Below are 72,089 nucleotides of genomic sequence, written 5' to 3'. Positions count from 1 at the left end.
GCTGGGAGTATATTAAGTTCAGGAAAAAAAGTTATATTTCTTTTACTTACATGATGCTGATTCTCAGGTTTTGCCAAGTCTTTAAATGGTTACTGAATCAATTTTTTTTTTTTTTTTGTAATGGTCTTTTTTAGCGTACACTGAAGACATTTTGATTTCTTTCCCACAGAACCATTAAGAAAAATGGAATGGAAAAGATCTGCTCATTCATCTGTTAACTTTTTTTCCCCAAGATGTGACTGTTCATGTGTAGGGTTTTTTTTTTTAACTAGTGCTCTGTACAGTTTAGTACTGAGTGACTCATGTGTTGGAGCTTCCACCACTTGCCCACTGAGACTGTTCTACAATTTAGAAAAAAAACTAGGAAGTTTTTTTTTTATAGTCATCTTCCTTCTTTTCCCATACAGCTTTTACCATTAAGCTGTATAGTCATTTAACTTGAGTTAAACTGATGAAAACTATGTTAGAGTAGAAAGGGGACCTGGAGGCTGAGTGTCAGAGTACAGAAGTGCTGATTTGCAAACTTGTCTTCAAAAGTGTAATTACCCAGTTATATCAACAATGTCATTTGTGCTTTTGGGCATAATAAAATTTTTTCTAATTAAAGGTGTGTTTTATGCTTCCATCTATCATCTGGAAGTGTGACCATGCAAATAAAAAGCTGCCATGTTTGATAAATAAGCTGGATTGGTTGATCTTATGTTTATTCTTTGTAATTTAACTTTGATTGTTCATTCTTCAGTGAAAACACTGCATTGGTGTATTAATTGCTCTCTGTGATTAAAAATATTTGCTTAATAGGTAAGGGGCTTTCTAGCTGGTATCAACTAAATGAGAAATTCATGTCTATGTTCAGCATAGGCACCTCTCTTTCCCCTCAGGGCAACAGAATCTTTCTCTGAATTGAAACAAAATTGTTGTACAAAAGGGTCTTGACTGTGTCTCTTGAGGTGATATGTACTAGATATTGACAAATAAGTAAATGTTTTATAATAGCATTGTACCCATAAATGCATTTCACGCCTGAAGTTCCTAGGATAAGAAGGAAAAAAACCAGATCTTTTGTAAGTCCAGCTATTTTTAATATTAAAAATAATATTTTTCTATTACTATAACCCGGAAATAGTTATTTTAGTTTTGACATGATGCAGCTTTGATTCCTTCATGCAAGATGGCAATACACTGCATTGTAGGCTGTTTCTTAAAAACAAGGTTAAGAGCTAGCTCTTAATGCCCAGCAATCAACCATGGAGAAGTCAATCCTGTTTTCCACACAGATGCCCATGAAGTGCGTGAGGTACAAAGCAAGTGAGAGGGAGGAGGGAGGCATTTGGCAAGGAGCCATGCTGTGGGGTTAGGTGAGTCTAGGTCATGTCCACATGTGGAAATTGCAGTATGTAGTCCAGACTTACTTTTCGTACTCTGCTCAAGAATCCTGTCCAGTGTGGGCACCACCGCTCTGCTTGTGAAAGTCAGGTCCCTTGCATACAGCTACACTCAGCACCTCCTGAGGTGCCCACATGGGAAGTGGATTAGGTGCAGCACAAGATTATGCATGGAATGGCCTCTCCAACAACTTAGCACCAACCTCTTCCTTCTGTGGATGTAGTGTATGTCACAAATGGCAAATCTAGTTTCACATCCAGTGTATTCTTGGTTGCCTTTGTTTTTTCTTTCCAGAACAGGTTTTCCTATTTCTTTGTTAATAAGGTATTTTGTTCTTAATACAGTTCACAGACAAGAGACTTTCAAAGAGACAAGTCGTAGTGTAGGAACATAACTGTAGCTAAAAGCTAGTAGGAAGTAAGCAGCAAATGCTGGCTGGCTTTGAGATAGAGAATGAAATACCCTCACCTGTGGGTGGGGAGGATTGTGGTGTGGTTGTTTTGGGGATTTTTTGAGGGAGTTAGTTAGAATATTTTTGGAAGGTCTTGTGCTGTTATGGTAGCTACTTGCTAAGCCAGAATAGAGCGCTCTGCTCAGTCATGGGAACCTCACCTGATAAGAAGAGCTGGACAGCTTGTTAAGTTTTGTTTAATGAAGTCAGAGCCTAATTAAGACTCCAGATAGCACAAGCACTGTGGTTGACTGTGCGTTTACAACATCTGTTTCTGAACACCTAGTAGTGTGATCAAGTACTGTTTTTCAAACTGCATTAAATTGAGAAGCAGATAGCTTTGCTGCAAGTTGGGTTTTAGTGTGCAAAAACCATTTTCTGCCAACAAGAAGATGAACAATTAAACCAGTGACTGTGAAGGTAAATTGAGCAAAAAATGTCATGCCATTTAAATCTTCTGTATTGCCCTGGATAGAAACACAGAGCAGATTTACAACTGTGTGTGCTCTTTGCTTTAGAATGGCTTCTTTTTCATGCTGCAGAGTTCTCATGTGTAATGCAAAACAATTTGTAGTGTAGCAGAGGTAGCCTTGAAAGGTGCAGCACTGAGGTTTTTAGGAGGAAATGTCCGTGGCTGTGTGTACCACCACCTTCTGATCCACTGGTTGGGTTGAAATTGGAGCCTGAAAATTGATCTTTCATATGGTTCTTAATGTGGTTTAGTGTACTTTTTTTTTCCCCTAAGCTTGTGCTTTTAGGAGGAGAAATACTGTTCTGATTATTTTTCAACTAGGTCGTATTGAATAGCTGGCATGACTCTGCTTTGCAGATGTCATCTAGTAGTTCTGCCTCTAGTGAATGTGATTTTTATTGCGTGACATGAGCTTAGTCTAGAATGTATTGGGAAAAGAATAGGAAGGGTGTTTCTAGAGTAAAATATGCTTAAGAGCAAATAAAAAGCAGTGTTTTTAAGGAAGGGAACTAACAGCACGTGCTCATGCTGTATGTCAAAGTCAGTGGCTTGAAGCAGTTTTTCAGTCAGAATGAATGAGTAAATGTGGTGCAGGTAATTCAGGTTTTCTTACTGGGGAGAAGAAGAAAACCTTAGTGATGTAAGTATCCATCTGTTACCTTCTCCAGCTTTTTAAAAAGTTGTCAGCTGTCTTCACTGGAGGGTACTTGGAGATGTCCATAACATCAGTGAGACTGTACCTCGGGGCCGGGAAGGTGGGTGGGGGTCCCTGACCCAGAGCTTGCCCCCTGGGGAAGGCTGATCTGCCCACAGCGTGCCGGATGCCTGGTAGCTGCTCCCAGCCACCTTCCTGTGCCCTCCACCAAGAAGCTGCTCCGGATCTTGCCAATTTACCTGTTCATCTGTTTGTCAACCCCTGCTGTCACATAGCCCAAATTTTAAACAACCCAAATACTTCTATTTCACAGAAAAGTTTCAAGCTAATGGTGAAATAGATACAACTGATAAGGTGGATATTTTGAGGGTGGCCAAAAGACCACCTACTGAATCAGGATGTATCCTGAAAAGTTTGTCTCTGTCCTGAAGTGGCCAGGTATACTGTCTTAGTTCTCTCTTGCATATTAGTGTGATACATAGAAAATAATTCCTTTGCGTGACAAAAAAAAATCCCAGAAAGGTCTTTAGTTTGAGAAACATTCATATTTATTACAAATCATTCCACAGGAGTGTTTTGATGTTTTTAGCAAATGGGGGGGTGGGGGTGGGGGTGGCGGGGCGGAGGAGAGCAGGCCTGTTCTTCAAAAAAACAACCCCAAAACTCAGAGTTTACAAGGGCGGTTGTTTGTATTGTAAAACATTTTTAAATACATTCACACATGCTGTTAGTAGGCTTTTGGATAAGTTTGGATAGCTTGTGACATAGGATAATCTTTGCAATTTCTTAATGAAAGCTCTTTAAGCTGTTGGCAGACTGAATTTCCATCCAGAAAATGGTATCTTATCTGTAATATGCCTGTATTTTAAGAGAATATATGGAAGTACAATTTCTGACTACATGCTATATGAGTATTCTCTGTCTATAGTATGAGAATGCAGTTTTGAATAGCTGTAGTTAATATAACTAGAAGTTCATTGTGGAGTTCAGATAGTATCATCCTGTGGTAATTTGCTGTCAGAGTACACTTCACATTACCTGTTTACTTCCTTATATTGGGCCACTGACTAAAAATTGAGATACATAAAGTTTCTTTCATATTTACTAGACAAGCATTGCAAGTTGCTTATGGTTTTGTTAGTGGCTTTCAGCTTGGGGAGCTGAAATAAAACTATTTAGCATTTACAGGTATGAACAACTTATTTTAAAACTTTTTGGAAAAGTAACTTGTAGCCTTGACACACCTTTATTCTATTTTTTTGTGCTCACTGGATACCTATCAATGTAGGTAAGCCGTATGCTGCTGTATACATGGGCATTTCATAGGAAAGCCAAACTGTTTCAGATTTACAGTGGTTTTACATTGGCAGTAGGTCTCCAGGTGATTTAACCACCACTGAGGTATGACCTGCAGGGCATTTTCCAAAGGGGCATTTTTAGCAGTAATGGCCTTGAACTTTTTATGGGTGCACAGGGAACACAATTCAGTGTTTCCTGGCAAGACAGGCAGGTCATTTCTGAGGAAAGAATTTAGCTTCCTGTGCATTCAGATTTCAGAGCAGTAACTGTTCTGCTAAGAATACGTACTTTGTTAAAATGTTTCTGGAACATTTTGAAACTCCCTTTTTGGTACAGGACTTTGTTTCTTAACTAGGTCAATAATTCCAGTATCTCCATTGAAATTGTATTTCAGTGTTGGAGATTTGTCTTATGCACCATGTATTTTTATTTTAAGCTGACTATATGTATGCTTGGCTATTTTTCTACGTATGATACAGCATAGTGTCTTTTGGTTTTAAAATTGCACATCTGTCTACCTGTATTCTTAAACTTTATTACTTATAATTAAACTTTATTTGGTAAAGTTGTTCATGTTGTCTAGTGTATAAGAACACGTGTTGCAGGTGAATTTTTAAGAGAAGTCATTGTTACAGGATTAACTAAAAGGGTTTTATTAATGATTCAACAATGATCAAATGATAATCAATGATTGAATGAAAATTAAATGGTAATCAATTAAGCAACAGTGATTAAGCAGTGATTTAACCCCATTTTCAAGAAGGCTAAGAAGGAAGACCCTGGTAATTACAGGTCTGTCAGTCTCACTTCAGTGCCTGATAAAATTACAGAAAGGGTTATTCTGGAGGTTACTAAAAAACGCTTTAGAGACAATGCAGTCATTGGTCATAGTCAGGGTTCACAAGGGGAAAGTCCTGCTTAACTAACTTAATTTCCTTTTATGGTAAGGTCACCCATCTAGTTGACCAAGGGAAGCCAGCAAATGGAGTTTTGGATTTTAGCAAAGCTTTTGATACTGTCTCATGGTATCCTTCTGGTCAAAATGTCCAGCATACAGCTAGACAAGTCCGTAATACCTTGAGTGAAAAATTGGCTGACAAGTTGGGCTTGAAGAGTTATAGTAAATGGGTTTGTGTCAGTCACCAGTGGGGTTTCCCAGGGCTGAATTTTAGAGCCAGCACTCTTCGATGTTTTTGTAAAGGATCTGGATGCAGGAGTCAAATGTACGTTAATGATGTTTACCAGTGATAGTAAATGAAGAGGAGCTGCAGACTTCCTCAAGGGCAGAGAGGCCCTACAGAGAGGTCTGGGTAGACTAGGGAGCTGGGCAATCACCAACAGTACGAAATTTAACAGGAGCAAGTGCTGAATTCTGCACCTGGGATGAAGTAATCCTGGTTATACACACAAATTGGGGGATGAGAGGCTGGAGAGCAGCCCTGTAGAAAGCTGTCTGGGGATTTGGGTTGATGGCAAGTTGGATATGAGTCAACAGTGTGCCCTGGCAGCCAAAAAGGCCAGCTATGCCCTGGGGTGCATCAAGCACAGCATCGATAGCTGGTTGAGGGAGGTGGTTGTCCCACTCTACACAGCACTGGCCCCACCTGGAGTACTGTGTGCAGTTGTGGGCACCTCAATATAAGAAGGACACCAAACTATTAGAGTGTGTCCAGAGGAGGGTGACCAAGATGGTGAAAGGTCTCTTAGAAGCGGCTGAGGTCACTGGATTTGTTTGGAGAAGAGAAGAGTGAGGGGTGATCTCATCACAGTCTACAACTTCATAAAGGAGGCAGTTGAGGAGGAGCTGCTGATCTCTTTTCTTAGGTGACCAGCTGGAAGACACAAGGAAATGAAATGAAGCTGTGTCAGGGGAAATTCAAAGTGGACCTTAGGAAAAGGTTCTTCACTGAGAGAGTGGTCAGTCACTGAAACAGGCTCCCCAGGGAAGTGGTCATGCCAGCAAGCCTGGCAGAGTTCAAGGAGCGTCTGGATGATGCTCTTAGTCATATGGTTTAGTTCTAGGTACTCCTGCAGGGAGTTGGATTCGATAATACTTATGTGGGTCCCTTCCAACTCAGGTTACTCTGTGATTCTGTGATACTTTTAGGCCTAATGTACAATGCTTAACCTGTAATAGATATCAGATGCTGAGTAAGGGATCTCTCAGCCTTGAGGAGTAACCTTGAGAGGTGTCCCTGCTCAAGGGGGATATCACTGCCATGCAGCCTGCTGCTGTACAGGAGCGTTCATTGGGCTCAGAGGGGCTACAGGTGTTTATAGTTTAAAGTGATTGACTTGTGGTCAAACTCTGCTTTGGTGTTTGTGCAGGTGTGCAGCTGTAGCAGTTTTAGTTTTGTTTAGTCCCAGCTCAGGCTGGTACTGTTAGCTCCTGATAAGACATGGCCTACATTTCCTAGTCCCTGTGAAGACATGGCCTGGGACAGTTCTCACGGTTTGCACAGGGGGGCTGAGTTCAGTCAGACCTCCTTGTCAGTGATACGTGAACCTACTCTTCCCTTTGATTGTGGAGATAAACATTTCCTCACTTTTGCAAAAGGTACAGAAGAGCTCTCTGGTTAAATGTTTCTTCCAAAGAGTAGATACTCATATTCAACTGAATATTAAGGATCATTTTCAGTGAATCTCAGCTTGGGGCAGGGAGAAGGAAAGAGCAATAATTCCTCTTAATTAATGTGCGGTATCTGAATCAATCTGCAATCTGAAGGTGGTCGCAAAGTGGAATACTGAATTATAGGATTTCCTCAGTGAAACAACCCTGTACGGATACTGGTGTTACTGTTACTAATGAGCTATATCTATGTGTGCGTGCCTAATGGCTTAGTGTGAACAATTGTAGAGATAAAAAAGACCTCTTGAAGAGTTTTTCTCCCCTCCCTAAATGTCATTCTGTTTTGAAAAATGAATGTTCCTCTCGGGGAAAAAAAAAAAAAAAAAAAAGTAGTTCTGTGGACGTGCAAAATGTCATTTCATACTGACTGCGACTGATATGTGAAATTTTTCTTTGCCGACTGATGCTAGAAACTTTTTTCAGTTTGTAGTTCTCATTAATACAAACGAGCTGTCTGAGAGGTAAGAGCTCGTTAGCTTTCTGTGTGTTTTCATACTTGCTGTATCCAGCATGCTAGCCTTAGCCATATGAATGAAATAATTTGTGATTGCTGCAGGTACTGAAGTGTAGATTGTATATGTGGCTTCATACGAACAAGTGCATGGTATTTGGTAGACTTCTTGTGTATAGAAGTGGGTAAGAGTGGTTATCTGTGCTGTGGAAGTCTAGAATCTCTCTGTACTTCTTACTTAGCAGTTGTATTTCAGTTCATTGTTTTCTTTGCAATATTTTATGGATTATAGAATTAGGATATTCTTCTGCATTATGGTATATTTAAATTATGATACATGAACCCAACTTCTTTGTTGCTACAGTTATGTTTAGATTTTCTTTTCCCTTAAGTGACTTAAGAAATGTCTCAAGGCAGAGGAAGAGAACCATTTCTTCCTGTATGCTACTAGATAAAGATGGAGCCTAACCCTCCTGTCCAGGTGTCTCTTTGTGCTGCATGTTACACAGTCCTGTGCTAGCAGATCTCTGACTATTGATGGGAGAAGAAGAAAATGCCAGGCCATTTATTCAGGTTTTTTTCTTTCCCCCCACGTGCCCAGGTCTGAAAGCACACGTACCTATGGTGAGCATTTTACATGTATGGCTATTTCTGGCTAGAGCATTCTTTTTTGAGACTTGCTTTGCCAGCCTACTGGTGCAGCTCCCCATGCTTATCTTTAGAGCAAAATCTTAACAGGCTCAGTTAGCACTTCCCACCTCTCACCAGTTCTAAAACTTCCATGCTTCCTGTCTCTGCCATATGCTCCAGAAACATCCTGTTTTTCCTGCTTAACTTGGGTGGTATTGCTTGTATTTCTGCATCATTTTCTGTCTGAAGGTGGACTTCCTACAAAATAAACAAAATACTTTAATATACTGCTTTGAGGTGTGTATACTCAGGAAAAACTGACACCATTCCAGACCAGTTGTAGCCTAATTTAATCTTGCATATGGGTGGTTGTTGTGTAGGTGCTGTTTATATGAGCCACCACTAAAGGTGGTAGAGGTTGAAGCCAGCAGATGTGATCTGTATCATACTGCAGAGTGGTCATTCAGTAGATTTAATGGGAGTGCTGAAAGTACAATAGACTGTACTGCTACCTGGGAACGGGTACACCTGAGAAGATGGGCTGCATGAACTAATAGGTCTCTGCCTATTACTTCTATAAGTACATACTCCAAACGCCCTACGTTCCACTTCTATTCTAGAGTGACACAAGAATCTTTGAAAATGTGAAAATGTGATGTCTTAATTTTTAAGTTTTTTTAAGCAATCTCCCGTGTGCCTACATGGAGGTGCACACACACAGTTCAAGTTATCTAAAGCAGCTAATAATAGAGAAATTATAGCTAATAATAGAGAAGAATAAATGTTAAGTAAGTAGTAGGGCCTTAAATGCTAGCAGATGAAAAATATGCTGTTCTGTTGCACTCTGAACTGAAAACTATTGCTGTTTTGTTGCTTACAAGCTACAGAACTGAGAGCTAAAGCAGTAGCATTCTGCTTGATCTGATTCCCTCTTCCCGTTTGAAACTTCTCATTGCCATGTGCCAAGGAAGGCTTGAACAGAGGTGATTAATCTGACTTTTCAAACAGACAAATGTACACCCTAGCTAGTGTTCCTGAGTGACTGAGTAAACTTAACTTACCCAGTCCCACAAAACATGATGATGCTTTGTTTACTGTGATTGGTCTCATAATTGTTCTGTTCTTGAGTGGGAGGTGAGAAAGTGACAGCAATAGTCTGCTGATGTAGAACATCTTTAAATACAATGGCAAACTTCTGTTCCAAGGCTATCTATCTCACAATAGTGAGTTAAAATCTGCAATAGTGGTATGCCATGTTGATTTTTTTGGCATGAAACTCTTAGTGTACTGGTGAGAATTTGACTCTGTGAACTCCTGCCAGTTTTAATGGCCTTTTCTCCCCTTGTTCCAACTTCATCCTTTCCTATATGCTAAACCTTCCTTGGAAATTGCTTTGGTGTATTAGTTTTCTGTGAAAAAAGGAATATTATAAATAGTGTGAATAGTGCTTTTTACCTATTGTCATACTAAAAAACAGGTTCCTTGAATATCTTGTATGATCTGTCACATAGGTTGTCATGGGCATTTTTCCCCCATAGACTATTCCATTCCTTTTAATGCTACACTATTGTTAAAATGATGGACTTTCTGGATGCTGATGGTAAGCATTTCTCATCATTACTTTAGAAGTAGTAAGAAGGGGCTCTTCAGGGAGGTTTTGGTTTTTTGAGGATTTTTTTTCTGTTCTTCATGGAAATGGTACCCTGTTCAGAGCCTGCCTTAGACCACTAGTTTGGCTTGTTTATTTTTCTCTGACTGATATTACCTGTTAGAATTAACCAAGTGGCCAGCTGAGAAAAGTGTTGTTTTGTGCTACCTTCAACAGGGCTTGCCACTTAAGATGATGATGTTATTGACCAATGAGAAATTTGACTAACAGGATTTATTTATTTTTTTAATGTGAATGGGCAGGTAATATGAAATCAGATTTCCTAAACCATAGGAGTGGATTCTCAAAGGCTTCTCAATGTTCTTAACTGACTGTTTTTGTAGGCAGGGCAAAATGTATTATGCCTAGGCTATGTTTTAGGTAGGACAAAACATATTTCATTTTTCTTCCTGTTACTTAGTAAACAAATTTGGACCGTTAGTTTTCTGTTAGTCTTTCTGCATTTTTGTACTGGAGAAGTATTAGATGTTCTGTGCTGTGGTTTTCAGAGAAGTAGGTTCCTGTCTGTATGTATGAGTGGGAAATAGTATGAGCTATGTATCAGCTGTTCCAGAAAGCTGCATTGAACCTATGTATATTGAAAGCAATTATTCATTGAAGACACAGGAAGCTTTGAAATGTCAATGCCAGGGAGAAGGTTACCTGCACTGCTCAGTCAATGGCACAGTATTGCCTGTTAAATTTAGTTTGGTCCTGTAAAACTATGCTTTTATGTTTCAAACTGGACATGGGGAATTTTAATGGGACCAGTGTAGTACTGTTCCATTTGTTGGTTTTGTGTGCAAAGTAATAAGGGCCTTTCAAGGGCAGGACCAACTTAGCTGAAATAATTAAATTTAACAGAATGGCTAGAGAGTGAAAAAAGAAAAAAAGGGGCAGGACACTTGCCAATGATAAAACAAATATTTGAGCTTTGCAGTATCAAGATGTTTTAAAGATGTTTAAAGGCTCTCTGCATTAAGCTCCCAGCTGGCACTCGCAAACAACGTGGTTACTGTAACACTGTGTGTCTTTCCTTGACTGAATGGTGTGCTTTCCTGCCTTTACCTGCTTTACAGCTCCCTCTCACACCATCAGGGACCTGATATGAAAAGCCTAGTATTTCTCTTTACAGACTTGCTGTGGTTCCCTTCCTGTATCTTTTAGTGCCTTCCCCTGTATTATCTCAGATGGGTACATTTGTTGTGGGGAAACTTGTGGTGGCTTCCTACAAACTGAAAACACAAATGAAAACTGGAGGTGTTTTGTTTCCAGTGGAAGATGAGGTTGTTCCTGAAGCTAGACTCCGTTCTATTAACAACAAGAAGAATTAAAAAAATTCCAGCCCATCTTTCTCCTTTAAGTAAGCTGGAAGAGTCCCTTCACCCTGTTCCATCGTTTTCAATATTCTTTCAAACTTTTCATTTAGAAGCAAAGCGCTCTCGTAATATGTAGTTGCTCATGGGTATTAGTTTGTGTTGAGCTTGATTTGAAGTACAACCTATTCCTAAGTTGCTTAAAGAAATACTCTAATGAAAACCATTTCAGTATAAATAGGGGGGTGGCGGGGGAAGAACTGACTCCAAATGACCAGTAGTCCCAAAATAATATTCCATGATACAGTCTTACAAATAGCTTTAGTCATAATGTTCAAAATTGTATCATAAAGACATGAATAAAATAATATTTTTACAGAGCCAGGACCTATGTGCTTAGGGGTTGAAAATGCACAAGAAAGTCTAACTCAAACTTTGAAGAGGCTTCTTCAATGTCTTGAAACTAAACCCTAAAGTGCTTAGGGGTGCACAACAGATATGGGAAAGTTATGAGGAAGTGAGAAAGGGATTTCAGCCTTATTCAGCCTATGTCGATGGTGAATGTTGTCCTTTGTCTGGCAGGAGTTACTTGCAGCTCAGGTTTCTCAGGATCCAAAAGTGCAGAAGATAATCGGTGTGTTAAAATCAGTGCCAAAGTCCCTAGAGTGCCTGCTCTGCTGGGAGGGAAGGGAGGACGAGTGCTTCTGCAAGTGCACTGCCCTGGTGAGATAAAGTTTCTGATACAAAATTCATGCTTGAAGGCAGCTTTCCCTATAGGTCATGTTTGTTTCAAAACCTCTATTGCTTCTTGTACAGATTGTTTTATTTCAAAAAATGAGGCTGCCAATGGAGTAAACGCTTCCTTTGAGATTGGAGAGCATCTCCTACAGTTGCTACAACTATAAGCGTATAGAAGTGTGCACCAGTGCAACCTCTCTGTTAGTCTGGGCACACCTTAATCCCCTCCTTCCCTTATTTCTTGCTGCCACTTGGCTGTATCTGCTAAGTAGCAAGAGGAGATAGTATGGCTACAATAGAGGTTTAAATTGAAAGATATGAAAGGAGCCTTAAAAATAGACTCCAAAAAGATAACTTTTTACTTACAGCTCGCAGGGTTGAAACAAATCATAGCTGTTTCGAGCCTTTAAGGCAAAAAAAAAAAAAAAAGTGTCTTATGGAACAATACTTCCATATCAAGAATAATTGTAAATTTCTTTCTTATAAAGTGCTTTAGACTAAAAAACTAGTAGTAGTCCTGGTTGTGACTTTGTGCATGCATGTGCATGTCATGGTACATCATGTCATGTCACGACACACCATGACATAGCATACTTAGTTATGACATTGTGCATACTTAACTTTTTTTTTTTCTTTCCCTCCCCCCTTCTCCTTAAATAGTAGTCTGAGCTTTGGAGCAAATCTAGTTAAATTCAGATGTTAACACCTGCAGTCATTTTCTTCCTGTTCCTGTGGTTTTGTTTGCTTCAACTAATTGTCAAAGAGCATTGTTACCGCGCTTCCTGTTTGAAGCCATAGTGAACAGTATGTAGTCAAAGGATATAGAGGGTTCACTCTTAAAAGGAACTTTATAGATGTTTTTTAAAAACAGTAGGCTGTTCTAGGTATGTGATTAATAAGTAGCTTTATTCTTACTGACCCTCCACAGCATGCAGCATGTTCCTGTTTGGATCAGCTAAGGTAAACCGCTTTTGCCAGTAAATGTGAAGAGTTGGAGGGAAGATTGATTTATTTTTTTACCCTTCATCATCTCATGCTCTGTTTATTTCCTACAGAAAAGTTAATACTGCTTTAATAAGAAAAATTGCTGATTCTGTAAGAATGTCCTCCACCCCCACTATCCATTAATACAGTGTTTGCAGTTAACTGCTTTTATGACTGGTGTTTAACAATAAGCAGAAGTTTTGGGGTTGCATTAGGTCAGCTACTGTGGAATAAACTTTGGAATAATGAAAATTACCTTACTGGTTTTCATTTAAATTTTAAACAATGTGTCCTTTTTAATATCTTAATTTCTTCATACTACTTAAAATTTCTATAAATGCGATGCAATTGAGGTCATACAAAATGTATAAAAGCCTTAAAATGTGACAAAGTTGTTCAGCATGATAGTCCTGTGTGTTCTTGCAATGTGAATCATACACTGTAAAATAAGTTGCATTCAGAGTTCAGAAAGTTTGAACAGGAGAAAGCAAATAGGTGTCTCACCGTTTATCACTCTGATTAACTTTCCAGTTCAGACAGAATAAGCACCTTGTCTTTTTGACATTAACTGTATCGTGTTTTGCAACTCTGAGCACCATAAACTGAGTAAAGAGTGAAAAGAAAGAGTGACAGAGCTGTTGTCTTGAGTGAAGAACTGTGTTCTTCAGCCTCTGTTGTCCTCTTCATCTGCCAAGTCTACACAGTCAAATGAAGTAGCACTTGCAAACAGGACAATGTTAAAAGCTTGATGCTATGACGAAGCAGAGAACTAGCTCTGAAGTATTGCACATGGGACGTCATTAATTGCGGCTAGGTTTGGAGCGCAGTCCAGGCTTTGCAGGAACACTTTCTCACGAGATTGCTAGTGGGCTGATAGTACATAATTACCTGAAGGGTAGCTGTAGGTCAGTATGGTGCTCCCTCCTTTTCGCCCCTCCCTCCTTTTCGCCCCTCCCTCCTTTTCGCCCCTCCCTCCTTTTCGCCCCTCCCTCCTTTTCGCCCCTCCCTCCTTTTCGCCCCTCCCTCCTTTTCGCCCCTCCCTCCTTTTCGCCCCTCCCTCCTTTTCGCCATTTAGAAAAGAACAGCAGAATTTTCCTGTTTCAATCTGTTCTTTAAACAATCAACTAGCAGTGTAAGAGAAGTCCTAGTGTGTTGCTGTTGACATCACAGTGCTGATATGGCTTTTTGCCTTCAGTTTAATTGCTTTTTCTTTCCATTTTGGTGCATCAGGTTTATACTTGATCTTTTATATTAACTTGGCCATTGTAAAAATAATTTGTTTAGGAGGGTAGGAGTGCATAAAATTCCACTGCTCTAACAAATACTGATAAGCTTCTGTTTGCCTTTTGAGAGGTGCAGTTACTGTCAGTTTTCTCCAGATATGTCCTTCCCACCACAGTTGGTTTTGTTTAATTAAAAGACAGCAGATTTTAAAACTGGTTGATACTGATTGGAGAACCATTAAGTTAAAGGCAAATGTGGCCTTATACAGGCTATAGGAGGAGATAAAATACATTTTTAAGAATGGACATCTTACAGAGACTATTATTCACAATTTCTAGCTTGGCTTTGAAATTCAGCAGCTTTTGATTTAAGCGGAGGAGTCGGTTTCAAAGAGAACTCTGTCCTGGTGGGCACAAGTCCTGCCTGCTGAGAGAATCTGGGTGGAGAAAGACTTCTGCACCCTTGAGTACTCTGTAACCAGGAAGAGCCTTCCAGGCCCACAGAAGCATGCCCAAGCCTTTTGGGTTTGTTCCCAGGGCTTCAGCTGAACACTACGCTTAATGCTGCTGCGAGCTGGAGGAGCGTGCCAGCTGTCAGTGAGCGGATTGACGGAGGAATTTCCCTGCCCTTTCCATGTGTGTGTTCTGTACATGGGTGTAACAGCAGGATGGAAGTTAACTCTCTGTGAGAACAAGAATTTGATATGTTAAATCTGGACTTTGTCAAAAAGAGATTGTGACGAAGCAATAATGATTTCAGAAGCTACACATCAGAATATTGGATCAGTTGGGCAGCAAGAGAAGCCCACTGCCGTGTGTCCATTTATAATTTGGCAGGTTACAATATATTAGACTTCAAAATGCTCTAACTTTTGAGTACTTGCTTCTCAATTTCTCATAATCTGAGCAGCTAGCATTGGGGAGCATTGCTGCATTTCAGAACAACTTGAAGTCTATCTTCTCAGAAGTAAAAGCACCCAAGTTTTAAGGAGAGATAAGCTGTACTGGGCTAAAATTGTCAATTGTTACATGCTTAGAAGGAGTTAACCATGTTTTAGTTGCAATTTTGTTACATAATGAACCAAGTTTAGAAAAGAATTGTGTAGCATGAAAATTCTGAGACAGCAGAGAGCAGTATTTTCTTATCAGGCTTTTCTGTGTTAGTCCAGCTCTTACTATTTAAAGTTGATCAAACTTTCAGTAACCAGAAGAATGAGAAAATAATATGAAGTTACCTAATTATGAAGTGAGAACTTCCTTAGAGACTTTTTAAAGTTATTTTCATTCTTGGATTTCACACTGGGTTTTGGTAATTCCCATGTTCCATTGCTGCTTCTTGACACACATGGGATTTAGATGATCATCTTTGAGATAGAAAAAAATCTTCCTTTAAGTAGTGAAAATATGTCATATTAGCACTGTACTAAGACCTTTTTTTTATAAGCGTTTGACAAAAGAAAGCTTGTGTAGAAGGTTTTTTTGGTTTTCATTTAGGTTTTTTCTTACCCTCAAGGTGTTCTGTTCAATAAAATTGCTTTGCTCTATATGGTGTTAGTGATAGGAAAAGCTAGCAAAGCATTCATACTTCCCCCCTTCCTATTCTGATCTTTAGGCAAGAAATGCCACAAACAGGCATGTAACCTTAATTTAAACACTACCAGTAGCTTTTTCAAATCTAGGAGAGACATGCTTTCGCTGGGTTTTTGCTATTTAGATGGTGTTATGGCAGCATGCATTTTGTTTTTTGAAGAGACTCTGTCTCTTAAATAGTAAGAAGTGGGAAAGCTCTCCAGAGGTTTTGGGCTTAGTACAGGAAAGGTGCTCCTGTATTTCTGTATGTATGCGTTGTAGCCAACAGTCCTGGAAATTACCTGGCTAGTAGGGTGTCTTGGTTTGAAAGACAGGTGTCTGTGGAGGAAGGCAGGAGCCTCCCTTGAAAAGGAAAGTGCAACCCCCTTCCCTCCAAATTATTATAATTTTGAAATTAACGGGCCTTCAGGCAAAGATATGGGGAATAGGAATAACAGTTCTTTACTAATATGTGTATATATATATATATATAAAAAAATATATATATATAAACACAAGGCAGGGAAAAACAAACAACCCACTGGTTTACACTGACAGAGTCAGAAATACAACCTGACATCCTGTTAGGGTGGCAGTAGCAGTCCGATAAGATGCTGGCTGCAGTCCTCCTGAAGCGATGGATGTAGTGCTGTTGAAACAGCGATCAGGTAAAAGAGTCCGGTCTTCCTCCGAAGGTCCAGTGGTAGGTAGGTAGCTCTTGTCCTCTGGAACTCCAGTGGGGGAAAAGCTCCTCTGGGAATCCAGTGGAAGAAGGCTGCTAGGGTGTTCGAGATCTCAGGTTTTATTTGGCATGGACTGCTTGGCTCCTTCCCGCCCCCCCCCCCCCACGCCCCGGACGGAGCATCTCACAGTGGGATGGGGAGTCGTGAGGCAGTTCCTTGATAGGCCATTAACAGGGGATAGTCCAGGAGCGAGTTATCGATGGGTCAGGCGATAAGGCATTGTTGTGCCCATTAACAGGAGATAGTCCAGAGGGGGGAGGCAGGGAGCACCTCCCCACCTGGTCTCAACAGCTCCTGAAGATGGTAATAGAATACTTTTTTCCCTTTCGGCACATTTTACACTGTAACCTAGGACATAGGGGCTGCACAGTTCAGTAACTTGTCATGTATGTAGTATACAAGGGACTGTTCTGCCACAGAATGTGTGTATGTGCACATATATATATATGTGTAGCTTATGTATCCCATGGACCTCATACTGTGAGGAATTGCATACAAATAGTGATGCATAGTTATGCACACGTTTCTATGAATGAAGATGCAGTTGTATATAGAATTATCAAGGACTGTGCATGTAAAAACTTCTGAATACTCATCTTCTCACTTTCTCTGCAAGTAAAGTTTATGATAGATGGCAAGATAAATGGCCAGGGTGAAATCTCACAGGAATTTTTATTGCCCTCTTACTGAAAGAAACCAGGTTGGAGATTAACCAATAACCGTTATTTTAGCAAAGGAATGGTTGGAATCTGGAGCCTCAGTTGTTCCACATGAGGAATTTTAGAGGTTTAAGGAAACGGTTTCAAACTCTACCAGTAATATCCTTTTTCAAAGCCAATTGTATGTGACATAGGAGGGTAGAAAGAGTCGAAGGAAAATACTTGAGTTGACCAAGTCCAGCCGTTCTGCAGATTTTCCATATACAGAAATTTCTGTATTTGTTTCCTCAACATTTAGAAAAGCACACCTTTGCTTGACAGCTGTGCAACAGGGTTGGGGTTAAATACTGTTTGAACCTTGCACTGTGAACGGACTGGGTAACTTTTCCATTGGGAAATATTAAATGTCAGTAGGCACAATTCCCTAAGACGTTTAAAGAGGTTATGGGCAATTGTCACTTTCTAAAATGACATTTCGAAGTTAGAAACAGATCAAACAGGGGGGGCTGCAAAAAGGTTGGACACCAGTTCTTGATATCGCTTCATCTAACCAAAGCTGGAATGTAAGCCTCATATGGATTTCTGGTATATGCCTTTTTTGGCTGTAGAAATAAGCATGTGACTTGTTTGCTAGTGTCTCTTCAGTCTGTACTTCAAGATATTCCCAAGATGTTACTAGTGTGGGTGGCTGTATGGGAGCATGAGATTCTGTATTTTCTTTCTTTTTGATGTAATGTACTTCTGTTTTCAGGTTCACATAACACTAGGGACCAAAGAAGCATACATAATATTTCTGTGGTGCCGAGACCAACCTTCTGAAAGAAGACTCTAAAATAACTTTTTGCCTTCAAGTTGTTTGTCCTGGGACTGACTTGTCTTTGGAGAGGAGCTCAACAGAGACAAGATTTTCATATTGGAACCATTATAAATAAAGCTGTTTAAAGAACTTGCTACCTGGCAACAGATTTACAGAGATCGAGTCCTGCTTTTCATCTCTGCTCCCTCTTCAGACTGTAAACAATGAGTGAGTTTTGGTTGTGTTTCAACTGCTGTATTGCAGAACAGCCTCAGCCTGTAAGTATGTATATTGGCACTGCTTTGTTTCTGTATAATTAACTACATCATTCACATTTTCTGGTTTTCTTACAGCTTTTTAAATTAGTGCTCTTTGGCCAAGCTCAGTGAGAATTAAGGAATTGACTACCATCCTGGCTTAGTGGGGTCAAAAAAAGTCTGTTCTAGACTTTTCACGCAGATACTTTCCTGTCTTTAAGATCAAATCTGTCCAAAGTCTTTGGAAAGAGCCTCCATTTGTTTGAATTGGAAGAGAAGGCGAAAGGAAAGGAAGAGTGAGGAGGACCTAAACTATCATTCTAAACTAAGTCATTTTTGAGTGAAGATTTATAAAGGTCCTGACTTCTGTATGTCTTAAGGCCTGTCTTCAGGTGTGGCTGGACAATGATGAAGGAAGGAAATTATTCTGTTAAAAAGTCCAGAGTGAAATCCAGTCCTCCTCCACCTTAATTTAATTAAGGATTTCAGCCTTAATTGTTTTGTTAATTTTTAGATGAAACCTTAGGAGAGTGAAGGGATGCACTCATACCATACTTTTTTTTTTTTTTAGTAGAATTTGGAATGTCTGTGGTATGAAAAACTACATAGCAAACAGCTGGGTAAAAGAACATTTCAAAGCATACATAAGGAAGACAGAAAGTACAGAAATATTCTTGGGTTTCATATACTCTTAAGTACCTTTATAGTGTGCCTGAGTCCAGTGACTCAGTTGGGAGAAAGTCTGCCTGCATGAAGGTGGAATTAACCAGGAATACGGTTAGCACTCTGAGAAAAATCATTGTATGGTGTGGCATCCAGATCAAGCTAAAAAGAAAGGATGGTCATCTTGCAAATACGTGTGAAAGAGCCCAGTTACTGCTAAAGGATATGGTGGAATTACAGTGACCCAGAGAATCCCAGAGTGAATAGAGCAAACTCACATTAATATGCTCAGGTGATACAGCTTCAGGGAAGCCAGAGGATTAAAAAACAAACAAACAAACAAAAACAAACAAAAAAGGGGGGCGACCAAAAAAACCCACAAAAAAATCCCAAAAACTAATGTTAGGTGTTGTCATTGCACAAAGCCTGAATGCCTGGCTGATCCTGGGGTGGCAACGCAAATATTAAAAGTGTGACTGTTACCATTTCTAATGAATGAATGCAGCTTTATCTTGCTCCTAGTCAAGCAGACTTGAGGGAGATGAATTCTTGAGACATCAACATGAAAAGCTGCAGTCCTCTCCTGTTGCTTCAATACCATGCAGTCCTTTAAAATGCTAGCTGCGTCCATATATAGCTAAAGTTATCTGCTTAGTTTTTGGAACATATATTTCAATTAAAAATAAGCTATGACTTAAAATCCTTGAGATACCAAATGGCATGTTTTGTTTGTTTACAAGAAACCTGAGGCTCAGTCCTTATAAAATCTTGACTCAAGCTTTATGATACAGTTAGGTCATTGCCCAAGAAATATCTAGTATGTTAATACAGCATGTGATCTGTGGGTCATGAATCATGGAAGTGGTGGAGAATGTACTTCGAAAATGGAGAAAAGGGAAACAACTCATTTTTGTATGTTTCTGCTGATCTGGTGGTGTGCATTTGCTTAGAAAATTAAAACCGTCCTTATGTTTAAGACACAAATAGCACATTGCTGAGCGTTGACCTAGTTCCTGAAATCTGCCTTTCAAATGTTGTGGGAGCCTTCCTCGTTATGAAGTGCCAAAACTCTTCAGGATACATCTCAGAAAAAAAGATTTGTGGGCCTTCCTTGTCATGCTTGACAACAGGTACTCAGTTGTCCTTCCCCTGCAGTTACTCAGCTCATTTTGCTGTCTTATGTTGTACAGCCTTTGTTTGGCCATGCACTGTTGGAGCAAGTGAAGTATTTAAGCATATACATAAACATCTGAGTAAGCACAGGAATGTTTTTCCTCTCTGACATGTAGCAAAGCATGTGCTGTCAGTGTGAGCAAAGTGATAAGCTGGACCGGTGGTAAAGAAGCAGTTTTTCTCTGTCTCTGCAGGTGTTGTGTGATTGCATGTTTGGGAGACTTACATGCTGAAAAACATACTAGTTTTTAGCCCCAAAATACTGGTACTTACTGCTCTGTAGTACCAAAGGATAAGTAAAACACACAAACTTGCATAAAAGCTACTTATCTGTCCCCTACCATGCATTCAATCTGTCAGTTTAGTCCAGTTTCTGAGGAGAAATGCTTCACCTGCCCAGTTTCATCTCTTTCATGTGCCTTCTTTCATTTTACCTTCTGCATTTCAGCTTCTTCATGGCCTGACTAAAAGTGTTCCAGCTATCACTTTCATGTTTAGCCGTTACAAGTTCAGCGTGTTCCTCCTGGAAGGACTAATGTCTTGTAGCAACACTAACAACTGCTAGCCTCTCAGAATAAAGACCTTGAAAGCAGGAAGTTACTTAATTTGCTGCTTTTTCTGATCAATGCTTATAATGTTCTTTTTGTTTTAAAACTTATATTCTCTGAAACATGATTGGGTTTTTCCTCATTATCTTTGTCAGGTGCTGGTATCTGTTACACTTTTAATGTCGTGGATAGTGACATAAATTTTAAGCCTCTTCACTGGAGGAAAAAACCCTGGAACTTTTAGTAGTGGCATGTTGCTGTAATATTTATAGCTTCCATTAGCGAAGTTTTCCTCGTTTCTTGAAATCCAGGATGCAGGAACTGTCTCTGTTGCTTTCTTCTGGCAAAACTCTAGCATATTATATTAAGAATCTTCAGTACGGCATCTCTATTCTTTGCAGCTATAGTGCACTTAAAATGAAATAACACATACATGAACTGAGCCCTTTCAGTCAATTTTATAGAAAGCTATTATTCAGGCTGTACACAGAGGCGTTTTCTAGGTTACTGCCAATACTCTGTGTGGCTTCCAGATTTGCATACGGGGGCTTTCCAGTGCATTTTCATGGTTTTGAAACGTGCCTTTTTAGATAAGATTTGCAAGCTTACGGCGGTAAGAACATGTTCCTTATGTGTTTTCGCTGCCATCACTTCCCTAATAGCACACCTCAGAGCAGAACAGTAACGATATTGCAGGTATATATTGGTGCACTTTAAGAGGTTCCTTAATTAAAAGACAATAGTCAAGTATTACCATTGTCTTTTATTGAAATATGTCATGGCATAGCTTTTTGTCTTTTGTCAGTGATCAATGGATGCACCGTGTTGCTGTGAAATAAAACATAGGTGTCTTGGAAAGCAGCGTTCTACTCTGTCCTAATGTTACTTTGGTTGCTAAATTCCTCCCTTGGTGTTGCCAAAACTGCGGTACTCTCACAACAAGGTCATGGAAGGGGTGCGTTTGAGCGTGGGTATCTCTGAAATAGGGTGATAAATGAAGAAATACAGTATGCAAAGAAACAAAGCCAAATAGTGTTACAATTGAAGGAAGCATGTTCCGGATGGTGGCCTAGGGCTTCCTTCTTAATATCTTGAGGTCTTTACCACAGTAGAATGCAAACAAAAGCCAAGAGAAGGTGTTCTTGTATCAACTTCTAGTTTTCTCTTGTCAGATTTGGACTCATATTTTACCACAATTAAGACTTCGGACAACTAGTTGCATTCATATCTGGTTTTGCAATACCAAGGAGGTGATATTAACCTCTTAGTAACTATGTTCAGGTTTTCTTGATTGTTTAAATAGCCTGAATTCAATCTCTTCTAATGACCTAAACCTTTTTTTATTTTGAGAAGAGCAGCACTTTCTGTGATTGCACCGGGTTTCTTACACCTCCCACTGATACCCTTTATAGGTTCTGTAAGCTGACCTTGCACTTCCCAGTGACAAGATGAGTCTTTCTTCCCCTGCTTCCTATGTGCTATTATTTCATCCACTGCTACGTTTCAGTAAACTCTGCCAACTCCCCACTACCAGGTGCATTGCTTGGTAACTGAAGTTTATAGAGCCTTTTATCTTGCAGGTTTTCAGAGAACATGTCTGTTGTTTCTTTCTTAGGCTAAGCTTGTCGCCTACACCAGGAATCTATTTTCCTCCACGTTGTTTTTTTTTCATGTTCTGCCCATTTTTAACTTGCAAAGTTAATTTTTGGTCTGAGAAGCCTTTGGCTGTGATCTGGTGCACTCCCACCTGATTTGGACCGCTGCCCAGTACAGCTCAGCTATTCAGTTTCCTTTGACCTTGCAGTAAAATAGCTGCTCTGCTATAAAAGGAGAAACCATGCTCTCCTCCTTCTTGCTCTGAGCTTCCTTCTCTAGTAAATTAGTGTGTGTCTTGTTGCTTGTCTCTTTTTTTAGATTATTTCCATTTTGTATTTTATAAAATAAAAAAATGCTATGGTTTTGCTGCATACTGTACCATAAATGTTTAAAGTGGTTTAGAAAGTGAAGTTTTCTTCATGTCTTTCTTGATGTATGAAAGAGGACTGACAGATGCATATTTAGAGTGGGGAGACCCATTTTAAGATACAGGCAGGCAAAGCCCTGCACATACTGCTGTATTTATCAACAGAACTGAATCCTAAATGCTATAAAAGACTTAAATGATCTTTACTCTGGTTACTTAAAAGAAATTAACCACTGATGGATATTGTCAGCTCTGCCTTTTTTTCTAGAGAAGGAGTCATAGATATAGCTAAGGATACATCTACACTGCAACTCTTAAAAACTTGTACACACGATAAAGATAATGAAGCATTCAATATGCATAACAAATGCAGAATAAATCGCCCTTAGTAGGCGTGCACAGTAGATCAGGTGTTTGCTACTGAAGAAGTAGTGGGCCAGACTCCCCATTCAGTATGGCAGTGCTGTGCAAGCACAGCTTCTGGCTTGACGTGACTTAAAACTCAGGCTCTCTCGTTCATTAAATTTGATCAGCCTACCACATTCAGTAAGCCTATGAAAGATGCAAATGTAAAAGGTGACAGCTCCAGAGAGCCCTCAGATTTCAAGAGTTGTCATACTGAGTTACATATTGAGCTGCCACGTCAGATGTTTCAAATGTTGTCTTTTTCCTATTCAGTGCTGTTGTAGAAGTAGCCTAAAGAACACCTTGTCAAAGGGAGCAGAGTTAAATAAGCAGCAAAATGCTTAACTTTTATTTCTCGAACTTGATCTGTTTGTGCTGCTTTCAGCCTGACAGAGCACTTCAGATTTTTTAGATACCTGTTGTAATGTTCAAGTATTAAAATGTTTACAAAGAAAGCAAAAAAGGCAGTATTTTGTGTTTATGTATAAATACCCGAATGAAAATTTACTGAATATTTTGCAATCCTTTATTATGACTGTGAAATTTTTAGAAGCTGTATTGATGCTGTTTATTTAATATAATACTGGTTTATGGGATGGAGAATAGCTCTTTAGCGGGGTGGAAACAAGAATTATGCCAGCTTTCTGTTGATGAGAATGTGTTTTGCCATCATCAACATATTTGAAGAAGGATGTGATACACTTTTAATACCTACAGGCTTTACAGATCTCAGGCTTTCTGTTTAAACATGGGGAGGAAGGAAATTGCACTCTTTGTTGATCTGGAAACCAATGTTAGAGCCCTTGAATTGCTTGTTTCTTTCAAATCTCCAATTTTTTCAGTGAGAAGATACCTTCAAGAGCAAAACCCAGTATGAGTCACTGACGAAAGGAGCTGCCACAAGAAACAGTTGATACTGCCTAGCAAAAGTTGATAGTTTTGTGGCCACCCTTGGAGACTGTGGTGAAGCATTTCTGAAATTAACAAATCCACTGCAATTTTTGTAACTTTTTTTTTTAATGGATGTTGAAGCTGCAAATCCCTGATATTTTTGGTGTGCCTTGATTTTAATGCTTGGCAGTTCAGCTGTTTTTCCCCTGTTCTGCTGTTCATGTCGGAGCAGGGGAGATGGGCAAGCATGTAGGTTTAAGGGCCTTTCTACTTGCCAACAGCTAGAGGCAGAAGTAACTTGGACATAGTCTGAGAGATGTACGCTTTCACTGACTCCATATGGAAGTATGCTTTGTGTTAGTGAATGGAGAAGTCAATCATTGCCCTGAAGCTGTGTTCAGCCTTTTACCTGTAACTGGTTTTTTTAATATGAAAAGAAGTGTTGAGAGTAGACGCTTCCTCTGCTGCTGTCTTACTCTATTTTTATTGTAACTTTTCTGTAATGGATCTGAGATTCCATTGGAGATAATTCTTAAGACCAATATGCAACTTACAAAATAAGCATTTTAAAATGGCTATTTTAAAGATCTCTGCCTGTGCTTACATTTTTAATTCCCAACGTTAACTTTTCACAATGATGAAAGCTTTCCTTTTTCACACTGTTCCTCAAACCTTTGGGTCTGCAGTTCCTGTCATGACTTTTACTTATGTGTGAGACATGCATGATATCAGAGTTCCTATTGAATTATGCTATAGCTGTTCTTCATATATTCTCAGAGATCCTGAAATTATAAGGTGCCCATTAAGCCATAGACTTTAATACGTAATCACTTGCAATTATTTTCTCATTTACATCTTCAGAGTGGCTTAGCTGATCACTCTAAAATGCTGACTCCTGTAATTCTGGATTAATATTGTGCCACAGCGTGAGGAGAAGAGAGGAGTGGAGGTTGGGCGGAAAAACTGAAGTTGTGAAGTTATTACAGATTCAGGAAAGTAATGCCTCTCTGAAACCATCGGGTTTATTTTTGTTTTTCAAATAATTTTAGAGGGGTTTTTTAGCTACTTGTGTGTACCCTCAAGAGAGCTGTAGTTTACTATAGCTGAGGACAGATACCATCTCTCTTTGTGTTTTCTGTTTTAAATAAATGTGTGACAGTGATTTGTTGACATGTCAAGCTCTGAGAGTTATCTGACATGAAAAAGGAAAGGCATGGAATTTTTAAAAATAGTTTTAAGCTACATTATCTCTTTTCTTGCAATTGTAAATTCGGCTCATTCAGTCTCAGAAAATAGTGTGGGTTTATAATATGGTGTCTTCAGCAAGCACAGGGTCTTCATAGTTGTTTTTCTTGCTTGTGGTATGACTGCTTTTCAGTGTTAATGTAACTACCCTTTGTGTTCTGCTTGATGGTTTATCGTAAAGGACTACCTAGTTCATAGTTTGTATGTTTTGGTACTGGGATGCTCTCAAACCTGAATATTCTAATTTTGCCTTGTCTTTGGCAGGCCTGCATTACAGCTTAAGTGCTTCTAACCTGCAAAAGATGGTTTCAAGTTGCTATGTGTCTGTCTTATCTCCAAATAAATTGGAACCAAATTGTGATTTGTATCCTAAGTTTGTCCAGACGAGGACTTCTTTGCTGGTGTAGCATGGCAATTCATGCTCTACTGCTCTAGCATGGTGGTATTGGCCAGCTGGAGCTCTCCACCTCTGGAGCGGAGGTGTTGCTTATTGGAAACTTCCTTCCCTCTATTTTATGTCAGTCTCTCTGGGGGGACGTGGCGCGACACAGAGGTTTGTAGCTACACTTTGATAGAAGAAATGGTGAGCTTCTGAATTTTTTTACTTAAAAACCGAAAACATTTCAGATGGGCAGTGACTGTGGTGACGGCAGAGCACAGGTGAATGCTCTGGAAATTTGCTTAAGTCTCTTATTCTGGCCTCAAAGTGCTTTAAGCAAGGTTGGAGTCTTCACTGAAGCCCCAAAGTTATGCTGCTGATTTTGAGTTCAATTTTCCTGTAGCTCAGGCCGACTCATTTGAGAGGTCAGCATTGCTATCCTTGTTTTACAGGATGGAAGATGTCAGGCAGGTTACTTGGGGAGCTCTATGGTAGTCAATCGGTGGCTTCAGAGCCTCTGACCTTAAATGAGGAAAGAGGAGAAAATTGTTTGGGGAATATAGGATGATGCAGTGGGTAGAGAAAAGTGAATTGGAATTGAATAAAATGGAGGAAAAGATTTCAACAGGATTGGTGAATAGATGTTGATTGGCGATTGTGCCAGAATGATAGAATTGTAGAGGTGATGTTACATCAGGGTTTTCAAAAAGACAGTTGCATAAACTGTAGTTAACAGTCTTTACCTCATTATGTATATTTGCATAAAACTTGCCTATTGGGGTTCTTTATCAGTTTTATGAACTGAAAAACTGATGCTATCAGCAATTAAATTATCTAAAGAAGGCACACTTGGCTATGTTCAACTGGGAACTAAAGTTTTGTGTCAAGGGAGTGTATTATTTATGAAAGGAAATTACATCTATGGCTCATCAAGTTCTTCTAGATGTAGGGGGCTTTCAAGGCAGACCCACTTCAGGTAGATTTCTTAGAAGCTTGGGTAAAATTAATATAGGACAACAAGTTGTTTAAGTCTGTTTGGAACAAGTATTACTTTAAATACAGTTTGCTGTACTCCAAATTACCTAAAACCCATTTAATTCCTAGGCTCTAGGATGATGGCTAAATAGTAGAGTACTGTTAAAATGGGGCAATAAATCCTGCTAGTCACATATTCCAAACAAATCTGCTAGGATATGCAAATGCACACACGTATACATGTGTATGCCTGTATGTAACCTACTGGATAGCTTGTGTTTGTGGTAGCAGCTTGGCATTGCTGAACTTGTAAAGAGAAGAAGAAATGCCAACACAAGAATAGGCGTGCCAGTTTACAGAACAGTATGCAAAAAAGCCTACAGGGCCTTTTATTCTCCATGGAATTATATCAAATGCATACTTTCTTTTTTTTTAACGACAGAATTAAGCTCTGAAAATTAAATGCTTCTTCAAATTGTAATGCAAAGAAAGGAAGATTTGGGGGAGGAAGAAAGTGACTGCAATGTGTGTATTTCAGAGAATAAAGAAACAGGACTTACATGTGACAAAGAACTGCAACTACTTAATTATTACTCTTAAAAACTATTTTAAAACCTGTCAAAGATTTCTAAGCCCATTATGCTATGTGGATATTATCTTTTCTGTAAACTAACTATGAAGATAGTGAAAATGTGTAAAACAATATGCAACCAATGCTAGGCTGCTAGCAGTAGTGACTATGAGGGAGAAGAGGTGATTAAAGTGGCTATGGTGAAAGCAGTGTGGGCGAAACTGTGACTGCTGGAAGACTAAAAAGAGTGTAATCAAGGACTCTTTGTATGGCCCTTCCCATAAAGAAATAAAACATATGCACATATATCAGGTCAGTGAGATTAAACTGCTCTTTTTAATCCAGGAGTAAAATGCCAACATTTCCATTATGAAAGGAGAGTAATGTTCCTACACAGAGAAGAAAATCAAGAGGAAATTTGGACATTTTAATACAAACACACCTAGTTTAGAATCTGGCAAGAAACTGACTGATGTGTGAAGATAGATGCGTTTTAGCTGATTTAGTGGTTAAAGAACTGAAGTTTATGGGGTTTTCTGCAGGCTGCAATGTAGCAAAGGCATACAAACCATAGTTCTGGTTTCTCAGATTTGTGAAGTGTATTTTGGATGGTAGGCTGGATTTTGGTGGGTTTGTTGTGTGGGTTTTTTTGTTTGTTTGTTTACTTTGGTTTTGTTTGTTTTGGGGTGGTTCAGGGTTTTTTTTTTTTGGAGGGGGGTAGTGTAGGGAATGATTTGCTGAATCATAGCAAAAACCAACAGTATTTTTCTGAGTGCTTGACTGGGATCCTGCTAACTGTGCTGAGATCATCTGAGGAAAGGCACTACTAAATAATAAAAATACAAAACTCTTGGATGTTTAGTAGTAGGTTTTTACAGGGCACGTGTATAAGCATCATGATTTTATTTGAAGGCAGCCCAGCTTAAATGTTAAGGCAAAAATTTATTCTAGCTAGATTTTAGAATGGATTATGTTAAATATACATTACATATATTTTATTATTTTAGTCTTAACTACTTACTTGATGTTCATTGTAAACAGCTTTTCCATACCTAAAGAGATTATAATACAAGAGGAGTTTCTGAAGTGCACAATACTCATGTGAAATAACTGCTTTGTAACGTCTGCCATAATATTTTACAAATGTGAGGGCATCTTGATCATCCTTTGGAGACAGGCAAATTGGTCTCCTTGTGTGCTGCTGGTAGCATGCTTCATGTCACCAAAATGGCATTCTGCAATATCTTTGTCTCTTGCTCACTCTTTCTGAACTTGACACCAATTTGACACCAATGTAAATACTAATTTCTGTTTAGTCAGAGTGAACAGAAAGAGCCTTCATCAGTCTGATCTATCTCTACTTTATATAATAGGAAAAGTGATCAGGTACCCTGCAGTACCTTACATTACATAATAACTTATGTAATTTAGTGTTCCAGAATTAGTCAGCTCATGCTATTACCCAGTGAAAAGGAAAAAGAAATGACAAAGGGAATGTTTTGTTTGGTTTTGATGTCCTTTTATTTTTTGTCTAGGTCGTCAGACAAAACTTTCCCTTTGAAACATGCTCGGAAATAGAACTTGGAAACTTGTTTTACCATATAGTTGTTTACTGGTCAATAAAATATATATCAAGTGACCGGCTCCTACAAGGAACTGCTTTTCAAAATCAGTAAAACTTCCAGTTACAAGGTCTACAAACACACTCCGGGTTCCGAAAGTCAAGCTGAATCTTTTTCCCACACTCCTACAGTAGGTTTTCTGCAAGTAATCCGTTTGCTTCAGCTGACTGGAATTCAGTAAATAGTTTGGTTGTGCCCAAGAAGGAATAGAATTCAACTTAAACTCTTAGCAGTGTTGGCTCTGCAGACATTGTAGGAGTGAATATCACTGACTTTTTTATGACTAAACGTAGCAGACACTTACGTTTGCAATGCGCAAGACAAGATATGTGGCACTAACTGTGGTATGGTTCATGCTGTTACTTTTCCCACAAGTTTTAGGTTGTGTTTTATGAAAGTTTACTTGTTGTAGTTGCTTAAACAAAAATTAACTAACTATAGAATCTTAGAACACAGAAGAATGGTCTGAAAATGAAAAGGTCAGGGAAAGTTATTGGAAAGGGCAGAAAGGTTTGGGTTTCTCAATTTTTTCCTTAGTGATCCCGAAAAGGGAATGTTGAGTGTCTTGATAATGCATGCATCTTTCTGCTTTCGGACTTTTTTAGTTTTGCAGCTGGAAAACAAAACGCCTTTGTGCTGTACTTAATGGAGAAATTTCTCTTTGCCCTTGAGTTTTAAAGAATATAAAATTCATAAAGTGTACTTAAAATGTATTTACATTTTCAGTATAATATGTTAAACACTTTAAAGCTTAAGAAATTATGTTTAAAATTGTCTAGAATGATGTTATAGGGAGAACTAGGTCACTTCTGAAGCTGTAATGTTTGGCTTTGTATAAAAGCAGCTGAAGCATAAACAAAGCATACATTGTTTTTATGAAGACAAGCTTTTTAAGCTTCTGAAGAGCTATAGCAAATCCCTTTTTTCAGGAGGGACTTTAACATAGCTGCTACAGATGACTTAGGACAAAGAAAGGTGAGTGTATAGCCAGCAGCTTAAAGCAGCAGGATTTCTTAATACTGCTCTATTGTCTTCTGGCTGTGCAGCCTTTGGGGTGCTTTATCGAGGTAACTTGTAAATCATTGTTCTTTCCAGTGAGGAAAACCAGCAGTGTTTGGGTTAAATTCCTGCCTGGATGGCTGTCAAATGACAAAGTTGACCAATACCTTTAGGGGACAGGACAAGAGGTTACAGTTACTGTAACAGAGAAGAGCGGGGAGCAGAGGCAAGGAGGGCTCCTGAGGTACGTGGTGGGCTGTAAATGCCAGTCACCTGAAAGGATGAAATATCTCTGGCTGTCCATGCCTGCGTTTGTTCCAGCAGGCCGTGGAGAAAGGGATGAGAAACACCAGAGGGACAGCAGGACACCACAGACTTCTGACTTTCAAAAATATTTCTAATGCATTATTTCCAGACATCTGAAGTGAAGGGTTAAAGAGGCTCTGAGAAGTCTCTGTAGCATAACTATAGTGACAACTATTGTTTTACCAGTTCCATGGTAGACAACTCAGATTCTGCCTATTAAAAGTGAGACCTTTCATGTTGATGTGTCTCTTCTTATCCTAAATTATTTTGATGTAGTATGCAGCTCTCCTTAGTGTGAAATTTTGAAGCTATTGAGAAGCACATAAGAGGCAGTGTCTGTTCAGGACAGCAGCTGTAGGCAGCTACTCGAATGCCTGTGTCCATGGATCTTCACAGAACCAGGGAAACTTAGTGAAATGGCGAAGCGAGCTTGAAGCATAGAAACAGTGCAGGAAATCTGGGAAGAAAAAATTAACTTCTTGCAATTCCATGCCTTGATCATGGAAACATGTTTCTAGGTGGTGTAGCCTGATGATGCTGTGGCATAGGGAACTCTTAAAATAATCTGAAACAATCAGAATTTGGCCGTTGTTATGCTGGTGAGGCAGCTGTTCAAACCCAACTTGGTTTATTGGCATAGCTGCCAGAGTCCACTGGAGATGTGTGTGTTGGTAAAGGGTACCTGACAGGCTATGAAGCATAGAGTGGTGGTGGTAGTGTTTTAGCTTAGTTGTTGGTTTTTTATTTAATTTAGGAACAAGAGATACTTTCCTACCAACAATTACTATTCGGTTCTGTGTTCGTAGCTCTATTTGTTGGGAAGGTGGGGTTGTGTACCAGTCTTTAAGTATCATACAGTTACATTTGCTGATGAATAAAAGGAAAATTATTTACTCTAAATAATCTACGCTTAGTTATGCATCCAGTTTAGAAATTCCCAGCTTGCTCTCTTTAGAAAACCTGATCTTGGTTTTTCGTTATTGCTTTTTCTCCTCTTCATTCGGACTTTTTTTTTTTTTTAACTGCCAGTGACTGTAAATCTGTAGCCAACAGCTGATGTTGGCTCTGTCTTGTTTTTGATAGACACTGCACTTGGGAACTGGGAAGCAGTTGCCCTGAAGTTTCCAGTAATGCAGGAACCTGGAGAATCTGAGGGATCTCCATGGTGCTCAGTGTTGCAATGCCAAAGCTTTGTTGACTGTTAAAGAACCATGCTTTCCTATTCTTCCTGTCTTAAGAAGCTCCTAAATATGGGCTTATTCTGACAAGACCAGTAGATCTGACACACTGAGAAAGCCACTATATTTCCTGGATTTCTACAGTAGATCCAACTTCAGAATTGCCAGTGCTAGACTGAAGGAAAGGTGTCAAAAAGTATGCAAGTAGGAGACACAATAATAGAAATTCTGCTCTCACAGTAATAAATTTATCATAGATAACTTAGTGCAAAAGACCTGCAAAACAAGGAGGGATAGGCTTGCCACAGAAATGGATTAGTTAACTAGAAATATTTTTCTGAAGATTATGAACAGCCAACACTGCCCCTAAAAATGATTGTGTGATGTGTTGTTGATCCTACTCATGAGTCTGGCAGTAAATTCTGAATAATGAATGTAGCTGAGACTTTATCCTCAAGAAAATTTGTGTGTTGTCTTAGTGCAGCTGGTGGAAGATAAGGAGCTATTGCTAGTGCTCCTCAATACTTCTTTTCAACGAGGCTGTATTTAAAAGAGAAGAATTTGGCAAATAAATTAGGAATATGGGGCATCTTCTGACTTGAAATTTAAATAGTTAATGATTGTTTACACTCAAGCAAGACCTGTGGAATTGTGGCATGTCTCAGCTAGACTATGCAAAAGTGCCTGTACATGCTCGGAACTGGTGTTTTGCTTTTGATAGGAGGTTGGACAAGGCAGCAAGGATTCCTTTGTTTTGCCAGAGGAAGCAGAATACTCCTTGAAAGAACTTCCTTTTTATGTTCCTTGTTGAACTGAAATAGGTTTGAAACAGTGTTTGACTAGAAGTTTTCTCTCACAGTGGCCTTTTTTCTTCATTATCTGTCTTTCGAGCCTACAGATTTGCAATGGCACATCATGTCGCTCTTCCTTTTCCCCCGTGCTCCTGTTGGGACTTATTAATTAGCTCCTGAACAACATCCCTTCCATCTTTTGTGGGTATTTGCTACTTTTCAGGAACAGGCTTTTGTGTTGCTGCTCTGTGTCAGCCACTATTCTGAATGTGTCAAAAGCTGTGCAGAAAGCTGTTTTAAGTCTGAGCACAGCTGTTGATTTGAACATTTCTTAAAAGTTGCTGGTAGAGTAGTGTTACAGAGATGCTTCTAGCCATGCTACGTGTGGGCTTGGCATCTAAGCATCCCTAAAATATCTACTGGGCCATCCACTGCTAAATTGTCTTGGGTGCTTGTGTATTGTCTTTTTTTTGTTTTGTGTATAATGCCATCATTTCCACATCCACTAGTGGGATCACCTTTCAAATGCGTGACTATTTTTCATAGTATGGGAAGAATATGGGATGCTGTTCCTGCTTCCCTTTTGTAGGTTTTAACTCCTTTTTGCTTTGTTTCAAGAGCAATCAAAGACAGACTACATCATAACGTATTTTGGTATACACTTGTTCCAGTGACTTACATAAAATTAATTGGATGAACAAACTTCCAATGCTGACAGTCAAATTTGGGAGCTTTGCAGATGTCCTCACAGCATCAAGAAGTGCGATGGCCACTGAAGAAAATTTGTGTTTCTCTGTGTATGGGGGTACCCAGGGCTGTGTGACAGTGCTCGTATGCTGATGAGGTAACTGATCAGGATGCCTTTGGAACAGCAAGGGCAGCCCAGAGGTAATCATGAGTTCACACAGGTGACAAACAACTTAGCAAGAAAGTGCCAATGGAAATTGCCAGAAAGGTCAGCAGTCAGGAGGATGTCACAGACCTAATACACACAAAACTGTAATGGGACTACTTCCCTTAAAAAGGATTTAGACGAAAAAAGAGAAAGTTTCTTCATTCAGAGCAAGTTCATTCTGATAAAACTACACTGAGAAGTAAGTAGTACAGTACACCACTAGCAAACCAGGTGAACATGTAGGTATTTCACTGTGTAAGTGTATAAACAAAGAAGCCACTGCTCTTTGGGCAAACTAATGTCAAGCTTCTACGGTGAAGGTGGCATTCAAAGAGGTATTTAAAAGTTGATGAATTCGCTATGTCTGTGTTTGTTTGACTCTTGAGGATAGTATTAAATATTGTGGCTTTGGTTTTGCCTGCAGCACAAGTACTAGATCTTCCACCCATGAATCCTACTGCTGAAAAATATCAGTGCCATTAATGCTAAAGACTCATCTTCACCCAGTAAGGGAATTACTATGAGTTGCATGCAGAGGTTTTCTGAAAATGCCATGCGTGCACTGATTTGTCGTCATATTTGAAAGTGAATTACAATGTGTAGTACCAAACTGCTGCTTGCGAACAGAAACAACAGGGCATTTAGAGCTATTATCTTCGGGGCAGTAGATGTTTTAACTAGCTGGTCAAGAGAAAGTGCTAGACTTTTTAAGTGACTGGTTTTGTATGGTGAGTGTGACTGAGCATCCTGTATCTGGCAGTGGCTGTTACCTGTTTGGAGGTAGTATTTCAGTTTGTTTTTTTGTTCTTGTACTTTTCTGTAATGGAGTTTGGTATGTGCATACCATTCTGATTTAGTGTACAGACTGTACATAGGAGTACAGAAGGTTTATATGTAAGGTATTTTATGCAACATGTATGCTTCCATATAGGTGGAAATGTGTGCAGACACCTGCATATGTAGAACATAACAAACCTGTTTATATTAGCCAGTTAGCTCTAGCACAGGATTTGCCAGCGTAGAATATAATTTTTAACAATATGCGGTGTACTTAAGGACATCCAACGCTTTTGTTTGTGTCGTAGCTGCGGGGGGGGAGGCAGGGGGCAGGTGTGACATTCATATGGCTGAGCAGGAGGGGCTACGTGTTGTACTCCTGATATATGTCATTTAGAGAACTACAGCTCTCGTCATGCCAGATGACTTTTTAAGTGTTTCCTGTGTTCTTGTTGGAAAAAGTCAGCGAGCGAACGGAAGGAGAGCTCAAGATGATGCAGTTCACAGTGTGTTGTTAGCAGGACTTTGAGATTGGCTTTTTTAAAGAAGCTATTAGAAATTTTGAGAAAGTTTATATTGTGTTTTAACATGATTTTGATCACTGGGGAGAATATATACAGCAAAGTCAATTCCATCCCACCCTACATACTTCCTGTTCATCACCAGCTGAAGTTAGAGACTTGGAAAATAATCTAGGTGACAAGAGACCTCTGGACGCTGTCTAGTGCAATCCATCTGCTCACAGCAGAACCAAACTAGACTGGCTCTCGGAGGGCCATGTCCAGTGGTGTTCTGGGAATCTCCAAGGATGGACATTCAGATTCATTTGGTTCTTGATCCAGTGTTTGACCACCTACACAACAATTATTTTATTTTTTTTTAAATTGAATCAGTATTTTCTGTGTTGCAACTTCAGGTTGTGGCTTCTCATGCTATCACTGTACCTCCAAGTCTGTCTGTCTTCTGTACCCTTCTGTTACGTAGTGGAAAACCATTAAGCAACCACAAGCAGATGTCTCTTCTTAAAGGTGAACAAACCCACTCTTTTAGTGTGTCTCCTTCTATACTACATGCAGCAGAGTTTTTGTCCCTTATCTGTGTCAGAACTCCAAAAGGTGCAGTGATAAACTTTGTTTCCAGCTGTGAGGGCTAGTACTAAGCGCTTGTTCCAAGCAACAGCTAATGTGTTGGAACTTGCATAGCTTGGCAACTGTATGAAAAGAGTGTATGTTAAATACTAAGAGCTGATTTTTGCTGAGATACCACTAGCCAGTATCAAAGATTTGTCACTTTCTTCACACCTTACTGACCTTATCGTTGATGAATTACCTGTTACTGTACAATCGAATTGCATAGTCTGTCTCAAGATGTTAAAGAAGTACGGTTGCTATAGTAGAAAACCAGTATTGCTATCTTAGATGACTGTTTTGTTTTTTAAATTATGTTAAAGAGGTATTATTCACCAAAAGTAATGAAAATGAACTTACTAGAAAGAGGAGTTAGTGGTATGATGTGACAGCCAAGTTACAAGTCGTAAATATCATCTTAAAATTGTGCTAATGTGTATTTTGAAAAGGACTTGTACTTACTAGCTTTACCAAGGAATGGATTCTGATTTACTATGTGACTTCAAATCGGTTTAAGCATCTGGAATAGAACAAGTTCCCGTTAATGTGTGAGCTAAACACATTTCTTAAAAGACCTATTGTCTTTCACAGTCATTTGACCTCATCTGGCAAATTTTCCTGTTTATTTAGAAAACATGGGCTAGAATTACCAGTTTTGTCATGTGATGACTAACACCATATTAATATAATGGAATATTGTGTAAACAGGTCAAAAAGTGTACACTTGAAAAGGTTCAAGAAGTTGCTGAATTTGATAAAAGCAAAGGAGCTCTTTGAGATAACAATATGCAATCCAGTTTGAGGTATTCATTTACAAAATAGATTAACTCGATGTGAAATTGTACTTAAAATTAGGTTGGACAATTTGATAAAGTCAGCTTCTCGGCCATTTCAGATTCTTTTATTTTCCCTTTACTTTTGTCTTTTTCTAAATATGAACTCAACTGGTAGTTCCTTTGCTCAGGAGTTCAGAAAGTGATCAGATTTGCTCTTTTTTGTTGTTGGGGGTTTTTTTGCCACTTGAGTCAGTAAATTCAAAGTGATTCTGTCTAAAGGCTAAATCCAATGTACATTTGATAATCAATTTATTAGATGCTAATTATAACAACTTACATTATTTAAAAACGTACCTCTTTCCAATCCTTTGTCTCAATTTCCTAACTCTCCTTTAGCTAGAACAGTCAGGTGGCATCCTGAATTTTTTGAAAACTTGATGAAAGCTGAGCATGCTGGAGGCCTGCTACTTATCTCTGTTGCTTAAGAGCTGGCATGAAAACCTGTGCTGGTTTCCTCCTGCTTCTGTTCTGGTGAAGCTGTAGTTTGTAAGATCTATAAGCAATCAAAACGTTTTAAGCTACCTGCTAGAAACTGCCTGTGTAAGGGACTGATAAAAATGTCTTAGTAATGGCAGTAGCTTTGGTGTTTCACAGTTGATGACGATCACAGTGCTGCTCAGAACATCATTATCCTGGGCTTAGAGACTACATGTTACTGCTTTAGAACAAATCTATCACTGAAATGTCATGGTTTGGAGTGGCTGGCATTATAATTTATCTTGCATATTACCTTAGTTGTGCTTCTCTGTTTCTTCTCTATGGTAGACCTCTTGACATAAGACATTTGAAACTTAAAGGTCTTGTTCTTTATCCTTGCTTTCTGAGAATATTTGATCTCCTGAAATTCAATACAGTCAGTATCACTTTATGGTTCAAAATTAAATGTTAAAATTTTAACCATATGCTAGTGCCTAACTGGAATTTTAACAATTACTGTGGGTGGTGTCTTTAATTTCATCAGCTTTCGCATAGTAGTTGCAGATTGTATAAATGTTGGAATTGGAAGCGTAAGCTCATGGGTTTAAAAAACTGAAAAAAATTGGGGAGTACCACAGTGTTCAGGGAAATGTTTAGGAGGTGTGCAGCCTTTTCTTCTTCAAAAATATCATACTGGCTATATGATGATCCTCTACATCCAGTCATTGGTTTCACAGTACTAGTTTGCTACAGAATGATCCAGTTGCTAGAAATGGGAGTGTATTAGCATTCCAGCTATATATGTGTACATGCTTTTCGTTGTTTTTAACATGAATTTCAAGGTTCCTAATTGGGGAGAAAAGTGTGAAGAAATGCATCTTAAACACACAATGCACAAAAACAAATACAAGGGACACTCTTGCCCCTGCAGCCACTTTCTGTAGGGTTTGATGAAAGACACTTTTTAAGACCTTTTTTTTTTTTTTTTTTAAATTTTGATGGGTTGTTATTGGGAACCAGACACGTCACTCGGACCACAGCTTGTCTTGAGACACAGCCAGCCATCTAGGGCACATCAGACTATTTTGGGAGCAGAACAGCATGCATGTGGGAAGACAGAAAGCCACCTCTACAGGGTGATCTGATACTGAGCAAGTTACCTACCTTTTCCTATGTGTTAGCGTGTGGAGGATCAGCTGGGTGGCACAGCATAGGAACTCCTTTTCTGCTGGTGGTCTTTTCAGAGCAAATATGAAAAGTAGAAGAGATTTTCCAAAGAAGGAAAATAAAGTGAAGGGCGTTTTCTCTCTTTTCAGTTTCTCCTGTAACCGTCCAAATCCCTACTCTTGAAATGGTTGACTGTCTTATCGTTGATTAAGATTGATTCCTTAGATTTTCTAGTTTTATCTTGGGTCTGTGCTGCTTTTGATGTTTCGGCCGAGTTCTTGAATACAAAGCTAGCAAACAGCTCCATTTCAACAGAGAGCTTTATCACTGAAAAGTTTAATAGATCACTTTGTCCTCAAGAGAAAAGTTGTGAAACACCTATCTTGATTGGTAGTGATCCCAGAGAGTAAATTAGCAGATTAAAAGAGCTTGCTTTTTGCAAGCTCTTTTTGCATTTAGCCTGAAATTAACACTAGAATGAATGGTAACAGAAGTTCTCCAAAAAAGGGTTGCTATTTGAGAGTTATTTGTGAAAGAAGGTCAGCAACAAGAGCTGTGAGCCTCCGTATAAATCTGGTAGTTCTTATTTAAAAAAAAATTTAAAAACTGAGCGAGCAAATCACATGCTTACCTATCACTGCCTTGATGGTGCATCCATACAGTCAGTATGAGCTGACTAGGTCCCAGTCATGAAAACAAATGCGCTAGGTTGATACAGAGGAGAACCAGGAGCATAGTCCTTGTTTGCACTTGTCCTGTCTACCATAAGAACAGCAGTTGTCATGGCTTTATTGGCGTTTATTTTCGTTTAGGAGATTTTGGGATTTTCATTGTTTCAGTATGGAAAGATGTATTAACTCTAGGTCTCTTAGTGTGGCAAAGGATTTGATGATGTGGTTAAAAGTTATTATACATCGTTATATTCAAATTACCCTGCTGTTATTTAAAAGTCAAGCTTGCAAATAGCTATCGTAGAGAGTGAATTGCTTCTTACTTTGATGCCATTTTAATGGCTGGGATAGCAGTGACTGAGCAGTCTGAAAAAATGACCCTCATGTTATGGAGACAAGTTTAAAGGCTGTGTAACTTTCTAGTGTTCCTGATTTCACAGTCATCTTTCTGCTTTGGAAAGAGCAAAATTTTTGGAGGTAATAAATGTGAGTGGTGGTCGTTCTCTAATCACAGAAGCTGATTCTGTAAAGCAGCTCTTTATAGCGTCCAGATGGATCGTTCACTTTTCTGTTCACCAGGGAGAGTTTCCCAGTAGGGAGATCACGAGTAAAGTTATTCAGTCTTGAACGAGGCTTCAGAGAGGAATTAAATGTTCTTAGTTATCTTTTTTCCAAGAGAGATAAGCCTGGTTTATGACAGTAATCATTTAAGAAAAGGGAAAAAACTATTTTTTGTCTTAGCTAGGTTGCCTAGCCTGCAAGCCAGCAATAAGCATTGCTGACTCAATGAAGGCAATCCTGGCAGCTGAATGGGGCCCACTGAAGCCTCAAATGCTGCTGCGATAGCCCACTCCAGTGTAGAGTATTAGGAATACCTTGATTTGCACAATATGCACTCCTTTTAAAGAACTGATTAAAAAAAAAAAAAAAAGTCTGAAATTAAAGAAGATACAAGACTAGAAAATTAATCTTGGGAACTTTATGCTTTTACTGTGCATCAGATGAGATGCCAAAAGCACAGTGTTTTGTTTTATTTTTCCCTGATTTTGTATCAAGGCTGTTTTGAAGTTAAAATACAAAAGATGTTTCTCATAATTTTAATCAGAAAAGGAGACTATAAAGCACAGGGATTATGCCTCAATAAATGCAACTTCTTAGCTTTTCTGCATGTGAGTTTCTGGCAAGCTTACAAATTTTATATTTTAATATCAAAGAAGCCAAAACAACACGTCTTGCAGAATAAGGAAATTATGGCAAATTTGAACCAAAGTTCCTCTTCTACAGGTAGTTAGAATGAAAGACAAAAACAACTGTATCAAAATAAGAAAGGTGTGTCACTTGCCTTTTTATATATGGATAACTTCATATTGATTTGAATCTGGTTGGAAATGCGTTGCACAAGATTAGACTAGATAGGTCAGATCAGCGTGCTATTTCCCTTCTAGTTTAGTTTGCTTTGCCTTACCTTTTTTTGGAGATAAATAGATAAATATGAAATGACAGAAAAATGCCTTGAAATGCAATATGTGATATAAGAATATATATTGTTATGTAATAGATGAATATATCATGTGCAATATATTTTTACTACATATAAAATAAGACAAAACTATGTATGTATATGTAAGCACAGTCATGAAAAGTGACACTTGCAATGTTTTGGTAGATGCTACAAAGTTAGCAGTAGGAAGGACTTATCCTTGCCTTGGGTAGCTTGATAATACTAATAAATAGAAATAAAATGTTCTCCTCAATAGAAAAGCAACTATATCTGTGTTAGCTTCAGAGAAGAATGGTCAAAAACTAAAGATTTACTACTTGTGGCTTAAATACCAAAATTTGTTATTCTTAATGTGAGGTGCAACGTTCCAGTCTGCCTCTGCCACTGATTTGTGTGGACGTGCTCTGTTTGTTCCCTATAGTAGGCTTGCATTGACGGTAGCAGGTATTCTGTTGCCTGGTTTATTACAGTTTACTTCACTGATATCCTAAGATATAAAAAGCCAGGACAACGTACAGCTAGGTAAAAAGTGTTACTGTGTGGGACAAGGAGTTGACAGTTTTTCTTGTGTGTAAAGTGGAGATGAATTAAATGGTAGGTGGTAGGAGAAAAGTGGCATATGCGGGAATTTAAATAAAGAAGCATTCTTTTCAGAAACTCTGCGTGTTCGCAATATGACAGTAACTTATCATCCCCTCTGAGTTGTTTCAGTTTCCACTATGTATCACTTTATGCTTAGAAATTACGTTCCACATCTGTACCCGCAGTACCACTCCATTGGAGGACTGACTAGGGCTGAGTTGGAGCCTTCTGCAGGTCAAATCCGTGCAGGCTTTTGTGTTGCAGGGTCCTTTGAAGTGCTGCATGTCACTTAATGTTTCACTTAAACTCACTTAAACTTGGATTTGGGATATATATCTATCAGCTCTCTCAAAAAATACGGTGCAGATTTAGCAGAACATGCTTTTCTGCTAGCTAAACAGAAGAGACTGCTTTTGATCTGCAGCATACATAGGTTGGTACTTGACTTTGGGATACCTTTGTATAATACTCTTTTTGACGTTACTTGTGACTTCTACTTTTAGCAGCTTCTAGAAAAATAACTCTCAGCCTGCTAGGATCTAAGTGACATCACTCAAATATTTTGATATATTTGAGACTTCGATGCTACTGTGCATGTCTTTTCTTCTTTTTTTTGAGAGGGCCTGTTATGAATGGCAGAGAGGGATGCATAACTGTGTAAAGCAAAAAAATTATATGTACGTACACAGGCAGAGAACTTGTCTAATTCAGAACTGTTGCCATCGCTATGAAGTAGACTGAGCTAGAGAAGCGCTGCCTCTGGACAAAATTTGGAGATAGTCAAAAAAGATCACTTCTTCCCTGCAAGCCAAAGATAGAGGGAAATAAAAAGGAAATTTTACAAGCCTCTGGACCCGTCAGTGGCAATTATTTGTTTAAAGAAACAAATTACAGTGTTTAAGTTCTTGCAGTAAGTAGTTTTTGAACTATGAAAACAGTGTTACAGTAAAATGCTTGTGGCTTTGCTGAAGGGCAGGTTGAATACACTGTATAATTAATTTTTTTAAACAGAAGTTTAAAACTGGTTATCAAAAGTTTTGAGAAACTTGCAGAGTTAAATAATTTCTGTGTGATGCAACTGTTGGTGGCTTTGTGAATTCTGATCTTGTACTTCAAAAGACATGCCACCCTGTGTGGGTGCAAAGCATCACTTGCAGATTAAGAATAGAAGAGACATCAATTCTTTACTTCATTACTATGGTAACTGAAATGTGATCTAGTTTCATTGCATCTAGTATATGTTCAAAGCAAAGCTTCTGAGATGGGTCCTAAGACTGCCTCTGTTCCTCTCAACGCACAAACCTGCATCTCTTCAACTTCTGTTTAAAGATTACTTATTGTTTTCAAGGTGTAAAGATTACCTGGTGTGCCCTTTGCAATCCAAATTCTGCAGATCTCTGTCAAGGGAATAGACTGAGTAAAGCCATTAAATGACAACATTTCATATTCAACTTCCAGGATCCCTTTACAGGTCTTTTCCTCTTATCTTATAGAATCACAGAATGTTAGGGGTTGGAAGGGACCTCGAAAGATCATCTAGTCCAACCCTCCTGACAAAGCAGGAAAATATCTTGCAGTGTATGAAATATTCTATGGACAGTGAACTTTTACATTTATGACACACATTGTTTTTGCATTTTCAGTGACTCTCAGTTAGATGGTTTCTTTGCCTTCCTTTCAGAAGAGACGACGGCGGATTGACCGAAGCATGATTGGGGAGCCAACAAACTTTGTTCACACAGCTCATGTAGGATCAGGAGACCTATTCAGTGGAATGAATTCGGTAAGCATCAGCAGATAATGAAAGCTTTATCTTAGAATACAGGAACACTGCATATGCATTCTGTGGCTGAAGCCATGAGTCTTTCAACTCTAAGAATCTCTATAAAACTGGAGAACAACCTGCTAGTATCTTAATTCCAAGTCTTAAACACTTGCATTCAAGATTATGGACTATCATTTTTAAAATTCCTATGTTTATTGACAACACATAGTAGATGCTGTATATATTGTACAGGCTATGTGTTGACTACTTCTTAAAAATCCATTCTGATGGCATGTATGAACTAAAATAGAGGTATATTTGAAAATTATTATTAGATTATTTTAGAGAAAACTTTTTAAAGTGTCTTATAATTGACTAGATTTCTTACCTTAAATGCTTTAAGCTATTTTAAATACAGTTCATGTAAAACTCTAGCTTACCTTGGTTCATGGTGCACACAAATATTTTTGGATGTTGTTGAGGTTTTTCTGTAGTCTGTAGCCCTATTTGCACTGTGAATTATTGGCAGAGCAAGCAACCATGTCACAGGCAAGGTTTTGTGACTTCCTGTAGATGGGAAGAGCAATAAATATTTTTAACTCTCTGAAAGTGAAAACCAGAAGCTAAGATAGATACTGAAAGTCAGCTTATGAGGATAGATTTCTTTTGTACAGCTTCATGTTTATGTAGAGTGTCAATCTGTTTTTAAGGTCAATAATATTCAATCTAGAAAAGGGTTGTATGTAGATAATGATGAAAAATACTTCTTGACATTAATAATCCTCTTTAAAGGAAAAAATGTTTTGAGGTTAAAATTAATGAAAAATACTTTTTTACAGAAAAGAAGGAGTTCTGTCAGAGGTATCAGAATAGAGAGCAGAGCTGTAAAGGAAAGAGTTTTAATGTAGGCAAGTCAGGTCATTTGTAGTTTCAACTACTGTACAACTTACTGACATCATGGAATACTTTGGGTTGCTTTTGTAACTTAGTATGTATTGGAGAAGGGCAAAGCTAGAAAATCTGACATGACAAAAAATATGCTACATTTTCCTAGAACAACATAATGGATTGGGAGTGATTTATACTAAAACATCTGTAAGCAAGTTAAATAGACAAACACAGCTTCAACTTGATAAAATTCAGTTAAAGCTAATTACTTATTTAATGCAATATATTTAAAGTCATTATAAATTGAAAGAATAAAGTGATAATAAAGTGAGCAGTTTTCTTTATTTTTTTAAAGCATGGCTTTTTGCTTCTTAAGTGTTTGTTGTCCCTCCTGTGAGAACCTTCCTCATTCTCACAGCTGAGCTGCCTCATGTGAGGTTGCATGAAGCTTTGCTCTGTCACTTCAGACTTTACCCCTGCTTGCCCTCGTGTTTGCCTTGCGTAATATCCCGTTCATCTCCAGATAGTAGGTAGTCATTAGTGTCTCTCTACCTAGAATTTTGCATTTTGAGTGCTCATAACTGTCTCTTTCTCTCACTTTTTTTTTCATTTGGATAATGTGCTGCATCAGTGGCCAGAGTGGTTTTTGTCATCCCAGATAGAAAGGATTGGCATGCAAAAAATAATCTTTTTTCCCCTCTCTTCAGAAGCATACATCTCTTACTTTTTCACACTGCTTATTTTCTTGCCTCTTCTGTGGTGATTTACTATGCATCCATTCTCCTTGTTCATTCTTTGCAGTGTAAATTCCAAGACTTAACCTCCACCTGTTTTTCTGCTGCTTAATTTCCTTTGTAGTATGGACATTATGCTCCTTCGTGAACCTCCTTGTGCCTTCTTTCTTGTGAATACTTTAGGAGGACCTCCTGCAATTTCATTAGCGTTTCCGGTATAAAATTGGCTCTTCATCTACTGTCTGCTCTGTGCCTTTTTCCATCAGCATTGTTCATTACATGTTCTTATGATTCTGAGTACAGTAGTTTTCTGACTACTGAAATATTTTGCTTTTTTGCTTCTTTTTTTTGCTTTTTTTTCACCTTCTCTGTAGAGCACCTTGCTCCTTTGTCTAAGGTAAGCTTAAACTGTGCATTGTTTCTTTTCTCATTCCTGTCACTTTCTTGTTTTACCTTCATATTCCATGGTTAAATCTCTGACTTTCTTCTTCTTCATATTACTCATTCTAGTGTTTGTTTTCGTGTATTCTGTCCTTTTCTTAGTTCTCCCTTGTTTTCTTTCTTAAGGAGCATCTGTGCTATTTCCTAATTCTAAAAGGGAGGGAAAGAAAAGGAAATAAGGAAATTAATGAGACAGATAAGCAGCACAACTTACTGTTTGTATTGTATTGTATGATTTTTAATTGGTGCGATACTCTTCTCCTTCCAAAATCTTTAAATCCTTATCTTATCTAAATTAGACATGAAAGAACCACCTTGCTGCTATGTATCATCAAAGGAAGGCAGTGGCATCTTTGGGAAAGAAAAAAAAATAATTGTATTTCATGGTGCTTGTTCTTGTAGCACAGACTGCCTCAAAGAGGGGATGCTTCAGAAAGACTGCCACCTTATAAGCCTACGATTGTTAGACCTGCTTTTTGCTCAGTGTTTTTGACATTGTATGTCTCCTATATAAGTTTTGATACACAAAATATCCACTGAACTGTTAATGCAGTCCAGTTTAATTTGCTCTGTTCTCTTTGCTTTAGGTGTAACAGCCTCTGGATTTTAGATCAATACTTCCTTACCCACTAACAGAAATATCTGTATGTGTGACTCAAGTACGAGAGAAATTATTCTAACCTTTAGAAGAATTACTCATAACAATTTACACTTCAGCCTTGCAATTTGTGTTGATTTGCTGTTCTCCAAAATTTGCAAGTCATGTAGGCAAGTTGTCGGGCTTGAAGGTGATATGGCCTGGAGTTAGTTCTTTCTCACTAGAGGCAGGGTTCATTCAGATTCAAATTAGTGCCATCTTCAGATAATTCTTGTGAATACGTTTAAATGTAGATTAACTATTTTCTGAGGGAAAAAAGAAGTATTAAATTCAAACTCCTTTTGTTCCAATGAGCAATAGAAGATGCTTGGTGAAGAAAATGACCAGTTCGGTGGAACGTGAAAGTTCTTAAACACCACCCCATGAATGTGCTTGCACTTCTCCACGCTTCCTTACTGAGTCTCTAGTCTCTGGTGTCAGACCCAGTAGAGTATTAGCTCTGAACACTTTTCCCTGAAGAAAAATGTGGACATAACATTGCTTTGCTGCATCTGTATCACTTCTTTGAGCAAAGCGCCAAGGTAGAAAGTGGTTTTACATGTGCTGCTTGAATACATAAAAATTAGATCTTTTGCACAGCACTGCAATATGCCATACTGTTGAAGACAAAGATCCTAAAACAGTCTCTTTTTTTTCACATTGGTTTGTGAAACAGTGTGTAAGAAAGAGTTGTGCTGATTCATTTTGTATGTGTGCATGTGTTTTGCTTTTCTGTGTAAAATAATATACTTCTTTTTTTGTAGACAGGGAAAATACCGTGTAAGCTACTTGGAAATATTTTTCCAGTGCTGTTTTAATACAGCTTTCTAGTGATGTTTTGAGGTCTCTATGAAGTAGCATACATGTAATAATTGCAAGTGGTGCCCTGCAGCCATAGGCTTTGCTGCAAGTTCAATTTCAGAAGCTGTAGCCTTGAATGAATGTGTTATTTTGTACTCATTGTGTATTTGTTATGTATGCTCTGGGGTGCAGAGAGAAAAAGGCCAAACCTTTAAGGTTGGAGTTGTCTTCCTGCAGGCACTTTGAGATGATTACTTTGATTCATGCAATACAAGCTGGAAAGAACTACGGTTTCCCTTCCTTTTTGTTGATAAAGGCAATGAAAGCCATAGAGGGATGTGTATGTCTTGGGGTGGGTGAGGTGGGGGGGTGTCTCTATGTATTTATTTGCATCAAGCTAAAAATACCTTCAAATAAGGCATTTCCAGGGAAGTTGAGAAACTGAGTATGATTTGAACAATAAATGCTCTACCATTTAAAGGGATAGTAGCAATTAAGGAAAGCAGTGTATGCTGTTACATAAATAGATAAATAAAAAGCATTCCACAAACCAAAAGTTTCTTTTCGGTTTAGAAAGTCCTTTTTTAATTATCTGAAGTTAGCCATACAGTGCAGATACTATTCAGATATTTTGGAAGTTGTTTATTACTTTTTTAACATAATGGTGTCAACTTCTGTGGTTTATCATACTCAGCAAAGAATGTTTTCCATATAGCAAGACAAATTATATCTTGTCAGATACCAGTGAGAGATTTGATTAAATTTTTTTTTGAGTAGTTAATTGGGTCAGTGAAAGCCTGAATCAGCCAGTTTTCTTTGGGGGAGAGGAAAATCTTCTGCCTCAGCACCAGTTTTTCCATCTCTCCTGCTGAGATGCTTGCAGAAGTGAAAATTCCAGCAAGCCTACACTGCCTGTGTCCTTATGCAAAAGTAACGTAGCTTTAATGGTAAAGGAGCACTTGAAAACCAAACCTAAACAAGAAACAAAATTGGAAGCAAGATGATGCTGTAGCTCACTGACTGCCTTTCTTATTTTCTCTGCCCCCCTCTCCCTTCTGCCTCCAGGTTAGCTCAATTCAGAACCAAATGCAATCCAAGGGAGGCTATGGAGGTGGCATGTCTGCAAATGTTCAGATGCAGCTTGTAGATACAAAGGCAGGATAACCTTGGGGATATCTTTCTGGTAAGTATTGCGTTCTGCTTTTTAGGCACTGTTAGAATAGTAGGAAGAACAATCATTCTGCTTAATAATCAGCTCCCTACAAATAGCTGTGTCTTTACGATGCCAAATTTTAAAATACATTTCTGGGTAAAAAATGCAGTATTGTGCAAGCATGTTAATTTTTTTACAGTGAAAAAGAGATTGTCCTGTCTTCATCAGTCTGTCTGTAAGCCTGTTTTATAGCTAAGATGATATTGTAGATAAGTCTTTGCAAGTGAATTTAGTTGTATAGCAAATTTTAAAAAAAATTTATTGATATGATTTGTTTTGCAACAGTTCCATCCATTTAAGCATATGTATGGTGTTAAATCAATTAATAGCAATGTTACAGTACAAAAATGGTCACTCAGAATGTTCAAAACTCAGTTTAATGTGTGTTTTCTGTCTTCCAGGTTGATGTGAGTTCCTGTATCTTCTTTCCTGTGTCCCCACTTTTGCCTTGGTGACTGCTTTGTGTGCTCATGGCGAGAGAAGTGATGGCTCATTGATCACCCTTTGTGATTACTCCAGTGAAAAGTTGCTGTTCTGCTCTGATGGTGCCATTTATCAGATTGGGAGGACCGTGCCTTTCAGTGGCATGTGCACATTGGCCTCTACCAGTATCATGGACATAGAGCTGTTTAGGATTGGTTTTAGCTTTTTTGTTTGTTTTAAGGCCAAATTAAAGCACCAACCTTCGCTTCCCTCGTCCCTCACAAATACTAATGTGCAACATTCTGTTGCTTTTTAGTCTTTTCTCCACTGAAGTAATTTAGAAGTGAGTGAGTTTCCATTAATGTCTTCAATCATCTATCGTTCATGCCCATTTTTGAAAGGTCAGGGACCTGCAAGCACAAGTGATTATTTCGTACAAAATCAGCAGAGTAGATGGCCGCATGCTTTGTGAGGTTGCTTTGTATGGTGGCCTGCTTGGTGCTAGAAGAAAAAAATTGCTTACTGCAGACTGGTGAAAAACTTTGCTGTGGCACCAAGTCATGTCTGTTTCTGAAAAAGGACTTGTAACTTAGCTGTTTCAGAGTTATGTTTTTATCCAACTGGTCTTGAAATAATAAAGAGAGAGCTTGCATTCATGAGGCATTTGTTGTAAATGTTCAGTATATTTATTTTGAAAGAGCTGACCTTGAGACTGTAAACCAGTGTAGTACCGTATCGAAGTGTTGTGGAAGTGCTTTAGTCTCTTTAAAAAAGAAAAGCATCATGTTTGGCTGCTGCTTTTTCTTTCTATGATTTTTCTTAATTTTAGGCTGTATGGTCATTTAAAGTAGCAGCATGTCAGACTGCCTGCAATATTAGCTGAAAATTTTAGTAGACCTCTCTAAGTAGTTGGCAGTTTCTGTGTACTAAATATTTAGGGGCCATGGAAGTTGCTAAGAGCAACATACTAACCTGGCAGAACAGGTGCCAATGAAAACAACATACAGGGTGACTTTTTACTAAGTCAGTAAAATGCCTTTTGCTCAGGTTCCAAAGCATGTTTCTTTCACACCTTGTTAAATTGTATTTTAATATTGCACTGTTTTCAGATTATCTCTATAAATGGTCCCTTTTTTTCCTCCTTGGTGGTTTTAGAGAAGTCTATGATTTTGAGTCCTGGTTGAGTTAAATTTTTATGTGGAAAAAAAAAAAAAAATCCAAACAAATAAGGCATAACTGAGCCTAGTCAGATCCACTTTTATATGTAAACACACATATGTTCATAAATATAGATTGCCATCATAAATGATTCTTTATTCTTTTTCCATCCTTTTGCTGATTTCACATTGCAACAGCTGTCAGGTTGATTTAAACATGTATGAACCTACATATTCTTCTCTGTTTGCAAACAACACACAAAATACAGGGCCATGGAGGTAGTTTGCCTTCCTTAAGTTGTATTCCAGTGGTAGGTGTCAATTATCTGGTTGAATAGTTTGAATTAGGTTGGATAGTCTTCACTGATAAAGGTACTGATTGGTAACAACAGAAGATTAAGATATTCAATTGTCTGGATGCATAAATACATGGCAGTGCAGTGATATATATATTTTTTTTTAGGGGTCAACATTTCCAATGCCACTGTATCAATAAGTCTTAAATATACTATGCTTACAAAATTATTTGAACTTCGTCATTGGTAGTAGTGGCTTAAATTTGCTTGCCAAACCTATCTTGCACTTGTCAAAATGTTCTCGGCTCAATAGCCAGGAAAAAAAAAATTACATATTTTTATAACAGACATACTTTTTTTGTACATTGTGTTCATTCTTGAATAAAGTCAGTTCAGTGTTGGCTTGTAGATATTAAAAGGAAAGTATTGACTTTGATTCAATAAATGTTTTCTTTCAGTTGGTGGCCTACCCTTTTTCTTTTTCATAAATCACATTTGCATTAGAAAAACACTTGCAGCCTACTGACAAATTTGTGCTGAAAATTCTCTGAAGAGTAACCTATTAATGTCAATAGGTAATTTGCAGGCTTGAGGTTTTTTCATGCCACTTGTTGCTGAGTGGATTAAACCGTAATTTTATTGGCAGTTTTGTTGCACTGATTTAGCGTGTTTACCAGGGGCTTCTCCAAGGATCTTCAAGGGAGGTTTCTTAAAAAATACTTTGGAAACCTTCATATACAGAGTTTCTTTCCTTTTGACTGCAACTCGTATGTATGTTACTTTCTTCATTGTGATGAAGATTACTGTGGTGATCAGTAGAAGACTTAATTGTACAACTAATCATCATAATATGCACATCTGCACTAAATATACCTGCAAGGCAAAATATTGTCTACTCTGTATTTGGTTGAATTAATTTTTATATTTGACATTCTAAAAGTTAATTCCTTAAGCACTAATTTAATACTTTAAACTTCATGCTAAATTAATTTAAAGACCAATAATTAATTACTTGGCTCATGGCACGTCTTGAAACTGCCAGTTAAGAAAAAAGATAGTTTTAAAGGGAAAGAAAGATCAAGATAAAGGCATGAGATACCAATCAGCTACACGGTTCTTTTCTCGAACTGTTGAGGTTATAGAAGCTTAGTACTGCCTTCAAGGGTGTGTCTTGACAAGCAGATGTTTTAGTATAACCATCTATAAAAATTAAAGGGGTTTGACCTCTTAAAGAAGCAGCCAGCCTGTTTGCAGTTAGTCTTTAGCCTGTTTAGCTGCCTAAAGCAGTTGTATGAGTCAATTAATCCCTTTTATGTCTTTTTTGAGTGAGAAGGTGCTGCATTAGCAACTAAGTCTCTGAACATAGTCTCGGTCCCAAGTAGTGCTGTACTCTGCCATGATTTGGTATACCAAAGAAAAAAACAACCCACCCTTCAGATCCAGGGAATTAGTTTGTTAGGAAATCTTGCCATGTCTACATAATGACACATTCTCATCAAGAACAATACATGTTTCATCACAACACAATTATTCTGATTTCAGTATTCCTTGTCCTTTTATTTTTGGGGGGGAGTGGGGGGGAGGACACGGGAGACAGACGACACAACGACAATTAAATACAATATTGATTTTCAAAGTCTTAATTTTTAAAGCTATTCCTATTTTGTATGTATATGAATAGAGCCCCTTCCTAGAGAACGGAAAGTGATTTTTGAGCTTCATAAGGAATCCTGTAGAGCTTCACCTGCTTATTGTATTTCCTGATCTCCATCTTATATAAAAATCTCTATGCATGCCACTCAAAACACTTCATGAATTGACTGTACTTTATCTCTTTATGTGCCTTAAAAAAATAAAAAAGTATTATATCCCCTTCTGAAACTAGTAGGAAGCAGTATAGGGTTTACCAAATAAAGTTTATGAGGGTTTTGTATTTGTGATAACAGTTTAAAGAAGAGGTCTGGGTAGTACACATTCCTACAGATGAAACACTTTTGGTGAGGATTTCACACTGTGATCCTGGATTTTGCAGTTTGGGGATATTACGTTTATTTGAATTTCAACAGTAAAATTCCTATTCCTTATTCCACATCCGTTTTTCTTGATCACAGCTAATCACAGAAAAATATGCACAATTATGCATATTATTATTATTATATTATGTGCTATTTACTCTTTTTAACACTTTCTTTGTCCTTAAAAACAGTTATTAACATGATAGAATGATGAAACCTGGACTAAATTGCAGATGTAGTGGTATAATTCCATGAGCACAGTTACAGCAAGGCACAAAACACTTTTGGAATAAAAGATGTTACAGGCTCAGTATTTGGGATGAGAGTTTGAGGCTGCTTTTGTATTATGTCTATAGACTTAATACATGCTGGTTGCAGCCACAGGCCACAACTTCTTTATAAAACTATTCTACTAATGGTAAAAAGATGTAAAAATTATCAGCACAGCACTACCTCTTTTCTGAAGTTCTCCTGCCTGACATTGATGGCAAATGCAAAATGTGCCACTGGGAGGCTCAGAGGTACTGAGCGAGGAAATTGCCAAACAGTGAGCGAGGTTGCTCAGAATGAGATGTAATGAAAATCCAACCATTTTCTGCTGGCAAAAATCTGTGCATCGAAGTAGCAATAGGTAAATTTTAGATGGTTCTTTCAGTGTTTGCTATTAGGTGATTAGGAGCGATCTCTCTGCATAGATGCAATAAGCCAACATAACTGGAATTTATCATGAATTTGAGCAAGTAACACTAGGCACAAGCTTTATTTCTTGAATCATCACTGTGAATGTATACTCTGGCTAGATACCTTGAAAATCAGCAAAACACATGACCAGACAAAACACAGTAAAAGATCCTTCTCATGATAGATGTCCTTCCTTATGCAATATTGGCAGATACTAAAATGGTATTTTGGTGAGCTAGAAGTTTATGTAATGGAAAGGAATTGCATGTGCTCTTCAGTATTTCAGAAGAAGAAACCCGATTTCTTTCACTCTATTTGTGGCATGATACAAAGTGCTCACACATGTGCACCTCATCACTTGGCATTATTAAATCAGCTATAAATTATTTTAAGATGTGCACTACTCAATAAATAAATTGACAAATATTTAATTGTATTTAGCATCCCAAATAATGATGATGTAGTCCTGACTGTAGATCCATATACAGTGACTGTGACATTAAAGCTTATTGAAAATAATGTGCTGGCTCTGCCAGTGATTAGTGGAAGTACTTCAAAGGCATACCAGTAAAACTGATTGGGACTGGTTCTATCGACTTGCTGTCACAGTCTGTGCTAGCACTGACACTGATTTGGCTGCTCAGCTGACTGCATTGGATACTGACCTATGTTAGTTAGGTTAGTTTTAACCTGGATCAGTTTCCTAATGTTTATTCAGAGTAAGCACAGGAGTGAGTGGCATGGGATCAGAAATAATCTCTTATGGGGAACATCGATAGCTTAACCTAGCTGTGGAAAAGCATCAAGCTGTCTGAATTAAAAATACAGAACATTTTAGCCTAGTGACAAAGCTTAGCCACAGCTTGGGCTGTGAATACCTCTACTGAAAAGCTACTTCCGCTTTTTTGGGAGCTCTGTTTCCATGTATTTGGCTCACCAGCTTTGCCCAGGTTATTCTATTTGGTTTGGGGACGCAGATCATGTGGAACACATTGCCAAATGATCAACTACATCATCACCAAGAGTCAGCCAACCTCGGGCAATATGATAGATTTCTGCAATCAGTGTTAATTCCAACTATCATCACTACACAAGACATGACTTTCTGCCTTTGCACAAGCTAATAGAAATTATGAGTTGAAGCGGGTTTCCTATTAAGCCCAAAAAACACAGAGTGCTGGTGGAGTTGGCAGTAGTTTGCTGAATACCAAGCTTGATGATGCAGAATGGTATAACCACATCTACGAATGATTGAGCTGTCATGCAAAAGGCACATTCATCTGTTACAACATAGCTATTTAAGCATTTCTGGGAGCTCTTCATGGCATGGACTGTCTACAGCCAAATTTATCTTTTTTTAAATTTTTTTTCCCCCAAATATTAGATCATCTGTTTTGAGACACAAGATACTAACAGAGCATATTAGCAGAAAATAAGATTAGAGTGTTCTGTCTGGTTTATCAGTTCTTTCAAGTGAAGTGGATGCTTCACTTTTGGACTTGACGTGTAGTAGAAGACACTCCTGGTATGCCATGACACATGCATAGAACAGGGATGGCTATCTGGTAGGTAACACTTAATAGCTTACTCTGATTTTCCAACAGTTCAGGAAGGTGTTGGTATATTCAAGGGTCACAATAAGCTTTACAAGTCCAACAGTGACTTTGAGGGCAGAAGGTGTTTCAGCATGAAACAGTGAGCCACCCACTATGGATACGTGTCTGTTTTCCTCAAAATGCTAAGCACTAGGAAAGCTCCATACATCGATGTCAGCATTTAGGGAGTGCTGATTTTCTACCAGTGCTCTGTGTGTCAGAGTTATGGGCAGTTGTTTCCCAGGAATGTGTCTTGTTTCATCCATACCATGCCTTCAGTGGCACAAAGGGGTTGTTGTCTTTTGGTTTGTTTTTTAAATCTCTCACCATTGCATCAGCCTTTGTAGGTTATAATTGATTTTAAATATATGCTAGGCAATATAAACACATTTAGCATTTGTGCATTTCCTGGTGGGCAGCTCAGATGAATAACTGTTAATACAGCACTGGTGTGAGGAGCCCTCATGCACCACACAGGAGCTGGGGTTTATCTTTTCCACCTGTTATCACTCACCATGATACCTCACCAAATGTGTGAGGAAGGCTGTTATGCAAGGCCAGTTCTTAAAACATCACCTCCAGGAGGAAGATGAGTATTATTTGGAATTGACTTTGAAGTCCTCAGGTTTCATGAAATGTGGCAACGCTAGGGAAATGGGTGTTCTGAAACAGTTTTCCTTAGGAAATCATCTTTACAGTAGCAATAAAACATGCAAAGAATCATAATTCTTAGAGAAGAGTACACTTTCCAGGTGGTTAATGCTAATGTACATTTTGGCACTCCACAGCTTTTTCCACTTGTCACAATTTCACCTACCAAAGCAGTAAGAATCATCGTGTGTATGGCGTATGCATTAAGCAGCAGAGATAATGCACGGACATGTGGGCATTGTGCATCATTTCAATTCACATTCATAAAGGGGAAAGACATTTCAGAAGGTGGAAATAAGGAGTCAACAATCACATTTCAGTGAGCCATACTCTGGGTTTGGAAGGATGGAGGACTGTTGGGAGAGCAGATATTAATGGTAGGTGAGTGAAAAGACAGGAGGGCAAGTGGGAGAGGAGGTAAACTTTGATAAGTGTCCAAGCACTGTACCGATGCCAATTTCCCATGGTGCTATTTTCAAGAAGGAGCTGTTGGCAAGAGCCACAAAACCAGAGCCCAGTGCAGCAAAGCTTGTTAATTTTTCACTGGTTTAGGTAGTAGGTTCCAAGCCAATTACTCTTTCTGTAAGTTGCAGCATCATTTGGTTTCCAGCTGGCATAAGCAGGATCTGCCATAACAGGTGGGGTAGGAGCAGCCCCAGGAAACAGGGCTGCCTGGTGAACAGAGATGGGGAATGAGACTCTTTTTTGACAATTTTCAAAGTCTGTATTAAATGCTAACTATTTTTTCTTAATGTGAACATACATAAGATGGTGCGATGGACGCCCATGCAGCTCCACATCTCTTAGAAAAACATTCAGAAGTCTCTTTCCAAAACCATATGCTGGAGCTGGGCAACATCAGGGTGATATTGCTGCTACAGGTCCAAGTCCCGCTATTTCTTTTTATTGCCTAGAACCACCCACTTCTATCTGTTTACATCTGTCTGCAATTGCACAGATGCTGTTTTCCTCAGAGACTGCCAAAAGGTACCCAGCCCAGTCCTTGGATGAGAATTAAACTGCCATGCCATGCTTTGGTTAAGAGCTTATTCTCTGAGTCACAACCAGAGCACTGGAAATACATGACAGAAGGAAGCACTGTGGCTAATGCAAAGCTTTGTAAAAACTGGAACTGCAAAGTTACATCACAATGACTGATTACTAAAACAATTCTAAATAGGATTTTCAGCTTCTTAAAGCATGTTTGCATACCCAAACCCTTAGAGCAAAATTAAATTGTTCCGAGCTACGTAGATGCAGTGGCCCATACTGTCCCCAACGTACACCCGATAATGAGACATAATGATTTCTTCTTTAAGAATGAGTGTCTGATGTTTTCTGTGGCATGAGCCACTTCTCAGCCTCTGTGTGAGACATCCACTTGCCTCCTGCACAGCAGCACTTCAAATATCTATCCGGCAGCAACGTGGAGGCCAGCACGGCGCTGATTGGACGGGCATTTTGTACCAACCCAAAGTGCCAAAGCCATTTGGTGCGAGGGACCTGCAACTATTCCTGTCAATGCTTGCAGGCGTCACAGCCGCTGGCAGGTAAAGCCTACCACAAGCACAGTGACCTCAGTTCAGCTTCTGCGTGGGCCAGCAGGGTCTGCCACAGCCAAACTCGCACAAACATGTGCAACTGCAGCAGCAGCCCTGCGCCAGGGGCAGCAGAGACAGCCCTGGCCTCACCCCAAATTAAGCAAGTCATCTGCATCACATTCCTGGGCAGCACTGCTACTTTCCTAAGTGCAAATTCAAATAGTATTGCACCGAGTTAAGCAAATCCGTCTCAAATCAGATTTTCAAAGTAAGGGCACCTAGCTAATTACACAGAGAAAAGCTGGGTCCTCTGCCTCTCTGACCCAATTTGACAGGGTTATGCCAGCCCAGTCAGCTAATGGAAGCATGACTAGAGCTGTTTGTTATCAACACAATAATCAGTCCTGTCACTGCTTGGAAAACTAATCAAGTATGTGCAGCTGCTCATTTCCCTCGGTGGGAAAGCGATCCACACCCATGAAGAAAAATCCTCCATGGGACTGACATGGCTTCTAAATTTAAGCTTCTCTGTAAGTAAGAGATTTCCACAGTCCTGTCCAACAAACCATGCCACAAGGCCCATGACCACCCAACCCACCTACCAATACTGGCAATCTTGATGTTCACATTACGAGATGTTTAAAAAGTTGCAATAAATGTTTGGATAACTGGAAAGTGGGCACTGGCCTCCCTGGATGGGCAATTGCTTTATATCACTCGTTGTCCCAAGGTAAAGCCCGTTTCACAGCATGCTGGATTATTTCCCAATTGAGAACCCTACAGTCCAATTCTCTGATCATAAGTCATAGAATCATGGAATTAGGTTGGAGTTGACCTCTAAGATCATCAAGTCCAACTGTTGACCCAACACCACCATGCCCACTAAACCATACCCTGAAGTGCCACATCTACACATTTTTTGAACACCTCCAGGGATGGTGACTCCACCACTTCCCTGGGCAGCCTGTTCTTTGGCCACTCATTCAGTAAAGAAATTTTTCCAATGTCCAATCTAAACCTCACCTGCCGCAACTTGAGGCTGTTTCCTCTTGTCTTATCACTTGTTACTCAGGAGAAGAAACCAATCCCCACCTCACTACAACTTCCTCTCAGGTAGTTGTAGAGAGCGATAAGGTCCCCCCTCATCCTCCTCCAGACTAAACAACCCCAGTTCCCTCAGCCGCTTCTCATAAGACCTGTTCTCCAGACCCTTCACCAGCTTTGCTGCCCTTCTCTGGACAAGCTCCAGCAGCTCAGTGTCTTTCTTGTAGTGAGGGGCCCAAAACTGCACACAGTATTAGAGGTTCGGCCTCACCAGCACCAAGTAGAGGGGCATGACCGCTTCCCTAAATGAATATGCAAATACTAACGGCCTTTTCTAATCAGGCCAAGAGGATCCAGAATCAGAGGACTGTGAAGAGTTTAAAGGATCTTACAAAACTAAGAACACATTTGCATGGTTCAGGTTTTCATAGACTTGTTTCTTCCTCTGCACAACCTTTTGCCCAAATTTCCAGTACACCACATCATCTGTATTTTTATTCCTTCACTGTGTACTACTTAAGGTTTTGGGCTTCTGAGAACTATTTCTTAAGACTCTATGTATTACTGTTGTTGCTTGTTTCCCACCCGAGGTCAGTCTAAGTCCTACCATCACAAATGGTGTCATAACCACATTTAAATGGCTTACCAGGAATATGCAGCAAGAGCTAATGATTTTAAGTGGGGCTTGAAACAACAAACATAGGAAAATTACCCCTAAACATCTCCTAGAGCGCTCCTGAAATAGCATTGGCAGTGTTTTGATATTTAGTCAGGTGCTAACATCCTCTAAAGGGTAACAGCAGTGTCACATTTTGCTCTTGTAGCATTGCAACAAATGACTGGCTTCATCCTCACTTCAGTCAGTAACATTTAAAGATCACTTCAGAGATTTTTAGTGAGGTGCACAAGCACACAGCATGTAATAGACACTTTGAAAAAAGAAAAACTAATTTATTTTTTATAAATAATTATATGAATCAGCTAATAATTTTTTTTTCATAAACTAATTGCACTGTCCCTTGCCTATTCTGTATGCAGGAAGATAAGAACACATCAGAAGGAGCAGGATAACAAGAGAGTTCGCTACTGCTTCAAGCAATTACCACAAGGTAAGAAAAAATGTATCTTCTGAGAAAAGTAAAAAAGGGTCATAGCACTCGTCAAAAAGCCTCATTTCTTTTAAAGAAATTATTTATGTGACCAAGGACTGCAGGAACTAAGGCAGGATAAGGACAACTTGCTTCATCAGAGGTCACTGCAATTTAGTTTTACTTTGCTAATTTATGTCAATAAGAGCACTTACGGTCGCCTGGGTAAACAGAGAGAGAACCCTTCACTTCTAATACAGCTTCAGATACAGCTTTTAGACGCTTCTATCGCAAATGTTCATTTGATGGGAGCTAGGAACAAGATCTGTCCCCTACCAACCTACTGCAGAGAGACAGTCCTGTTACTGACATCTTTGCACGATGGAAAGAACACTGAACCACAAGAGGAAAGACTGAGGAACTTGCACAGATAGACGGGATAATTCTTTTTCCTCTGGTTCCTATAAGAAATATCTCCAAGGAAAATGGGGAGGAGAGCAGAAGGGAAGCTGATGCAATTGTGCCTGCTGTAACTGAGAGCTCTGTCCACAAGACAGCTCATCTGGCGTTCTGCTCACACACACTGACCTGATATACCACCTCTTTGCAAGAGGCAGAGGTCTCTGACTGTGCAGCCTTGCATGGTTTCAACAAATACCTCTGTCTGAGAGCCTGGCTGCACATGATCATCAGAAAGGTTGCTGACCCTTTAAGATGACCCCTTAGTCAGCCCCAATAACACAACATTGTCACTCTGATGTTAATACCATCTTGACCTCTTATCTCTGAGAATAGAGGTGTCAAAAACATACCATCTATTTTCCTTACAGTCAGGGTGATTATTAGAGGAATGCTATTGTGAACACAGCACCATGTCCTCATTAGAGCTAAATGTTTCAGGTCTTGCCATTTTCCTCGTGATTAAGCGCAAAGCAAATATTTATTTTGATTGTTTGTGGTTCTTTAATCAGCAAGTGGGTTTGATGTTTGCATTCATAGCTTACAGGAAGCAACAGAAAATTCCAGCCTGCCTGGAGGTGAAAGCGCACAAAAAGGTGTGTGCTGCAGGATCAGTGGTTCTCTTAAAAGCCAGACCCACAGTGTGGCCACCCAGCTGCACTGAGACTGAGCACAGGGCACAGTATAAAAGCCCACAAATACAAGCAGGCTTTGGCAGCAGTTCTTGGGAGTGAAAAAAGGAAAATTCAGCAGCTTTTGCACTTCCAGGCTCCACTAGCTTTCTTTGGTTCGGTAAACCTGCCTAGATGATAGAGGAAAATGGGAAAAGTCTTTGGAGTGGTTCCACAGTTGGTCCCTGAAGAAAGGAACATTTTTGGGGCAGACACCTAATCCTTTTGGGCTGATGAAAACATGTCAGTGTGCAAAGTTTCAGCTGGCAGACAACTGTCGGCACCAGGATTCAAGGAAGATGGTAGCTAAGTGATGTGAGCTTTTTGTAGCTCAAGTAAAACTGGTAACTGGCTCTGAACTCTGCAGCAGCCTCCTTCAGAAGAGGCAAAGGGCTGTGTTTTAATGAAGAAGTGAATAAGTTGAATGATACAGTGACACCTGCTGATGAACTGAAAGGTCTAGTTCACTGCAGAAGCCTTTGTTCAACTCAGATTTCCTCATCAACTTGCCTCTTGTATTGCTGTGTAGTCTGAAGGTTCTTAACACTGAAAACCAGGTTTCTAGTCCTGCTCCATTCATTCTGCAGTCGACCCTTGTGCCAGTTTGCCAGTTATGGTGGGTTAACCCTGTCTGGCTGCCAGGTGCCCACCAAGCTGCCCTATCACTCCCCCTCCCAACAGGACAGGGGAGAAAACACTACAAAAAGCTCACAGGTTAAAATAAGGGCAGGAAGATCACTCAGCAATTACTATCATGGGCAAAACAGACTTGACTTGGGGAAATTAATCTAACTTATTGCCAACGAAACAGAGTAAGATAATGAGAAATAAGAACAAATGTAAAAACACCTTCCCCCACTCCTCCCTTCTTCCCAGGCTCAGCTTCACTCCCGATTTCTCTACTTCCCCCCAGCACAGGGGGATGGGGAATTGGGGTTGTGGTCAGTTCATCACATGTTGTCTCTGCCACTCCTTCCTCCTTGCTCTCTTCCCCTGCTCCAGCGTGGGGTACCACCCACAGGAGACAGTCCTCTATGAACTTCTCCAACATGGGTCTTTCCCATGGGCTGCAGTCCTTCAGGAATGGACTGCTCCAGCATGGCTCCCCTGTGGACCCTACTTTGCCATAGGCTCTCCATGGGGTCACAGCCTCCTTCAGGGCATGTCCACCTGCTCTGGCCCAGGGTCCTCCATGTGTCGCAGGCAAATATCTGCCTCACTGTGGACATCCATGGGCTGCAGGGGCACAGCCTGCCTCACCATGGTCTTCATCATAGGCTGCAGGAGAATCTCTGCTCCTGCGCCTGGAGCATCTCCTCCCCCTTATTCTTCACCGACCTTGGTATCTGCAGAGGTGTTTCTCTTATGTATTCTTACTCCTTTCTCCAGGCTGCTGTTGTACAGTGGCTTTATTTACCCTGTCTTAAATATATTATCCCCAAGGGGCTACCACTGTTGCTGATGGGCTCAGCTTTGGCCAGCAGCGGGTCCATATCAGAGCCAACTGGAGCTGGCTGTGTTTGATATGGGGGGGCAGCTTGTGGCATCTTCTCACAGAAGCCACACCTGCAGCCCCCATCAAAACCTCGCCATGTAAAGCAAACAGACCAGTGCATCCCTGGCGTTAATCTCTCCCTTATGCCTGAGAGCTTTTTTTGAAAAATGTGGTGAGTAGACATTATCCTCATTCACACAAGGTGGACTGGGGACTGCTAAGCCTTGTTTTCTTCAAGATGCTGCACAGAACAGGTGCTGTCAGATGCCTGCTGCCCCCATTCATATTGCCTAACAGCTGACCTCCCTCTGAGAGTACACTGGTGACTTCATCTAGCAAAGCACTGTAAAAGGGTTCAGAGGTCTCCCAGCATACTGTGAGTGATGGTGTGAGCTGCCACGTAAGTCTCTGTGGTGTACTGCTGCCCTTGGTCCTCTACATGTGTCTCTGAATGAAGGCTACACAAACCAGTGAGAAGCACACTAACGTTGCAGATAAGTTTCTCGTTCCAAGTAAGAGAAAAATAGAAACACATGATTCTACACAAAAATAGTAAAACTCTGTATGCCTTTTCCCCCCCTTGACTTTACTTTCTTGCCATTGCAGGACACTCTGCAGCTTCAATGAGGGTTATCTCAGATGTACAACCTAGGGCAACCCCATTTCTCAGTGAGCATTTGGCTGTCAGTCTTTAAAAGTTCTACAGTCCTGAAAAATCACTTATGTAAAGAAAAAAACCCAGCGTAATTGCTTATCCACTGGATCCTGAACACTCATTGAACTTCTTTCTGCTACAGATCAGCCTAAAATGGTTGGCTTAGTTGAGCTGAGTGAACGCAGGACTCCCCCTGTGCTCCCATCTGCACTGTGAGCCCCTCTTCCTCTGGGTTGCACCTTTCAGCAGAGCAGTCAGTTTTTAGCAACCCACTACGACTAACTCTGTGATGATGTTCTTGGAGCCCTCAGTTCACAGGAGAAGCAAAAAAGGCAGCAGAAAACAACATCCCCTCTAAAGGTTAAAACAGAATTGCTGTTTGACACGGTGACATATATGCCATATTCCTGTCTGCTGTATTCTTTTGCTTCAGCTGAAGATCCTAACTGGAGGTGCCCATGGTTTTTCTGCTGGCAACCCCACCTCCTGTTGCACTGTGTCTCCTTGCTTCTAGCTGTGCGCCTTGCTCCTGTGCATTTTAGCACCAGCTCCAGCTACAGCCTGTGACCTACCCATTTCCTACCAGACACATTGAGAAGCATTTTACCTTTACCACCTCAGAAACACAGAAGCTTTTCTCCCTGTCCCCTAAGACTGTCCCAAATCTTTGAAGACCGAAATGAAGAAGTAACTAGAGACTGCTTTTTTTCTTCTTCCTGCAGAGCAAGACAGTAAAAAGTCCTAACAAATACATAACCAATACATCACATACATAGTAGCCCCAAGGGCCTCGCACTGCTCCAGCACTGCCATTTCCCTTGGGAACGCTGCAGTCCCTCTCCATTTGGGGATGGAGTGAACAAGCCTTTTCCACTCTGGGTCCCTGCACTTGCTTTGCCTTGCAGTGCTCCTCCACGAGGACAAGCTGGTATTCGGCATGACATGTAACAGTTCCCTACCAACACCAGGAAAAGAAACTTCCCCCTTGGCAATGTACACTTTGTACAACAGCAAAGCTCACAGGCATGCTTCTCCAAATTGTCACCTAGGATGAGAAACTAGCTCTGTGGACACGTCAATTATTTTGAGAGCAGATGCAAAAACTGCCTGCCCAATTTACAGGGCAATGACTATTGTGATTCTTGATGAAGCCATTTACATTTAGGATACTCTAGTCAGCTACAAAGGGAATAGCTGCCTTGTGCTTCATGCAGCTTTGCTGCCTTGGCCGTTTCCTGCACACTGAAAATGGTGAAGTGCCACCGTTGAGTGCAATTTCTTCATCAATCTACTCACCACCCAATTTTCCACTCCCTGTTGAACACACATCTGCACATCTTAGACCATTAGAAGGTGCCAGGCATATTTATCACACAGATGAGACCTCTGCTCCCTGCAATAAAGAGAAAATCAAGATAGCGCACTGTAAAATAAGAAGCAGAGCAATGTGTGCGGCAGTTATAGGGCACAAAAAAAAACACACATGCATTTAATCTACCTATAAAACTTGTTTTCTTGTGCCAGTCTGTGGCAAGGCAAACTTCAAGGTATCTGTGCAGAAATTGGTTTCTCCCCCCAACCTCCTACTTGTTCCCACACTCCTTCTACACTGGTGAAAACAGTCCAATCTTTCTCTTGAGCTGCATTGCACAAAACATGACTGAAGAGGCTTGAAGGAAGGCAACAGAGCAGGAGCATTTTTAAAGCTCTGCTGAGGTCTGAGCTTGGTTCAGCGGCATCAGAAGGACCCTCTCTCCCAGTCCGCCCTCCTTCCCCTTCAAGTCCCTATGTGATGCTGCTGCCCCACACGTCTGACCCCATGGCCAAAGCTCTGGCTAGGCTGCTACTGCTGCAACCTTACCCTCTTTATGCCTCACCCCCCTGCTCTGAGAGTTCCCTTACTTTTCTCCATGTGCTGCTCACGATGGTTTTCCTTTCCCTCACTTTGGCACTGTTTTAACCTTGTGTTGTTGCAGCACCCTGTGGTGTGTGTCTCTTTCCTGGTCCTCTGTGCACGACCACAAAAGGGTAGTGCAAAGCGCGTGCTCTATTTTCTCAACCTTTGACACAGAAAAAAAAAAAAAAAAGCAGGGAGAGGAATAATGAATGAGCATATGCACAACACATCTGGAATTACAATTACTGGTAAGCTGTCCCGTAAGTGTTATTACCCCTATATACACAGAGTCACACCATAGCTACTAGCAACTATATCTTTTAGCATTCAGAAATTAGATTCTCTAGAAGAGACGTCCAACGACTCTTACTTGAATAATGCAGGTTTTTCATCATAGCAATGAACAACTTAGCAAAAGCTGCTCTGCAGAGGTACAGAAGAGAAATATTTTAGCTACGAGCACACTTCGGTCTCTGGTGAAGCATGTCCTGACCTCTGACTTTAAAGTCATTTCCATAGCTCATTACCTCATTTGGGTAACTTCTCTTGCATCCCATCTGATGTAGGGGATCCCCTTCTTCAGACCTTCCTGAGGTCTCAGGAAGTGGTACATTTCAGGAGTGGAAATTCACGGGTGCCTTCATTATCCATACTAAATCCATGAGTTTTTCTTCAGTGCTTAGGAAGTAGTTAAACACTTGAGGAAAGATTCAAGGAAGTGTTAAGAGCTTCCAAGTCCATGACAAAGCACAGAGACTGACAAGAAAATAGCATTGTAGATACTACTTTTGCATTTGGACTTCAAGCATTTGTGCAGAATATGGTGTTTTCCTCAAACACTGCAGACTTTTTCTGCAGTCAGTAAGTGATGGGAATGTGCCTATTGCAAAACAAACTGCTAAGTATACAGTCAATTCTTTTCCTTTGTTTTCTTTCTATGGTTTTGTTTCTCTAGGTAAGAGTTTTACTAGGGATGAGGAAACAGCACTCTAGCAGCATACCTCATAAGAACAAGTGAGGCACAACACAGCAAGCTCACAAGGCATCTGTGAATTCAGCTGTGAGGTTGAGGGTTGTGAGGAGCCTTATGATAGCTAAGTGAAAATAGGGACTGAATGCAGCCTGCACCTACTAACACTAAAAACTTCCAATGTTCACGATACAAAAATGTACGTGTGGACTCAGGCAAAAGGTAATAACCAAGGGCAATATTCTAACATTTCTTTATTCCTCTTGCAATCAGGGATACTCAGGCTTCTCAAATTCCTTTTCTGTAGTTCATATATGGTTGAACTGTTCATATACAAATAGCTTTGCCAATATGAGCCAGTTTGGTGAAAAGGGTGTACTCACTGGCCAATAGTTGATAAGACACCTGAGGTACCACATGCCTATATTTGGTGTTCCTCCATTTGAGAGTTCTGTCTTTCATGAGACAGTCATCCACTGAATCAGACTAAAATGAATGTGCCTATATCCAATATGCGTAGCAAACAGGCAGTTACTACCAACAGGAACTCAGACAACGTGCTGGAGCAGCCATTCACTTCTTTTCCATGACACAGCAGTAAATGCAGTAAGAAACAGAGGAGTGTGATCCACATACACTCTGAAGTGGTTAGCTGCCGGCGCTACCATATACCAGTGGATCCTAATTATAGACATTTCTGAAAGTTGCACACATTTTGTGACATTTTCGGACAGTGGCAAGAATACGCTGACAGAAAAGTCTTTAAAAAAGTGCCAAAAGAGAAGCCAGAGGGTCAGAAAAACACATGCCTCCCATAAACGAGAGAAATGTAGTTTCCTTTTGGTTTGCTTTTTCCTTTTCTTGATTGCAGCTTTTTAATTACACTTTCAATATCTGTGCTGACAAATGTCTAGAAAGCTCATTGTCAGTCTTGCCGAATTAAAAAAAATCACTGCCATGTGCAGGCATGAACGCTACAATGTTGGCTCTAAAATGAGAGCAGATTGTGAAGGGACAGTTATTTTGAAGTGAAACTTGAAGGCTGTTTCTTATTGACAGTTCTGGGCACTGTGGAGGAAGAAGAGAAGGGCAAAGACTGAAAGAGGAATAGAGGTTTTATCTGGCCAGCTGAGCACAACTCTAAGCCAGGTCAGGTCATTCTAACCTTTTCTGTGGTTTTCCACTCTTCCTTTCCATTTAAAAGCAAGCCCAAAATACAACAGCTTAGTGTCACAAGCTAATAATGGGGTTGGTATGCTTCTGAAGTTTCTCCTCATGTATAAATCTTCCTTAACTGCTCAAGCCAACTAAACTTTCAAACAGAAAAGTGCCAAAAGAGCAGGCTGCAATCCTGACTTACAAGCATACATAGTGCATGCATTCCCTCAAGGACAGACGATGTATGTAACAGAGAAATGTATTAGCAGCAGTCTTCAGACTACACTGCAATGTCATGCTTGTTAAATAATTAATATGCTTAAAAATTATTCTCAAGAGACAACAAGGGCTTTAGGACATCTACAAAATCATTCATATAGTACACTGGACTATTTTTTATATTACAATTATGTTTAGTGGCTCCACCTGAGACTGAGGACCCCATTCAGTCAACAGGCTCTACATACACAGAGTAAGCTCTCTAGGGAAATCTAAAGCAACAAAGCAAGAGATAGAATACTGCTTTCAGGTGTCAGATCAAAAATACAACCTGCCCTCCCTTTTTCCTCTCCAAAAAAAAAACCTTGAGTGCCTTCAGGTTGTGGCAGAATGTCCTGTGAGGGAGGCAACAGACCAAACTGAGAATTATTTCTGCAGAAATAGTTTGTAATTTCCTTGCATCAGTCCTTAAAACATGTCACATTTACAGGTTTTATCCTCCCTTTCTATTCTATTATTGAATGTTACTGATGCCCACACTGAACAAGAACTGCTGGATAAATAAGTTTTACATCACCGTATGATTTTTTTCTACGTAAGATGTGTGCCAGTCCAAGCTTTAAATTGGCATTAATCCAGTTCTTTTTTTTTTCCATGAACCAACTCACAGTAATTAAATAGATAAAAGCCAGAAGACTTAATACACTGTAGGTGGCATCTGATGTAATTAAAAAGCTAGCTTAAAGGAAAACCGCAACAGTTTCTCTGTCATTCCTCCTAGAACTAGCTCTTGGGGAACTTTTCCAATGAAAAAATATTCCTTAGAAGAATGCTCTAAAAATTAGGAATTAGATGAGAGAATCTCCATTCCAAGGTGCTTTCTCATATCAAAATAGCCTGCCTTCTTCAGAAGTGTAACTGCTTGTATCTTGTAGACCTGGAGTAAAAAAGATTCTTCATACATTCATTCCACACTAAATTTCTTTATGTTTTCTTTCCTATGTTGCTACACAATGGTGTTAGGATACCTTCACAGCAAACAAACCAAATCTACTTTATCTTCCCTTCCCTTACTACATCAAGAGTTCCAGTGCATCAGCTTCCTCTTGGTCAGAGGCACCAAAACCAATCCTGTTCTTCCAACACCCTTTTGCTAAAAGAAAAAGTTATTTTTGCCTAGCTCAGATAGGGCCAGTTAGTGCAGAAATTGTACCACTAAGAAGTTTCTGTTATAAGGAGACTGGATGAGGGTAACTGTCGCGTTTCATGAGTCAAGTCCTAAGGCTGAAGAAAAGCTCAACAGTCATATGTAGATTTTACTCAAATAATGGAAAACATGTACAGAAAGGCAGAAAAACATTCACTTAATAATGGTTTTATTTATTTTCACCTTAAAGTCAGCTGCCCTGTTGACTGGCAAGTTTGTCACTGGCTGGAGCAAGCCTGTCTAATGCTGAACCTCTCAGACAGCAAATCAGTGCTACTGCAAACAATAGATTTAATTACTATGTATGCAAAGAGATAGTTTCCACGCATGTAAAAAATGCTTGATGGAAGTACATGGAGCAGGTTGCTTAAACACAAGCTTCTCCATACATTCAAATATATGCCTGACTATGCACAAATACATGTGGAGATGTACATATTTCAAATTTGTCAGGGAAACTTTTAGCAACTAGTGGGGGAAAAAAGGTCGTGAGGGCCATCACAGTTTATTCCAAAGCAAGAGGTCATTCACAAAATGTTGCATATTCAATATGCCAGTTCTCTTTCAAATCTCTAAGAACAAAGAGAAAAAAAATAGTTTAAAAAACCCCCTCATTCTCTAATTTTGTCAAATATATAAATTTTTTAATCAAATATAATTCAGAAACTATTCAAAAATTTGTATTTTACCAACATCAAGAAAGCTGCTGTAACATCTTGAGATATATATTGTTACTAACAATGGCAAGAAATTACCCTGTGCCATTTGGTGAAAACAGAATTCCTGAGGAATCAGCTGTCTGGCTGTCTGGTTCCTATGCAGCAACAGAATGATAAAAAGGATATGGGTCAGAGAACCCAAGCAATAACGGAGTTTTATCTTGATGGATGAAGATATAAACATTCTTGGTTAAAATCATGCACAGCAGGTGAAGAAACAGTGATGTTTTCCCCCAAAAATGTCTTTTCTAATTTGAATTCCCAGTACTGTTAAAAATTGAGCTTTTATTTTCAGTGTGAAAGACAAAAATGGGGATATTAAATATTTTTTACCCCAACAGCAATTCACTCCTGTCACCCAGCATATACTGTCTTCCAAGAGTTGAGAGATTATTTTTGACAGTAAATATTTTTATTAGCCCTGAACAGAGGTTTCTGACAGTGAAGGCAGCAGATCCTTTTTTATTGTACACAGAACTTATCAGAGAAAATCTCATTCAACAGAATTAAATCTGTTTTCCCTTTTGCTAACCAAATATGACACAACATCTAAGAACTAGCAGAAACTGCTGATTTAATGAGACATTAAGGAGGGGATGAGAAACAGATTTACTCCAAAACAGACAAAAGCTACAGAGCAAGCTCAGCAGACAGCAACAGTTACATCTTCTTCCATGTTCAGTTATTGAAAAACAAGGTATGTCACAGCATGAACATGCACTGGAAACATTTTCTCATGTGGTTACTGCTCTGAAGCACAGAAGTGCTACAGACAGAAAATTGGGTAAGGCTATAAAGCAAGTGTAAATGCAGATTTGAAAAGCATCTGACTTAAAGCATCAGTTTGTCTTTGCATGTACCAGAGGATTTTTTTCCTTCTTTGCACTTTTTGATTAAAGAATGTGGCCTAGCATGAGGCAGAAAGCTTGGTAGAAAAGAGGAGGTCTTTGCATCTCAACATGAATGTGTTTAGTCCCCAACCAATTTATGGTATCTATCTGCCTCGTGGTGTTAAAGACAACCAGAGTTAACAAGCCATACAGAAGGAGGAAGATAAATTTAAAGAAAAAGGCTTAGAGTATATTTTAAAGTTTTGAAAAAGAACATCCTAGAAGCTTGTAAAAACAATTTAAATATTTTTCTTTAATGGAAGAGAGCCAAAATTTGGAAGCATTATTGTGTTCTGTCGTACAGCAAGAGTACAAAATGTGGACTGGGTATTAGTCACACCCTATTTTTTTTTGCCTAAAGCTGCCACCGAGGAATTGCCTGGACCATCGTTACATCTGCCTCTCCAAAAGCATAGACGTTTCAATCATTCCACTAAAGACCAAACCACCAGCAGCACCAGAGGAAGGCTCTTGCTAAGAAACAGCTGGAGAAGATGTGCCAGAAACAATTAATTACATGCTACGACAGCTACGGGAGCAGTAAATCACTGTGCAGAAGAAACCTGTTGGTTTGTATGGGATAACAGTAGCAGCAGCAGGAGGAAAGCAACAGAATAAGCTGTCTGCCCAAGCAAACCCGTTTCCTTTTGGTTCTCACTTTTGATATACATCACTCTCTTCATGGCTTCTGAGCATCTCCGTAACACAAATACCCTGTCCTAAATCATTCTGAGGAAGCAAATCTCCCAGAACTGCAGTTTGCTGGCTCCAGGCAGAAGAGTGATAAAAGCTACAGAAAGTATTGTTATGCTGTTTAGAATTATACAATCACAAGGTCCAGGGAGTCTTTGCTTTAGAAGTTTTGCTGTTGGCAGTAAATCTCAAAATACTAAATAGCAACAGCACTTTGCTGACACAGGAATTGAAACCATTTGGGGACGCTTCTCTGATCCCTTTGACTTACTGACCTCAACATACTTCTGTATTACAAATACAAACCTGCGGACATCACTGTAGTTTTCCTGGATCATGAAACCAGTCACAAATTTCCAATTAACCTGGTGACATAGCACTTGCAGATAGGATTGAATTGCTGAACAGATAAAGGCTTTGTCCAGGACACTGAAGAGTTATCTGGTGAAACCACGTATAAGGGATGGTGCTAACACTGCACTCATTGCTTGTACAGATAAATCAAGGCTCTGGGCAGCACTGTGAGTTAGGAAGGCTTGTTGTCTAGCTTCTGTATCTTAAAGTGCACACTCTGGATAATTTTTGTGGTACTGCCACACAGCAAGATAGCTTGTTTCCTGCCAACAAATGCAGAGTAAGCGCTGTTCTACCCAAACAATTCAGACACCAGCAAAAGGAATTGACACTATATTGTCTTAGTCTGGCAATGATTTTCTTGTAAAATCCTCCTCGTCCCCTAACTCACCTGTAGCCCATTTTTGGATAATTTAATAGATCTTCCCAGGCAATGCAGAAACAGGAGGTTTTCTCATGAGTAGTTGCATAGAACTTGGCATCTTCATCACCTATACAGCGCGGAGCAGCAATTAGAAAGGGCAATACATCTACTTGACATACATGCAAAGCCAGGAATTGTTTGTGTTTATCTAGAAGCACAATGTGACTGCAGACTTCGTTTAACTATACTTGCAGTAGGCTCAGCTGCAATCACAGGAGCAACTCCTGTCCCCCACAATCAACACTGTCCCCTGCTCTGCTGCTGGCTATGACACACAGATGTTTCCTGGCAAAACTGACACAAGCAGCTCCTGCCTTCCTGTCCTCTGGCCTCTTCCCCCCTGCCATGTTGTCCCCCACTTTTGGTAGTTGTGAAGTTTGTGAGACTGCTTCTAAAGCCACAAGTTATCCAAACCAAGAAACTGACTAAAGTTAAAAAATAACTATTAAATAAGCAAATGAAAATCAGCAGCTTTGCTCTGAGATCAGATATACATGGACCCACAGCTTCTATAGTGAGAATGGCATATTCTTTATAGTACTACCATTGCTTCCAGCCTGACATGTATAAATTGCTGATGACCTTAGCTTATATTATGAACTGAGGAGAATAAGGAGCAGACACACATTCTTGTAGGCTGCTTCTGCAGTGCTGGGGACCATAGCGTCTGGCGAAGGGTGGAAGGAGGAAGAGAAATCAACCACTAGAGCTGAAGATCCTTGTGATAGTGAGTCAGCGCTCTTGGGCCTTAAAGTAGCAGTATGCATCTGGTTCAATTTCTCACATATCTATTTTTCCTTTTCAGAAATAGCAGTATAAAAAATGAAATTTCAAATTCCAGAGTGCAATTCTGTGGCAAGAGCTTGTGAAGAAAGCCAAGGAGACTTGCTCAGTAAATTGGGTAGGAGTCTGTGGTTGTTTGCTTCTGTGAAGGTTTTACTTCCTACCACTCTGGAATAATTCTGGCTTGGTGCTGGGTAGCTTTTACCAGACTCTTTCTTCCCTTTGGAACAGAAGATCAAATTAATCTTAAGCCACTCAGTAGTAGTGATGTATGTTCCAGTTTCTACACATTCAGTAGTAATTATCAAGTAATTATTCTTTTTCATTCTCATGACTAATCAGGAATCTCTGGTTTTCACATTACAGACTTTTGTCACTTAAACATTGCTTCGGCATCTGAAGTTCCTCTCACTGTCCAACTTAGATAGTCAGCAGAATCCCTTTATGGTGGTACCATTGCATTGGTCTCTCTTGCTTCTGCAGGACACGAGCAATGGAAACAAAAAAAGGTTTAACATTACCATGACCTTGTATAGTTTTGTCAGCATGGCTATGTCTATGCTATTGTCATTTTCCTGGCACTGCTCCACTTGTTACTGTAAAGGACAGAACTTTCTGCTAGGCACTGAAGAGTTTTTATTAAGTAGCATGTACACCTTTCAGTAAAGCCTGATGCTTTTAATATATAGAAGCATACCTTCTTTGGTTTTTTGTGAAGATCTGTTAACTACTTTCGGCACACATAAAGTATCTAAAGCAGAAGAAAGATATCCCCCCAAATATATCTTGCTTCTATCCAGAACTTAAAAGTTTAAATAACTTACAAAAGCTAACTTAATTTTTATAGAAAAACAAGTGACACCACCAATGTATTTAATGCCCCAGATCTTATTCTTGGGAGTACAGCTTAAAATTAAGTATCTCCTAATGCATACTAAGCAATAACATCAGTTGATCATTGCTGCAGTCATATAATTAAAAAGAAAGGCCTTCACTAACTAATTCCAGTATATTTATGACAACAAGCTGATTTTACTTCTGTAAAACTAAATCTCCTTTGACAATGTCTCCAGATTTCCCTCTGCTGGGATAGTGGCAACATTGCTAACCAGAAAAAAAAAAAATCACTGCAGTCTGTTTGCACTTATTTTGTAGGGAAAGCTGTTGTTAAGTTTATAAATGTAGGAAGATGGTACAACTTTCCCTATGCATGTGCAAAGAACTACAAATAATCAGACTGATAGCATATTACATTCTTGTCTCTGATGACAGCTGAGATGGCATCAATCACTGGCATCTTCCAGGATGTATGTGGAGGTTTAGGGCTTGAGATCAGATGTAGCAGAGGAGGTGTAGTGAGATACATCTCAATGCTGCTATCTCCTTGGGAATTTTAGCTTTGTGTTTTCATACAGGAGTAGCATCAGCTGCTGCCCAGGACAACACTCAACCCTTGCTACGATGACTACAGCATCCAGTCTTCCCTACTTCATGACGTCCCATGGGTAAGCACTTGCTCTGAAGACCCTTTATTCATTCATGTTCATACCAGCAGAACTGGCATCAGCAGTTAAAGCAATTCACTACTGGTTCAAGAAGGTAACATTACACACCAAAAGACTGACTAATCTGAAAAAAAAAATTAACAGGCTAGGTTCTGTTCTGTTCACTGGAGCTAAAGAAAGCAGAGTAAAAAGGTGTAGTGTTTATCTTTGTGATATGCACTTGCTTGCTCTGTTGGAGAACAGGGTGGTTAGTGAACTCAGCCCAGTGAGTTTTCCAAACTTTTTTGGCTCAGTGTGATTGTAGAGGGTCATGTTAGAGGATATAACTCTATGTGGTGGAAGGAGTAGTTAACAGATTTTATTAAGGCCAGTTTGACAACTCCCAGTGAGAAAAACTGTAAAAACCCTTTGTGCCTCCATGAGAGGCCAAAATAGCTATGTTCTGGACACAAGTTGGGAAGCTGCTATATTAAATATTAAATTAGGTGCCCTACACATGTTTTTCACATTAGATAATATTTTGCTTCTCCTTACTTTGCAGTCCCTTTCAGATACTCTTTTTTTCCCCCCTACTCTTGCATTTTCTATAGAAAAACATGCAGATCGCTAACATTACTCTTATTCCAAAGAGGTGAGAGTTTTTGGCTTGACCTTGTACTCCCACGAGCTGGAAGGTTCCTCTACAGCTCTAGATCCCAGCGTGTACTGCTGTCCTGCTCTGCTGAATGCTGAGTACATTTGCATTGCTTGGAGGTTATTTCAGTATTCATGCATATGGACAGTATTATGTTCGTACAAGTAGATGCCAATTTGGTTCAGATATCATCACACTACGTAACATGTCTTTAGTTAATTACAGTTATAATTTTCATGTACTCTTGCAGTTTTTCTCAGACAAATAATTGAACTTGCTCAGTTACAGTGTGGTATGTTTGACTGCAGGCTACTCGTTCTTCCCTATACTGCAGCCTCTTGCAGAACTACTCCAAGTAATGCACATGGAAAACATTCTTTTCAGCTAATACTTTCCATTAGCTCCCATATCACCTCCCCTACCCCTCCTTTAAAGGTGTATGAATTTTATAAGTTTAGATTAATTTTTGGATTGTCTAGAAATGTAATTTGTCTCAACTGCCTGGGAGAATTCACCTTGCATGGAATGAGGAGGGTGAAAACTAAACCAAAACTAGTTCAAACAAAATGCCCTGACAAACAGAACACTGACTCACTATTGGAGCACGCACAGCTCGTGTGTTGGGTCTGGCGTGGATAGAGTTAACTTTCCCATAGCAGCCCTGATAGTGCTGTGCTTTGTATTTGTAGCTAGAAAGGTGGTGATAACACACCAGCTACAGTGCTGGTATAGCATCAAGGATGTCCTTCAGCCTGCACCCCCTCCCACTGAAGGCCGGTAGGCTGGGGATGGCCAGGA

General features: G+C 39.5%; 1 protein-coding gene across 1 annotated transcript; it reads left to right on the top strand.

The window, feature by feature from the left end:
* Positions 1 to 17,859: 17,859 nt before the first annotated feature.
* CDC42SE2 (CDC42 small effector 2) lies at positions 17,860 to 48,400 on the top strand. Its single transcript, XM_009957334.2, has 4 exons — positions 17,860 to 17,927; positions 41,270 to 41,371; positions 45,920 to 46,037; positions 46,469 to 48,400. The coding sequence occupies exons 1-3, from the start codon at positions 17,874 to 17,876 to the stop codon at positions 46,016 to 46,018; spliced, it is 255 nt and encodes an 84-aa protein (XP_009955636.1). The 5' UTR covers positions 17,860 to 17,873; the 3' UTR covers positions 46,019 to 46,037; positions 46,469 to 48,400.
* Positions 48,401 to 72,089: the final 23,689 nt, after the last annotated feature.

Source organism: Leptosomus discolor, chromosome Z (assembly GCF_034619465.1).
Source record: "Leptosomus discolor isolate bLepDis1 chromosome Z, bLepDis1.hap2, whole genome shotgun sequence".
Taxonomy (NCBI): Eukaryota; Metazoa; Chordata; class Aves; order Leptosomiformes; family Leptosomidae; genus Leptosomus; species Leptosomus discolor.
The sequence above is the reverse complement of the archived record's forward strand: the minus strand, read 5'-3'. Positions and strand labels throughout refer to the sequence as shown.

Coding starts and splice junctions, on each gene's coding strand:
- CDC42SE2 (XM_009957334.2), top strand. CDS start 17,874: ATGAGTGAGTTTTGGTTGTGTTTCAACTGCTGTATTGCAGAACAGCCT. Junction 17,928..41,269: donor TTGCAGAACAGCCTCAGCCT/GTAAGTATGTAT, acceptor CCTTCCTTTCAG/AAGAGACGACGGCGGATTGA. Junction 41,372..45,919: donor TATTCAGTGGAATGAATTCG/GTAAGCATCAGC, acceptor TTCTGCCTCCAG/GTTAGCTCAATTCAGAACCA.